Source organism: Strongylocentrotus purpuratus, unplaced genomic scaffold (genome assembly GCF_000002235.5).
Source record: "Strongylocentrotus purpuratus isolate Spur 01 unplaced genomic scaffold, Spur_5.0 spur5_scaffold_15, whole genome shotgun sequence".
Classification (NCBI taxonomy): domain Eukaryota; kingdom Metazoa; phylum Echinodermata; class Echinoidea; order Camarodonta; family Strongylocentrotidae; genus Strongylocentrotus; species Strongylocentrotus purpuratus.
This window is the reverse complement of record NW_022145600.1, coordinates 34,070,392-34,127,241: the sequence shown is the minus strand read 5'-3', so window position 1 is coordinate 34,127,241 and position 56,850 is coordinate 34,070,392. Positions and strand designations below refer to the sequence as shown.

The 56,850-nt window shown below is 37.3% G+C and overlaps 1 protein-coding gene and 1 long non-coding RNA gene across 3 annotated transcripts; one reads left to right on the top strand and one right to left on the bottom strand.

Annotated features, from left to right (window-relative positions):
* The first annotated feature begins 5,488 nt into the window (after positions 1 to 5,488).
* On the top strand, positions 5,489 to 7,760 carry LOC115924248. Its single transcript, XR_004064232.1, has 2 exons — positions 5,489 to 5,604; positions 6,031 to 7,760. It is a non-coding gene; the product is annotated as an uncharacterized LOC115924248 (long non-coding RNA).
* Positions 7,761 to 11,654: 3,894 nt separating this feature from the next.
* LOC100887998 (serine/arginine repetitive matrix protein 2) lies at positions 11,655 to 49,815 on the bottom strand. 2 transcript variants are annotated; one of them, XM_003725137.3, is made up of 12 exons: positions 49,725 to 49,815; positions 27,295 to 27,476; positions 22,629 to 26,370; positions 20,593 to 21,446; positions 19,784 to 19,994; positions 19,001 to 19,139; positions 17,598 to 18,815; positions 16,989 to 17,151; positions 16,545 to 16,719; positions 15,943 to 16,006; positions 15,099 to 15,198; positions 11,655 to 14,796 (listed from the first exon to the last, which is right to left on the bottom strand). In XM_003725137.3, the coding sequence occupies exons 2-12, from the start codon at positions 27,346 to 27,348 to the stop codon at positions 14,752 to 14,754; spliced, it is 6,765 nt and encodes a 2,254-aa protein (XP_003725185.2). In that variant the 5' UTR covers positions 27,349 to 27,476; positions 49,725 to 49,815; the 3' UTR covers positions 11,655 to 14,751. The 2 variants fall into 2 exon arrangements, with proteins under 2 accessions (XP_003725185.2, XP_030842148.1); XM_030986288.1 differs by lacking the exon at positions 49,725 to 49,815 and adding an exon at positions 38,441 to 38,604.
* Positions 49,816 to 56,850: the final 7,035 nt, after the last annotated feature.

Here is a 56,850-nt window from a genome sequence, read left to right as displayed (position 1 = left end):
AAGTTGAGTAACTGTAAGACGAGGCCCAATTTTTATGCCACATGTTTGTGTAGTCCCATATACATCTTTCTGTGTATAGTGCTTGTTATGTTTCCAAGACTGGGCCAAATTTCTAATCATTTTGATGACTCCAGAGCCTAGCAGTACACACCAATCTTATATGCTACATGATCAACTTTTAATGATAGATTCAACACTGTTTCTTTCAATGCAATCGCATGACCAGAACTCAACTTTATCTTTAATAAGAGCAGTTAATTAGTTTTTCCATGCAGCTTTACAGTCCATTGCTCTCTGATTTATAGAATGTTTTTTTGACTCAAGGCTTCCAGAAGGAATATTTACTACTTCTAACTATTTGGGGGGACTTGCCCCCTAGACAGTTTATATTACTTTTCAAACAATTTAACAAGCTTAGAATAGCCCTAGTTCGTGGGATTCATTTGTTTCAGATTATTTGTATGATTAAGTTTATTTGTACAAATGTTTTATTAGACTTATGTGTGTTGCACAAGCTCATTGCATCTGGCATGGGTTCTCTGGGCACGGGTGACTCACCAGTCAATAGAAATCTTTTCACTTTTCATTTTCAACGGCTAAAAAAGTTTTTCATCGATTCCATTCACATTGAAACAAAAACTATATATGCTTGTTGTTGTTTTTCTTCACAATTCACACTAAATTTGAATACTAGTTTAGGGGAAAGTTATAGTAAAAAAAAAAGTAAAATAAATGTGTACACCTTATAGAAGTCTTCAACCAGTCAGAATAGATACAACTGTATGACACCATGTACCTATAAGAGGCAAGTGCATGTATAGTAGCCGTTTATATCTAGTGTTGGCCAACTGTAGATCACTATAGATAATTCAGATTTCCATGGTATTTGGCAATAATAACAGTTGATCAGATTCAAAGTCAGTTTTCGATTTATAAGCACACTAGTTCTCTAATTTGTTTAGAGATTGATAAACTTGATATATCATTTAGTGTGAGTAAATATAAATAAATCAAACCATACCAACCAATGACTTTAGTAGTTTATGCTTGTTGGCTATCAATTTCAATGTGAATAGGATCCATGAAATGCTTCTTGAGATATTCAAATGAAAAAAATGCAAAGAGATCTATTTAACTCCTGGTACATGCTGTATACAATGAACTTAGATGCTTTCCCTATGTTAACCCTATGTTAACCCTAGTCCCTACCATATTGTTAGGTCCTGTCCTAGTGCCGTTCTGTAGGGAGCATTGGCGACTTACTTGTGTTGAGCCTATGCTCGGTCGCACCACCATACTCCTATACTAGGCACCGTGTCTTTTATTTCAATTGTGTATGACCGGAATTCTGTATTCGTACGCCCTATTAGGACTGTTGGACTTCAGCCACTTGCTTCGGCACGTACTAGCCCAGAATTCTTCGTACAGGTCATATTCACAGGACTATACTAACCAAGTGTGTTGGCTTCTCAGATGCTCAGATGCTAGGATGTTCTGTTGGCTTCTCAGATGCTCGGATGTTAGAATGTTTTGTTGGATTCTCAGATGCTTGGCTGCTAGGATGTTCTGTTAGATTCTCTGATGCTAGGATGTTCTGATGTTGATCTCTCAAAAATTGATAACTGACTGTAAAATTAGCCTCTATATATACTAATTGGAAGGATCCTGGGCACTAAATATACTAATTAGAAGTTCGTCCATAACCAATCAAATTTCCAAGTGCCATAACGGACCAATAAACTTACACATGCAAATAAGGAACTTATCAGACATTTTATGTTTAACTTTGTTTGTGGATCCTAAGACAATAATGTATGGCCAATAAAATCTTAGATGCAAATGGGTGGCTCCAAAAGCAAAAACTCTTAGCCAGTTAAATCATTTGTTTTTCCCTCCTCATATGCAAAGCATATGCAAAACATAAACTTATCAAAGAAGCTGAGGCTATTGGTTCTTTGTGGATCTTAAATAGCAAATCAGATCTATCATGCAAATAAAAGATCCCTCATATTTCCCTCCTAATATGCAAATCACCCTCCTAATATGCAAATCACAAGCCTATCAGACATGCGCAGATTTGGTTAACTTCTTCCTTGTCTGTGGATCCTGCAGCAAATCTGAAAGCCAATCAAACATCATATTCAAATAGATAGATCCTGGGACAAAACTCTTAGCCAATGAAATTTCTTTATTTTTCCCTCCTATATGCAAAGTATATGTATATTAGACAGGCACAGGTGCTTCTTTGTCTGCACAAGATTCTGGTGCAAAGCTTTAGCCAATCAAAACTACAGCTCATACATCCCCTAGACATGTGCCCTGGGCATGTACTATGTGTTAAAGGGATAGTTGGGTTTGGTATAGAGAGTACAGTTTTGGTCAAACTGAATTTTAGTAACCAAAACCTGCACCATTAAAAACTAATAGTTAATAACTGCACCATGCTCGACAGGTATACAAAAAATTACAAAGGACTTAGTAATAAGCCTGTTAACAATTAAAAAGAGCAGTTAAACCACATGGGAGAGTTCTCTAAAAAGTCATCGGTTTCATCCAATTTTGATAATACAATTGAGCATGTTATGTTTTGTTAAAATAATGATTAAATAGAGAGATCATCAGCAACTGCTTAAAAGCATCGGCTAGTTAAGAATTATTTAATATTTTCGAGGCCCCACAAATATAAAAAATGGTTATATTTATGGATATTTCAGCCGTCTCTGAACTGATTTTGACCAAACAAAAATGATTTTGTCATTTAAATTGTATGCTCTTTCAAATTTGACACTCAGTTTTTCATTTTCTCCACAAAAAAACAATTGTGTAGCGCCCTCTATACCAAAACTCAACTATCCCTTTAACATGTATGTTAAGACTGCATGCTTTTCTGTTTCTCACCTGTGCCCTTTTTTCTTTCATCTTTCTATTTAGTTATCTATATTAGGATTGCAATAAAAAGTATTATTTCAGTTTTAAAATCATTTTGATTCACATATAATTCTAAACCTTTTATTAAACAATGTGAGTGTATTAGCAAAATTCACAATGTGGACGTGGCAACATGATGTTAACCTTCAATATACAGGATGGCCCAGAAAAATACATCAGAGCTACCAGGTGTCATGCATTAGGCGTGACATCACGCATTTGGAGGGTCTGGAAATGCTCTCACGCACGGCGCGCGCGCTAGATTTAGAAAAAAGGCTATACCTTATACGTGTGTTATACCCTCACACGCGCGCTCGTGCGCCAAAAAATTAAAATGTCACGCATTGCCGATCTTTGAACTTGGCGTCTCTGAATACAATGGTAAACTCCCATAACATAGTGACAAAACAACTAGTTTTAATGGGTGGGAAATCTTTTACTGAGAAAAATGCTACAAGGATCAGCCATTTGGGTTTCTTCCATGATTAAATTTATGTTACTTAAATGCACCACTTTGTATGATCCCTCAAAATTGAGTTGATTTGTTAATCTTCATAGCCTTCAGGGGTGACATTCTGTAAGGAAAAATTTCAATTAAAGAGCAAGTCTTAAACTTGATCTTAATATCTACAACTTTTCAAGATAAGATCAACTCCAAAAAGTTGATCTTTAGTGTATGCACATTTATGTAAATTACCTGTCCTAAGATAAGTCGTATTCTGTAACCACATTTAGGATCAACATCCTCCTAAACTTAAAGCCACACTGTACTACTTGTAGCTACTTGCTCCCTCTATATAAAAAAACTGCCCCAATCGGTGCTTGTTGGTCCCCCATGATAAGATAACGCACACTTTAATAGTAAACAATCTAACTCGAGTAGCCAAAGCCATGCCCCAAGTTGGTTAGATTACATCTTCATGGCACAGATTAATTACCGATATTTATTATTCATGCTAAGATCATCCTAAGGCCATTTAAAAAAAAAATGTTTAGCGTCCTGCCTTTTTCAAAAATAGGAAGGAGGTGCAAATATTGCGAATATACTACCTGACATTCGGGCTATTTTCCAAGATGGCTGCCAGAATTTTTGTTTTCTTTATTTCTAATCAAAAAGTTGATCATTTTAACAGTATGATTTTCATGTTTTTATTCATTGAAGAAGAAAAAAATTATTTAAACAAAATATTCAAAATAAGATGCGGCCCTAAAAAAAGAATTCAATGGCCTAAGATCAACATAGAGAATACCAATTTTGCCAATCTTACTTCTTAGAGAGGTCTATAAAGTTGGTCTTGAGATCAACTCCTAAGATCAACTTTAGGATACCACCCCAGGACTTTGTCAGGTTTATTTACAATATGAACACAGGTTTGACAAATCTCAACAGATAAATGACTTTTTTTCATAGTACTTCAGACTGTACATTAAAACTCTCTATTTAAATACAGAATGTAAAGATTTTTAAATTACTATTCTTAGTATAGTATTTAACGTATGTATTTATAAGTCATATCTCATGTAATAATGTGTTGGTATCTGCAACCAGTGTCATTGATCCAGTGAGTCAGAATATGATATGGGAGGTGAGAAGGGAAGGGTTAGGCACTTACCCTCTGAAATGTAAAATAAATGGGGAATACAATTACTTCACTTGATCTTTCCATGCAGTCTTTTTTTAACACCACCAATATTATTTGAAAATGTATCAATTTATTAGCCTACCCAACTTCCAAATGCCTTTCTTTCATAAGAGCTATTTTTAATTGAGAGAACAAATGTCCACAGGGGCTATTTTAGGGCTGACAGGCTTTTTTGTCTTGTATTTATTTGTTCTCATTTTAGTTTTATATTTATATTTCTCAAACATATTGTAAGACATGATTAAAAACATCCTGTCCTATACTGAAGACAAACATTATCCGTCAAATTAAAAGAGCATTTTGTATGCATTGGTCTAACTAATAAATGTGATAAACACAGCAAAGGCAATTTTATAACAATTTTATTTTTTGTTCGCCCCTGTGTATTTTTTTCCTTAAGCCTTACACATCTCAAAAACCCATTGACAGATTGCCATCAAACGTTGTACACATACATGTATGTATCTTGATGAGCCAATGAACTGGTTGGATTTTTGGGCCATGAGGTCAAAGATCAAAGGGTCATACATGTATATGAAAAATAGCTTGTAATCACGATATTCTGAGAACCTGTTAATGGATTACAATCAAACTTAAATTTTAAAAATTGTATCTGTTTTGGTTTGTAAAATCACCCTATGGCGGAGGCATCATTTCCGACTGCGCGCAGTTGAAGTTCCATCTAGTTTTTTAATTTGCTCTTTTTTATGGTCATAACAGGCTTACCTGCTTCTTTTTTCACTCCTTTATGGATTGATTCATCAATTTGCTACTCTGTGTTGATTAGTAACATGTTCTATGTGTTTGGTTTGAAGATCATGTACAGATTGTTGAGCAGTGATAGTTTCTGAATTTAATTTGTTTTCCATTCTTTGGATTTGCAATGAGATGTAAGGATACTCTCAATAAACCTGTTTCTATATTTTGTTTTAATCTTTATAGGAGCGTGAGAGAGATTTCCTAGGCCAGCTTGCAGCTCTCAGTCAACTTGGTAAAGATGAGCTTAACAACATGGTTCATACAGCTATAGCAGGTATGTTTGTGACAACTGGTCTCTCTCGCCTTCTATCTCGCTCAATTGTTCAGGTTGAAAATATTTGTTATGCCTTTTCTTCTCATTTTGAATTTGTAGTTTACAATATAAATTATTTTTTGTTTACAGACTAGAGTAATCTCCTATGCCATAAAAGCCTGTGCATTTCCTATACACAGGCATTTATAGGATGCCCATATGTGTGAATATGTTGTACTACCGGTAGACAACAAGCAAGACTAGCAGAATATGTTTTGCAAATGCTGTGTAAATAGACAAAAGTGTTTGATTCAAAGCAAGGTTATTTTTGTCTCACTGAATATCCTTTTCTAATTCAAGCATTGCTTTATATGCAATGAAGGAATCAATTTTAATACCTTACTTATCCTTCACAACATGCACATCTCTTGCTTCTTATTGTTACAGAGGATGGTGGCGATGAGAATGATGCCAAGAAGCTGAGCAAGGATCTCAACAAACGAATCAAGACGGCCAAGACGAGACCAGACATGGAGCCTGGAGAGATGGAGGATGAACCGATGGAAGAGAAACCCAAGAAGAGAAAGAAGAAGAAAGGAAAAAAAACATCTCCATCAGAAGATTCATATTGAGAATATTGATAAACAATGATGGAAACATGGAGGAAGACTTGGTGAAGGAGAGAATCTAAAGAAGAACTTAGAAGTCAAAGAAAAGAAAGGAATATATGAATTTAAAAAAAAACTGTTGAGACAGAAATTTTGAAAATTGTGAAAGTCTGGGGAAAGGGTAATGAGTCCTATAAAACATCGCATTTGAACCTCAAAAAGAGAAGAAGAAAAAAATTTATGTGTTTCTTATCATCTTGGGATATATATCATGAATTTGTAATTAGGTGTTCAAATTAAATCATGATTGACAATGTATTTGCTTCTGGGGAAAACAAACAAACAAACAAACAAAATAAAACAACAGCAAAAAGTCTTGCCCTGTCTTGCTAGTGTAAGCAGTCTTGGATGTGTTTGAGAAGTGATCCCTATGAGTGTATTTCATTAACTTATTAAATTATTGCAGACTCCACTATATTTGTACATGTATGAAATGATGACATTTCTAAAGTAACCTGTCCCCAAGAAGTGGGTTCCATCAACCAAACCAAAGCTTGAAAATTCACCTTGAGAAATATTTATGTAAATAATTATGCACCTTGATCTTTGTAAATAATGTAATTAGTGAACAAATTTTATGTATGTAATGTAAAGCTCTTTGAGTGGATCTGAAATATAGGTATTTTATGTAAAGAAACTTTGAACAACTATTTGTTGTGTGTGCCATGTTGTCTTTCAGATGAAAATTAATGAAGCTTTTTGCATTTCATTGTTCTTAAGTTTCTCAGTAGACATCGACTCTTATGGTTTTATGTATATGTTTTATATAAAATGTCCATATAATTGAACTGGCATTACAAGGTAAGTGATGAAGAAATAGTTTGATGCAAGAATCATGACTGTTCTTTACAATTCTCAGGATCAATGTCTTGTTTGTGTGATATAGAATATATTTTAAGTAAATGATAATTTAATGTATGTGTACACAACATGTACAAAGAATAAAATTTACCATAGAGGCTTCATAATGTCTAATTTTTGCTTCAATTTGCAAACGATGTTCACTTCTGTGTTGAGAGAATGTATATTTTTCTTAATATAAAATAATTTTATGGTGAAGTTTCCCCAACTCTCTTGTAAAATTGGTAAATCTCAAGAAATATACATTTGAAAAAAAAATGTAACCTGACCTTGTGAAACTATATTTTTTGTAAAATGCATATTTCCTTATTTTATGGCTTAACAATGCAAATATGGTGTAAATGTTCTATTGACAGTTTTTTTAAATCTTAAATAAACAAAAATGATAAGGAATTATTTAAAGACATCTCTTTTGTGTATCTGGTAATTGTGAAATTATATACAAATAAACAGAAAATACAAATTTTTATTTTTAATTTTAAACCGATACATAACACATGTGTATATAGTGTTGATGTAGCAGTGTGTGTCATCAGGGATTTATCTTCCCATTTTATATTGTATAAACTTTTAGCGTAATATGTATATTTATTTTGTAATGTAAAATATGTGTTGTAGCATTGGAAATAAATTATGTGCTGAAGTATATTCAGAATCTTTATTACTTCTTATTATAATACACTGGACAGAAAAGAGAGACTGGATAACAACTATGAAATATTTTGGAGCATTGGAGGGAGAGAGAGGGTGGAGATAAGGAGAGTAAGAGAGAGAGAGAGAGAGAGAGAGAGAGAGGGGGGGGGGGGAGGGGAGGAGATATCAAAGGAGGAGAGAGAGAGAGAGAGGGGGGGGGATTGGAGGAGATATCAAAGGAGGAGAGAGAGAGAGAGAGAGAGAGGGGGGGGGGGATTGGAGGAGATATCAAAGGAGGAGAGAGAGAGGGGGGGGGGGGATTGGAGGAGATATCAAAGGAGGAGAGAGAGAGAGAGAGAGGGGGGGATTGGAGGAGATATCAAAGGAGGAGAGAGAGAGAGAGAGAGAGGGGGGGGATTGGAGGAGATATCAAAGGAGGAGAGAGAGAGAGAGAGAGAGAGAGAGGGGGGGGGGTTGGAGGAGATATCAAAGGAGGAGAGAGAGAGGGGGGGGGGGATTGGAGGAGATATCAAAGGAGGAGAGAGAGAGAGAGAGAGAGGGGGGGATTGGAGGAGATATCAAAGGAGGAGAGAGAGAGAGAGAGAGAGAGGGGGGGGGATTGGAGGAGATATCAAAGGAGGAGAGAGAGAGAGAGAGAGAGAGAGGGGGGGGGGGATTGGAGGAGATATCAAAGGAGGAGAGAGAGAGGGGGGGGGGGATTGGAGGAGATATCAAAGGAGGAGAGAGAGAGAGAGAGAGAGAGAGAGAGAGAGGGGGGGGGGGATTGGAGGAGATATCAAAGGAGGAGAGAGAGAGAGAGAGAGAGAGGGGGGGGGATTGGAGGAGATATCAAAGGAGGAGAGAGAGAGAGGGGGGGGGATTGGAGGAGATATCAAAGGAGGAGAGAGAGAGAGAGAGGAGGAGAGAGAGGATTGGAGGAGATATCAAAGGAGGAGAGAGAGAGAGAGAGAGAGGGGGGGATTGGAGGAGATATCAAAGGAGGAGAGAGAGAGGGGGGGGTTGGAGGAGATATCAAAGGAGGAGAGAGAGAGAGAGAGGGGGGGGGGGGGATATGGATATCAAAGGAGGAGAGAGAGAGAGAGATTGGAGGAGATATCAAAGGAGGAGAGAGAGAGAGAGAGAGAGGGGGGATTGGAGGAGATATCAAAGGAGGAGAGAGAGAGAGAGAGAGAGAGAGGGGGGGGGGATTGGAGGAGATATCAAAGGAGGAGAGAGAGAGGGGGGGGGGGATTGGATGAGATATCAAAGGAGGAGAGAGAGAGAGAGAGAGAGAGGGGGGGGGGGATTGGAGGAGATATCAAAGGAGGAGAGAGAGAGAGAGAGAGGGGGGGGATTGGAGGAGATATCAAAGGAGGAGAGAGAGAGGGGGGGGGGATTGGAGGAGATATCAAAGGAGGAGAGAGAGAGAGAGAGAGAGAGAGGGGGGGGGGGATTGGAGGAGATATCAAAGGAGGAGAGAGAGAGAGAGAGAGAGGGGGGGGGGGATTGGAGGAGATATCAAAGGAGGAGAGAGAGAGAGAGAGAGAGAGGGGGGGGGATTGGAGGAGATATCAAAGGAGGAGAGAGAGAGAGAGAGAGAGAGAGGGGGGGGGGGATTGGAGGAGATATCAAAGGAGGAGAGAGAGAGAGAGAGAGAGAGAGAGGGGGGGATTGGAGGAGATATCAAAGGAGGAGAGAGAGAGGGGGGGATTGGAGGAGATATCAAAGGAGGAGAGAGAGAGGGGGGGATTGGAGGAGATATCAAAGGAGGAGAGAGAGAGAGAGGGGGGATTGGAGGAAATATCAAAGGAGGAGAGAGAGAGAGAGAGAGAGAGAGGAGGGGGGGGGGATTGGAGGAGATATCAAAGGAGGAGAGAGAGAGAGAGAGAGGGGGGGGGGGGGATTGGAGGAGATATCAAAGGAGGAGAGAGAGGGGGGGGGGATTGGAGGAAATATCAAAGGAGGAGAGAGAGAGAGAGAGAGAGAGAGGGGGGGGGGATTGGAGGAGATATCAAAGGAGGAGAGAGAGAGAGAGAGGGGGGGGGGTTGGAGGAGATATCAAAGGAGGAGAGAGAGAGGGGGGGGGATTGGAGGAGATATCAAAGGAGGAGAGAGAGAGAGAGAGAGAGAGAGGGGGGGGGATTGGAGGAAATATCAAAGGAGGAGAGAGAGAGAGAGAGAGAGAGGGGGGGATTGGAGGAGATATCAAAGGAGGAGAGAGAGAGAGAGAGAGGGGGGGGGGGGATTGGAGGAGATATCAAAGGAGGAGAGAGAGAGGGGGGGGATTGGAGGAGATATCAAAGGAGGAGAGAGAGAGAGAGAGAGAGAGAGGGTGTGAGGATAGATGGGAAATCAGAAATGCATGAATAGGTGTGTGATAAAGGGACATACAGTTTTAATAGAAGATATGAATTTGAGAGAGAGAGAGAGAGAAGGGGGAGGGGGGGGGGGGCAAGGGAAAAGGGTGAACATAAAGGAAACATCCTACATGTAAGTACCATTTATTTGATGAAGGCATATAGAAACTAAAAGGAGATATGCAACAGATGTTTTTTATTATTATTTTTTTTTATTCTTAAGATTTAGTTTGTACGGTGTTTCTTTCTATTTTCCTCACTATTTCTTTCTTGTATATCATTCATTTCCTCTATATATTGTATTTCTTGGTACCACCAACCCACTTCTACTCACCCCACACATAGATTTGCATGTAATATCTATATATGTTTTTGTATGTGTTATTGTTTAATTTAAAAAAAAAAAATATTGTATTTTGATATTGTAATTTTAAGCAGGGGATGATCCCCGATAAACCTCTGTGGTTTTTGATCACCCCCTCTGCAGGTTCATCTTTTGTTGTAATGCCCTTATATTTGATTGTAATTTATACTGTCTTTTATGAATCTGTGGAAATAATTAAATTGAAATTGAAATTTTTTAGTAATTAGGAAATATGACTCTAATAATTAGTGATGCACATAAAACAAACTAATTATGATGTGGTTGGTGATGATGATTATGATTTATACTAGTTCAGATACAATTTGAAACCATACTCTATAAGAAATCAACAAGCAAAATGAAGTTTCCTCTCTTCACATGCATTTATGCACTTGATATTTTATTTATAATACAGCACATCAAAATGTATTTTTTTTCTAGACATTTAAATTTCATTGACATATCCTTTTATACATCTATATGTACACATAGTACACTTCTCAATATTTCAAGACATTTACAAGGTAAAACAACAAACACATTGCTGTATTACATACATAAAATTCACTACCGTAATATAATACAATTATTTCATCATTTTAAAATAAGGCAACACACTTGTAAAGAATATCGACAATTTACATGTTTCTCTGTCATGTAAATATTTGCGTAATCTATGATAATTCAAAAGAAAATTGAAATTCATCTCCTTTTAATTTTCATAAAAATCTACAAAGATAAAAACTGCAATGTAATACAGTGTTGGATCAATCAAATACAGAATTACAAACAATCAAATCATGAATGGAAGAATAAAAAAGAACAAATAATGCATTACATTCAGAGAGAGAGAGAGAGAGAGAGAGAGGGAGAGAGAGAGAGAAAGAGAGAGAGAGATAGGGAGAGAGAGAGAGAGAGAGAGAGAGAGAGAGAGAGAGAGAGGGAGAAGAAGCGAGGGAAGAGACGGATAGAGACAGGCAAACAGGAAGGAGCAAGAACGATATGTGTTGACGATTAAAAACTAAAACATAAATATGGAAAGACATACTATTTAATGACAAATTGTCAATGAGAAAAAAATGAAAGAAGAAATGAGCAGAACAGAGCAGAAGATCAATGAATCCCAGAAACTGTGTCCAGTTGTACCATGAACTAAAATCTCTAAATCAATGCAGAATAATTTAAAAAAAATGAGAGGTACATGTATGGGAAGACTAGACAAATAATAATTACTTTATAGAAAAAACTGAATTAATAATTTCCTCACTAAAAATCACTTGTAGTACAAACTTTTTGCTTTGATTAAGTCACAGATCATTTCTGAATGCTCTTCTCCCCTCAGCACATAATAAATCTTGAAAATAGGTATCTACATCTAAATATATCTGTTATTACGGTCAGCCATTTTGAATCCAAATTTACTATTTGCTTCTTGGTAAAGGTGAAATGTATGTTGGAAATCAAACTCAATAGGGTATTGCCTTCTAAAATCTTCTAATAGCTTATGGATGAGATCTTTAATTCAGACAAAAGTTTCCCAACTTACAATGTACAGAGCCTAAATCTAGAGGAATGGTAATGAGGAATAAGAACTGTCATCATATGATTGGACCATCTTGGGTTTCATACATGCACCTGGAAGCTATCACATGCGCCATTAAACACCATTTATTTCATCCAGCTGATCACTTTGAGATGCACTTCTTATCAAATTTCAACCATTCACAATCCATTGATGTACAAACAATAAACACAACTTTGGTATCAGCTTCTTGTAATGTTTGTACTGCTCTTACATGAATTTCAACACAAAAAACTTTAAATCGAATAAACAGCCATGTGCCCACGACAATCACTGCTACAAGTAAAAAAAATACCTGTAAGATAATTTGGCTGTTTCCCTCCTTAACCTTATACTTGCTTTGATCGACTATTGAAACAAGTGGTGGATCACCACAGACAACGTTTGTCACACATACAATGTACATGTATAATATACTCCACACATTGTAGCAATCTAGAGTTTCAATCTGCAGCATAGAAAGAGTTAACCTATTACAACAGATGCAAGAGTGTGTGCACATGTGTAGGGAGAGAGCAGGGGTGTTTCACAAAACTTGTCATCAGTGAAAAATGACAGTTTTTGTTATAAGCTAGTGAAATCCATGATTCTTATTGGTTATCAGCAGATTTGTCACTGATTTTTGTCATCTGTCATTGAAAAAAGGCTTTGTGAAACACCACCCTAGTGTTTTTTATTTGTTTTTATCTCTTTTCCTACTGCTACAAAAAAGAAGACTAGAAAGAATTTCAGATAGAACAGACACCTGAGATGAAATTAATGAAATTCACGTCAAATTCACACTAAACTTATTACATGTCAATAGATCTGGAAATTGTACAAAGTTGTGTATATACACATATACAATTTGGTTGGCATGTACAATACACTTCCTCTCTTTATATTAATAATTTACACTTTTTACATATCAAAATAAATGCACAAAATAAATTCACTTGAAAGGAAAAATGGAATGGAATTGAGAGGCACACACTAAAGAATCTCCAACGATACAGGCAGATATTATGCAAGAAAAGCAAATAAATACAATGAAATCTCAAAAGTTACTTGTTATAAACATTACATTGCTAAGAGAAATAAAAGCACTTGGGCAAGAAGCTTGGTAGAAACCTTTCAAAAACTTACAAAAAATCTTCTTTTCCCTCTTTTTTTTTTACTGGAGGAATTACAGGGAAAGCAGAGTTATTTAAAATGCAACAATACATTTGAAAGGGAAATTTGTGCATAACAGCTTTAGGACAGATGAATACCATTCAACAATAGGAACACATCACCTACAACTTGTATTACCAGCAAAACTCTCCCTCTATATATACATTTGAAGAATTATGTTTACATTTAAAAAATGCCATCTTTATGTCTTTTAGAGCATTACAGCCAGAAGGACTTTAGTTCCTGAATACATGTAAGGCCTTTCTACCTCTCAACAAACATTAAAAACACAGATAATTTGGCACTTCATTGTTCGGTGAAGTTAATCTCAGTGGGGAATCCAATTTGATCCGAATGTTCTTCTGTATCTTTGGTTTATCTTGGTCCTTTGATTTGTCAGGAATGCTTGAAAACAGTTTGAGTTTAATAACACCCTTCTGGCTCTCAACAGAGGATACTATTGCATACTGGTAGCTACGTCATACTAGTGGTGCAATTAAACTCATCTGGAGAGCGTTTCACAAAGACTAAGATTGACTTAGGTTGGACTTGAACTATGGCAGGCCGTTTATGCCACTGGTTGCTCTCACTATTCCTGGCATTTGTCTCTCTAAGGATGTACAAATTGTGGTCACAAATCTACAGAATTTACATTTTTGATAGTTCATTATTGAAGGAAAAAATCATGTACAGATCATAATTTATAAGGTTTATAAGTCCAAGTATTAAATATTACATAAGTTTACAATGTAAGTAACCTTTTTTCATCAACAATGAACTATCAAAAATGTAAATTCTGTAGATTTGTAGATAACGTCCCTTGAGAGAACAATGGTATGAATGGCCTGCCATAGTTCCAAGTCCAACTTAAGTTAATCTTAGTCTTTGTGAAACACCCCCCTGGAGTTGGTGCCCTATAGGTGGTCCTACATATTACATGTATATGTGATGAGAAACTACTTGTGAGTACAACATATATACCTGAATTGTTTTCTGGCTTATGAAATAAAAATTAGTCAGTAAAATTCTTTGGCATTTTGTATGCAAGGTCTAAAAAATGAGTAACACCAGTTGGCTGTTTGAACTATTACAATGACAGACATCTCTTGTAAAATCCTTGATTGATAGATTTGAAAGAACGAAAATCAAATGTTGAAGAACTGTCTCAGTTTAAACATTTCACCATTTAGGACCTCATCCAAAAGTTGTACAAAAAATATACCATAATTAAATTATTAAAAAAAACAAAAAGAAAAAAAACAAAAATCATTTAGGTGATGATGGATAATCATCAGTGCATTTTGTTCTTGCTAGTCATCTGTATTCATGTGTGATTCTAATAGTACATTTAAAATAATGGATCAATAAAACAACACAGTTTGTATTGTTATCATGTATTTCTCTCTGCCTGTCTGCCTATCTCAAGGTACTAATCTAACAATACTAGTTACATTTCTCTGCTTCTATACAAAGGCAAGCACTGGATATTTTACTCTACTAATGTTACTATGCTGTGTATGCTGTGAGCTACTACTCCTGGCTGTCCTTCAATCAGCTTCCTGGAAAGGGTTTTCCCTTCACCTTATCACTCAGTTTCTGCAAGAAATTGAAAAGAAAAACAGTATGTCAACTACATTGCCCATGAAACAATCTGAATCAAAATCAGTACTCTTTATATGGAATGGAGGTACAGAGAAACAAATAATATAAAGTTGTCCGGAGTCTATTGATCTTGCCACTTTAGGAATTTGTCAATGGAGGAATATTCTCAATACCGGTAGTTATAAGACAGCATCTAATTAAGATACTCTACCAGAACACCTTCCATACGGTATGTATTAAAGAATGCTCTTGCTTTTAAATGGTGTAAAGGTACATTCTCATGCATTGGAACTTACCTTGCGATACATCTGAGCTCTGATCCTATTCAGATTTGAATCTTGAGCTTTCTTCTTCTCCTTCTCTTTCTGTTTCACTTCAGGGAGACGGTTGTATAACCTGAAGGATCAAATAGAAGAAAAAAAATGTTTAGAATGGATACTTCTAGCTCTTTACACTACAAAATGAAAACTCAGTACAAAAGGTAACTGAAAAGCAATATTATGGATGGTGACAGTGGTATGAATTACCTTTGAAATTCCTCCTCATGTTGTAATGATTTTTATTAATTTAGGGTAATTTATATGGAATTATATACTAAGATAATGTCGAACCATGTTAGAACATTGATCTTTTCCCCTTATTTACTGTTCAATATTTTCATACCATTCATATTTTCTAAAAACGTTAACTTTCTCTGTGTTTGGGATTGTTTTTAACACTGTTCAATATTCTTACGCATCATACACTTTATAAAATTACAAAATTAAAAATAATTGGCATGATACGAATCACTTCAGGGGGTCTTTCACAAAGATCCTAAGTTGAAGTTATCTCTAAGTTGTACTTAACAATTATGGAAAGCCGTTAGCATCTATGAAAATATTTGTAAAAGTTATTTTAAAAAGAAAATCATAAAATGTTGATTAAAATCATTCATATTTTCTATCATCAAGGAGAGTTCATGTTCTTGATGTGGAATTTATAAAAAAAAAAATTAAATACTCCTATTTTTTGCTTCTGAATATATTTTATTTTAAGGCTACAAATGGCTCTCCATAATGTTCAAGTCCAACTTAGAGCTAAGTTCGACTTAAAATCTTTGTGAAACACCCCCCTGGAATGATTAGATCTAGTACTTACTTCTCTGTATGTTCTTTCATCTGTTTCTTAGACATTGCCCTCTTCTTTGGTTTGTGCAGTTGATCTGTAACATGGAAAAACATAATAGAACCATATTATGCACTGAATATCAAATCTAAAAAGAATATTGTAAATACCATTTGGTGTGTAAGATTTGTTTATAGTAAGCAATGACATGGAAATCTTTCTGAAGCAATATTACAAATGAAATGCAATGAGTAGGTAACATGTTACATCAAGCTGCAGGCTGAGCTTCCATTTACATGTATATGTACTAAAGGATTGTTCCAACTGTGTTTTCCTTAGAAAATTTGATACAAAATACATTGCCATTCGATTAAATAGTTGCCTTGAAGATGAACATTTTATAATATTTCTTTCTCTTTCATTACATGACTTTTAGAGGTAATAGAGAGTGATTTAAAATCCTACCAATGTCGTTCCAGGTTGATAAACTGATGTCTCATATGCAAATACTTGCTTCATTTCATAATTGTGTATAATCTCTTAAGAATGGACAATAATCCAACACATTATCTGTGAAGCACTTAGTTTGAAGAAAAAAAGCGTGAAGTTGTAAAACCTAAAGATTGTTGACTCACCACTGAGGGGATGTGCATTGGGATTCGGTTTCTTGCTTCGCTGATCAGCGAAAATTTGCGCCCTCTCTAGTTCAAACTGTGCCTGTGTGTGACGCTCCTCTGCAGCAAGCCTCATCTTTCGTTGCCTTTCACGAGACTTGGAAATAAAGTCACTGCGATGCTTCTCAAATGCGACCTGTAGGTTGAAAGAGAACATCCAAAGCCATTCTTGTGTAACAATTATTAATTTCTACAAAATTTCCTTGCAAATTGATACAAAATAACATGCAAACTGCATTAAAAAAATAACAGACTGTCTCATCCAAAAATGTATAAAGTCCCAACAAGAGGACTTCCAAAACCATAACTTAAAAAAATATTACTTTGTTTGTTTTGATTTTTTAAAACAGAATTGACTGTTATAACTTATTAATCATGACAGTATCAATAGCGAATATAACGTACCTGCAGAGATGCCTTGTCACCAGGCTTAGGGGCGGTCTCTTCATTGTTAACAGGAAAGCTCATTGGTTGAGGCTTGGCCTTGGTGGGTGTTTCCTGTTGCCATGGCATCTTCTTAGCTATTGGTTGAAACCATGCAACAGGTTGTACAATCTTCTTAGGGATTCTGCTCAGAGAGTGGATAAAAGAAACAGAGAAAACATTGACCAAAAATTACTCTAGCCTTCAGAATGATTCTTGCATAACAATACAAAAAGGGTTAAAAAAGGCACTATTAAACTTCAATTATATCACTTTCATACACAAGCAAAGTTGCAATTTGTAAATTTGAAGACAGGTAATGTGTAATTTACCTGTATGTACATGTGCAAATGGTTCTCTTTTAAAAAGAGGGTAATTCACCAACTTTTCCCCCCACAATGTTTAATTATTGATATATGCTATTCTCCGACTTATTTCATTTCAAAGTCCATTGCTCATACAAAAGAAGTAAAGATTCAAGTTTTAATGTCCATAAATTGCTATTATATACCTGTCCCCCTCCCATTACGCAACCACTATACCATCATGTTAGAGATAAATACAATTTCATGTCATCAATCAAAATCCTACCTTGAAGGAGCTTCATTCTCCTTTGCTTGTATCTGCTTAGCAGCTATCCTCTCACTCCTTCTCCTCCTCCTCTCTTCATCTTCCTCTTCAACATCTTTGTTACTGTAATTCTGCTTTCCTGTCAACACTGTATCCTTTCCGTTCTCTCTGTCACCTCGCCCAACGTCAATCACGAATGCTGTACCTGGTTTCACCTTCTGAGGCTTATCCTGCGCTGATCCTGCAGCATTGGTTCCATTCCTGGAGGAAGGGTCGGAGTCCCTGACAGGGATCCGTGACGACGAACCTTTGGAAGGTTTCTTGAAGACTTCATCTCTCTCCGTGTCTGGTTTATCTTCTTTGCTCATTTTGTCCGTGGCATGTTCCCTAGCTCTGCTTGTAAAGCCATGTATGGAATGGGAACGCTTTGGCTTACAGGCACACGGGACGCTGGTATCAGATCCAGCATCGCTGAATGAATCTGTGTTGTACGTCACGCCAAAGTCATCATGATGAGCAAAGTCTTTCCTCCTCTTCACTGTTTGTCCATCGTCTACGACCCTTCCTTGCCTGGTGATCTTCCTGTCTGGAACGGAAGCCTCTGTTGAAGTACTCTCTGTAGTGTCGAAGACAGAGTCCTCAGTCGATCGGAAGGATGCTTCCTGGACTGGACTCAAGGAAGGCTCAAGAGACGTCTGCTTCCCAACACGTAGGTTTGCACCAGCAGTATCAGAAACCTCCTCCATGGTCCCAGACGTTGCTGTTGACGATAGATCATCCACTGCTGGTGTACTGGAAACGGGAACATCCTGACGATGTGCTTTCGTCTTTGTGGACTGTTTGTCTCTGCTCTGCTCTTCTGTGCGTTTCCTATGGTGTTCACGTTGCCTATCAATCTTCCGTTGTAGCTTAACCAGCTTAGAGCTCAACTTGCGGATTCCATCTGGTCCAAGGAGCTCTAGCAATCTATCTGACTCAAGACTCATATCCGTCAATAATGTCTCCTCAGTTGCCGTAAGCACACTGGATAATGCTTCCTGGGTGATATTGTCTCCCAGAGGTGATTCTATCGGCTCTTGTTCAGGAGAGCGTTTTGAGGAATGTTTTTCATCTCTTCTCTTTCTCTTGTCCTGCTGATGGCCATTTTGTTGAGTAGTCACCCTTGGTATCCTAGACTCTTTTGTGGGTGATTTTTGGACTATGGCTGCAATTTCTTCTGGTGATACCCTACGCTGGAACCTAGATTATAAAGAGAATGAAACGAAAGACAATCATTTCATCATATTTTTACCGTACTGCACAACATAAGAATTCGAAAAGTTTCAAACGATATTGTTAACCAGTCTCAGGGTATTATGTAATTAATACAGTTCAAACTTTCAGACTTCATCTGTGTAATAGTATGATAAAGAGGAATGACTTACTCTCCATTTCTGGCCATCTTATCAGGAGATTGTTCCCTTGGTGTGAAGCCTTGTTGGTCTCTCACCCACTTTCTTCTCTGTCTAGGTGTAGAAGAATCCGTCAGGGTAGTACTACTGCTGTCACGACTATCCGTCTCATCTAGAACACAAATAATGAAGAAAGTCATGATTAGATTACTTTCTTTTATAGTTTTCAAAAAAGCACACAAACAAAACAAGACAATGAAAATTCATAAATCAGGCATCATCATCATCAACATCATAATAATAATAATAATAATAATAATAATAATAATAATAATAGTGAACATTTATAATGTGCAATGTCTGTCAAAAATGACACTCCTGGCGCAGTTGTGTGGAACTTGTATAATTGTGGGCATACGACCATCAAGTAATTCAAGAAAGAAAGTAAAATACACATAGGTTAAAGTTTAACATACTTCAGGACATAATCAACCATCATCATTTAACTTTTTGTCCATGTTGTGTGGTTGGACAATTCATTCCCTTCTCAAAGCCTTCTGGACTTTAGAACAGTATTTAATATCTTGGCTAAATATGGAATGCACTCTAGTATATTCATCATGATTCGTCATCGAAAACTTCATAATCGGCTAGGCTTCATTATTCAAGGAGATGTCATGATAGAGGTGAAGACAGGTTAATTCATAATGCTGACATGTACAGTTCCCCTCCCCTCCCCCTTTCATACATAAATTATCAACCTTTGTCCACGCCTACATCGAGGTCTCAATTATAATAAACCGATCAATGTTTTACCTCCGACAAAATGTTGCACAGTATGCTGGACTGGGTCTTGGACTAGATGGGCAAGCCTGTTGACTCTCCTAGAATCTAGACTAGAGAGGTCAGACTCATCCTGACCCTTGACCTCTCTCCTAGCCTCTCTCCTGGCCTCCTTCTGCTGCTGTAAGCGTTGGTATTGATCCCACATTATGGATGCTTCACGGTAGAGGGGATCCGATTCATCCTGGAAGACATGAATATAAAGAAGGCAATGGTAATGGTAACAAAATAAGTGATTTTTCTGGGCTTGTGGTTTCCTGGTCAATCATCAAGGCTTGAATTAAATAACCTACATGTACATAAACCTCCTATTCCAATGCATCAAATTCAATTAAATACTTGATGGCTAAATAGATAACCCGTTTTCAATGCTGACGTTCATGGTGGTACTGATGCTAAATCACAGGGTAGGCCTTTTACAAATGCCAATGCAGACAAGTACATGTATCTATTGATATTTCCACGTGTGAAATGCTGATCAAAAGGCAGATGGTTACAATCTCTATCAGGTAGCATTTATCTTTAATAGTCATACAACCAAAATGTGGTCATTCCCTTATTGCTGTAAGCACGTACATGCAAGTACAGTCAAACCTGCTTCAATGACCACCTGTCTACAAAGGCCACATTTCTTGTTTCCCTTGAAAATGGTTTCTCATTGAAACATGTACTTAAGGAACCTGTCTACAAAGAGCACTTTTTGTGTTTCCCTTAGGCGGTCGCTATAGACAGGTTTGACTGTACCAGTTTCTTGAGAAGCTTCAATGAGAATATATGCTTACCTGCAGGATGTCTTCAAGCACTTGTCTGCTGTAGGTTCCTGGTAGCTGAGGAACTTCACGTTGCCCATACTCCTGATACTGTCTATCAGTGTACTCTGGCCTCCGTCTCTCCGCCCTCTCTGCACCTACTGGCATGTATCTCAGTGGTGGCTGCTCTGAACCTGGCCTGAACCTTGGAATCTTTGTTGGTGAGGTCGCGTCGGTAGTTGAAGCAGGAGGGGGGATCGGAGCCATGCCACCGGGGATGCCATACTGTTGTCTGTACTGGGCGTCCTGAGGGTAAGCCCCTCTGTAGTCCATTGGTTGACTCTGTCTTGATGGATCCCAGCTAAGTGGTCTAGGCTGAGATCTGTATCCAAATCTTTCCCTAGGGTCTTGTCCACCGATTCCTCCTTGCTCTAAGGTTGCTCTGTCTCTGACAGGGTGTCCTGTAATTGATCCATCCCTTGCCTGCATCCCTCCTGTCTCCATCTGAAAAGCTTGTCTTTGGTTGTAAGGCATCTGCCCATAGGGTACTGGTTCTGGAGGGGATTTTGAGTGTTCTCGCTTCACCCCTGATGTCCTTGATCTTCCTGGCTTGTGTTGAGGACTTAGTGATATCTGTCGCCCAACTTTCTCCTTCTCCCGCACCTGTTCCTGTCTGCTGCTATCGCTCAACGACCTCCTGTAGCTCCTCCCTCCTTTGTGATCATCCACATACAGGCCCTGTTCGCGGCTTCTCTCATGTGGACTCCTTACAGGTGAAGTCTGTCCTCTGTCGTATCTAGGAATCTTGGAGGTATGTGGCGAATCTTGATTAGGTCTGCTGCCGTATGCATCAACGGGGAAATTAGGTGCGTTTGCGTCATTAGATCCTGTCAAAAAAATAATGCAATGACATAAATTAAATGATCTAGTTACATCATTTGAAGTCTTACTCTCTCTCATAAAGATAAACTTGAGTTCTGGTAAATAAAGAGTATAAATTCTCATAGAATCCAACAAAGCTTTCACTGAACATTCAAGATTAAAAGTAAATGACATGTGCCAATCAATTTTGGTAGAAAATGTATAGTGGCTGAATAATGAGCATAGAAAGATAAGGAAATCTAGGTTAGAATGCCTTACACCATGTGCTTAACACAGGTCACTATGTGCAAGATAAACAATCCAGCATAAATCATAGCAATTTTCTCTCAAAATATGATTCCCATACCAGAGCTCAAGATTAGCTTTAAAGACTCTTATATAATTAGTACATCTTTCGTATTTCGTAATCTTTTTTATCAGATAAGACGTTTAATAGGCGACAATGAATCTAAAGCAATTCACATAAATATACCGTGTAAATATTGTATAAAACAATATCCACTTTATAACATCACATGAGAATTACTGCAAAAATCTTTCTCCCTCTTAACCATCTTTGAAATACTAAAGGCTACCCTAAATCTCATTATAAAAGAAACAAACTAAAAGCTAAAATTTTTGTAAACGTCACCAACACTTTAAAGGTAATACAAAGTTTTGGTATGGGGTCATGAATTTGGTTCAAATGAACATATTGGAAGCATATGCGATCCGTCAATATTCAGTGATCGTTGCCGGGGTTGAAATCGAGTCTAAAGTTATAAAATTGTCAATAAACTCTTTATGTTGTATAGCTCCCTCTCAAGGTCAATATATTAATTAAGCTATTAAAACAATATTTCTTGACTTAAATCGACCGATTAGCTATTCCCGTTTGGAAATTATATATCACAACTACATATTCTGAGATTTGCATGATCGCAGCTACCATTGTACGGCCATAGGCGCTACTTGAAATTTATTAAAATTTACTGGGAGCACCGGTAAATTTTTATATTCCATTTTTCTCGAAAACAGAAGTGTTTTAGGGGCTAAAAATGTGTGTGCTTAAAATACATCCACAGGGGCATCCAAATGTATCAAAATTGTAAAGAATCACTATCCACCAAATTTTCAAAATTTACCAAAACTTTGTATTACCTTTAATCATTTTACAGATAATACAAGTAAAATTGTAGATTACTCACCAGCATGTGAGCTCTCTAGAGTTGATACACTTCTAGATGGAGATCCATCCTGAACAGTCGGTCCATCGATAGGGTAGGTATAGATCACATCTGAACTTCCTGGAGGTCTGTATGGCTTCAGGAAGCCTTCAGTGGCAGAAGAATCTTTGCCAAAACTTTGTCTTTGCTCCGTTCTTGGACTTGTCTCTGGCCTCGTGGTTGGACTTCCACCAGATCTTGATTTGGAGAGTGATCTCGGCCAGCTATTGGTGCTGTAATCTGGATGAACCTGTCGATGCTGCTGCTGCGATGGAAGGTGTTGGGGTGTCTGGGAGGAGGGTGGACTACGGTATTCCTGCTGTCTTTCTTGAGGATACTGTTGTCCTTGCTTTGTATGACCATGTGAAAGAACAGGTAGTTTACTGCCTGGTAATCTAGATGTTTGCTGCTGCTGATGGTCTTGGAACTGGTTTGTTCTTCCCCAAGTTCCTGATCTCTGAGGAGATGATGAAGACGTCGCCTTTGCTCCTGGAAATGACTTCTTTTCCACTTTCATGTCCGGTGAAGAGTTGGACCTCTGCATTGCAAATAAGCTGTCATCCATGACCTGACTGTCTTGACCTGGAGGCATATTGTCATTCTCAGGTTGGTATTTACCACTAGACTGATATCGAGGATACAGCTGCCGAGGATCACCCTGCCAGGACTTTGGCCTTGCTGGTGAATCTACCGACTGAAGAACTTGGAACTCATCTGTACTTTGGTCATGGGGCATTTGTAAGTGTGACGGGATCTGTTCAGGTAAGAGTCCATAGAAGACCTGGTCTGTAGATATTGGCTTGCCGAGGGAACCAGAGGATTGGGTCTGGAAGTCATGTTCAGATAGCTGCTGTGATGGATTCTGAGTTAGGGTATCGTATTCAACCCTGTTCACAATCATGTTGGCATTGTTGTCGTGTCTGAACGGGGTTCTTGTATCAACACTATGGTCAAATGTTTTTTCTTCTAAACGTTGCAAATGAAGAGTCAGCATGTCCCTTGCTCTATCAAACGCACCAAACGGTCTCTGTGTTGCATCTGTAGTTAAAGGATCTTCAAACTCTCTTGATGAAGATATCCTTTGGGGCTTTGCAGATGAATATTTGCTATCAAGAGATGAATTGGATAGATTCCTCTCATAAACCAAAGGATCACCTGTACTAAGAGCTTCTGAAATGATACGGTCTACTCGCTCTCCTGGTGCCTCTCTTCCAAGGATTGCTTGAACCCGTAAAGCTAGAGAATCGGTACTTGCGACAGAGTTGTCTTTAGCAGATGTGGATCTGCCAATAGCAACTCTGGTGGATGACATTCTAGAGTTTGGGGATGACCTAGGTGAACCTTGCAATTGTGAATTTGATCTTGACTCACTGATTTTCTTCTCTAGCTCAGCAATTTGGACCAGAGCTAGTAAATCCTCTCTTGACAACCTCTCACTGGCAACATCAGGTTGGTGGGTAAGAGTATCATCGGCAAGACTGAGAAGCTGCTGTACTCTTTGTGACAGGGAGTCATTAGTAAGTGTACTTGATGAGGACTGGCTTGTGTTGCCTGACCTAGCAGCGTTCTGTGAACGATTAGCCTGGAATGTATCCTGGAATGTAACTTTGGTGCTTTCCTGAAGTCCACCGCTAGACCCTAATGGTACAGTGGTACTACCTGACAGAGAATGAGAGGGAGACATGTAGGCTTCTTGAGGTCTTACAACACTATCATCGCTCTCACTACCTGTTCTAGAGTGCCTGACTACTCTGTTAACAATATCCCTTACAGAACTTGATGTGCTTGCTTCTGATAATGTAGGGGACCTTCTGCCCATCTCTGCCTGAATGCTTAGCAGTTGTTGTGGAGAAATCCCTGCTGTGTGAAGTTTGCGCATACTCTCAGATTCTTGGAGCAGTCTTTTGACATGCTCAGCCAGGGAGTCTGCATTAGAGCTTCCACTGGACTCTGATCTTGATGGAGGAGGTAGGGACTGTCCATCTCCTCTCCTGTAGGAAGAAGGTGAGCCGTGGGAATCCTTAGAAAGAATTCCAAGCGGTAGAGTGGCCTCTTCAATGCTGTCTGGGCTGCCGGTATGCGAGGATGAACCACTCCCTGACAAAGAGCCACCAGGAAAATTTGCTCTTCTGCCACCTACACCAGCATCCATATCACTGTTGACCTGTAGAAGAAGTGCCACTCTTCTGGCTAGAAGATCCCTTTCAGTCCCCTCATCTCTCCTAGGTTGACTCACATTAGCATCCCTTGCATTTCTAGTGCTTCCTTGTGGCATGTCTGCAAAGTTACTATCATTATCACTGGAAAATCCAATATTGCGAGGGGAGCCTTGCAAGTCTCTTGGATACTGAATGTATGATTGAGCATCTCTTGACACATTTCCTTCACTGGGTGAGAGGTACTGCGATGGAAGCGATTCTCTTGAACCAGGTTCAAGGGAAACCCTTTGATTTTGCGCTGAGAAATCAGCATTCCTTTGATTTCTATCCTCTGCCACTGATCTTGGATCTACCAAGTGGTTTCTTGGTGTCATTTCTTGTTGTCTTTGAGTTTCTTGGGCACGCCTTTCATTTCCATGAAGGTATTCTTCCCCTGAACCTCTGAGTATTACAACTTCAGCTCCAGAAGCCATGTGTTCACCAATATCCAATGGCTGTAGACTGTCAAGGTCTAGGGGCAACTTGCTTGGTGATCCCTTAGTCATGTCCTCTGTTGAAAGCTTCAGTTGAATAGTAGATAAAGCAGTCCTTTCACTTATTTCACTCCGAACACTACCATCCATGGATGATTTAGTCCTGCTTGAACCATGGCTGTTAGAACCAGATACATGACTCTGTTGAGACGTTTGTTCTTCTCTTGGAATTTGATCAGAAGCCATTTCATTATTTTCCTGGTTAAAAGGGGATGGTGTTGGTTGTTCCATCCCACCTTCAGACTGCCATGGTGTAGTAGCTGCAGAGCTGTGAACATCCTCCATGACCATTGACTGGATATCAGCAGCACCGACATTATCCTCCACCTTCATTTCATATTTTCTCTTGGTACCCTCCACGCTATGTTGTGAAACCGACATGGACAGTACACCGCTCACAAAGTCTGCAGAAACTTCTGCAATGGCTTCCTGCACAGCATCCTGGGACACACCAAAATCCTCCGCATCCTCCGGAAAGCCACTTTCATTATCTTCATTGTCAGACAGGGGGATGTTAATGTCTGTGTCACTGCTCATCGCTGCACTCTCATCCTCTTCAAGAAAAGGGAAAGTCCCTTTTGCCAACCCCCTGAACTTATCTCCATCCTGTGAGTCAAGGCTGGTATCAAGATTAAGAGGGAGTGGAGCAAACCGCTCTACGGGGGCAGCCTCATCGCTCTCAGGTACTCCACCTAAAGGTGAAATGACATCTATATGGGCATCTCCCTGTTTGCTGTGATGACTGCCTGAAGGACGTTGCTTCTCATCAAGACTTTCCTCTAGAGGATACTGGGTGAGGGCAGCATCTTCTTCTTCCAGGGGATGCTGTGATAGGGTGGTGCTTTGGAGCAGGGATGCTGGACTTTGTGCAGCTGCAGCAGTAGATGAGGTAGTCTGGAGTGGTCTGGGGGTGGAAGACACGCTACTGGCCTTAGATGAGGAACGACTTCCACTGCTGGTGAGAGATCGTCGAGGAGATGGGGTCGGAGATGAGACAAGAACCTCTTCCTGTACCAGCATATACCAAGAGTCCTGGTGAGAAAGAAGAATAAAACAACAACATAGAATTGTTAAAATATGTAACTTATTACTCCATTCTTTTTCACTATGGTTTCCTACAGAGATGTTCTGAATTCTGACATGAAAAGTATTAAAACGAGTGTGTTGATATGTTATTAAGTCTGAAAATATTGCTCCCCTATCCAAATGTACCGGTACATTTACATGTATATATTTATTTTTTAAAAGGGTATATGGAGATCCCCTTTTAGATGCAGCATTAACATCCATCAAGTCAAATCAAATTTCCAGATTGTCATAAATCATTGATTGATAACCGATTCATAGCAGAATACTATTAACTCGGATCTCAGCTATGTACATGTACATGTACTGTATGTAACCCTCTAACTTTATGGCAATTTTGCACAATCACACTGATTATAATATCCTATCAAATAATGATTTAATAAATAAATTAATGTATTTCTGCTCTTACTGGTAAATGAGAATTTCTATTCTACAATTTGACAATGTACAGACTGACATTGGTGTGTGTAGATGTAGTTAAAGAAAGGTAACAAATTAATATTGCATATATATCCAAAGAAATGTACATCTCCTGACCTTGCAACCATACAACTCTTCTGCAGAGCACACAATGATATACATGTACATGTACATGTCATAAGCTCTGTATATATCAAGGGGTCAGTGACACAAAGATATAACTCCATATATTGCCAAAATGAAATGTTCAGAAAAATGTGGGCTTTCCAGGAAACACAAAGACTTAACTCCACCCAACACCCCATTGAAGTCAATGGCTAGTGAAACATAGACTAACTCCTTAAGGGCTAGGTGCTCAGTGACACATAAACCACTTTTTCTCATAATGGCCAACATGGTGTTACATCTTTGTGTCACTGACCCCTGGATATATACATATCAACTGACCTGTCTTGGAGAGCGAGAAGAAGACCTGCTACGAGGCCTCTCCTGATCACTCATGGCTCAGCACAATCCTTGATTAGATTCCTGATTAATTATAAACACTGGTCACTGGTTGTCCTCACTGGTCATCTTGGGTCTTACAGCTAGGGTGACTGCATGGGGCTAGGTAGGTGCTTGGGTAGAAGCTGAAGATAGAAAAGAATAGAGAGAACATTATGATAGTGTAGTGTAGTTGATAATAGATTGAATTAGATTCCTGATAAATTACAAAATGCGTGTTTTTATCAACTCGAGATTGCCAAATAGCCCGCTATTTCTGATTTGGGAAATAATCCCGAAGTTACAAATCGCGTCTTCATCAGCTCGAGATATTTTGCTCAGCGTTCGCGCATAGTGCGAGTCTTCGGGCTGGTGCAGACGCACTGGACAAATAGCGAGATATTTTGCCAAATAGTTGGATGTTTTGTAAACTATGCCAAAATTTCTTGGGATGATTATCCCAACCAAATATCCCGCTAATTGCAACTTCGGGCTGATGAAGACGCAAACTAACTGGATAATTTGCGATCAGGATAGTTGAAATAGCGGGATATTTGGTAATCTCGAGCTGATGAAAACAGGCCTATTCAGAGCTACTGGTTATCCTGGGCCATGGTGACCTAGCTGGTATATGGTTAGAGCTGTGGTTAGAGCTGTGGATAGAGTAATTGAGAGAACATTATAAAAATGAAGGGCTAACTGATAAGATTCCTGATGAATTACAAGCACAGCTAGCTACTCCAGAATCATTCTTGTTTTTCACATTCCTGTGACATCTGTTTGATGTACACATGTGACAAAATTCATTCAGAATCAAGGCAGGAATATTCCTCTTACATCTTGAAATCATCTGACTTGCTTTCAATCAGCAAACAGGAAATAAAGTAAGCAACTAATTCACTAAAACAGCTAGGAAGTCCCACTGAAAGAAAAATTGGCATGGCATTTGACATACGAACATATGCTTGAAGTATTCAAAACAGTATCTGGTCATGAGTCCCAGTCAAAACAGATGTACATGTATGTGAATAACAAAAATAATACAAAGTATTCATTATGCACATCATGACTTTAGATGTGCTGGCAGCACACTTGAGCAGAAGAAAAGTACCATCAAAAGTACCATCAGTATCCCCCCCCCCAAAAAAAAAAAACACTTGAGCAGAAGAAAAGTACCATCAGTATCCCCCCCCCCAAAAAAAAACAACAACAAACAAACAAACAAAAAACAGCAAGATTATTTTTATATTGTAATTGAGTAGCTCTGAAGATTTCTTTTCTCTCCCTCCCGTTAAATTTCTAAAAAATTGCCGCAGTCTACAGCACTATCGCGATAAGTGATTGAATTACTTATTTTGGAAACTGAGCTGAAAAAAGTGAAGATACCTTCCAAGTTTGATATGATCTCTTGCCAACTAGACTAGGAAGCAGATCTAATCAAGTTATGAAGATTTATTACCCAGCTATATCTACTTACATTGAGTTTCTCAACATTGAGGATTCAATTTTTGATTTATTTAACACAGAGGATTTAAAGTTCATGGAAAATGATGCAGTGCCTACAGGTTTTGTAATCATGTTCTGAAAGTAATCTGAAATAATCCACAAAGCAAATGACACTTAATGGCATGATTATGAGAATCCTAATTTGCTTCATTGCTATGGGAATGTGCACATTTATGCCAATGTGATTCAAAAGTACACTTGTGGTGTAATATACAGGCTGTATGATAGGCTTTTATACCAAGAAGGTGTAACAAATAGGCAACATGCAAACATACATGTACATGTCAATCAAGCATTACAAAAATATTCAGATGTTATGTTTGCATTGCATTGCATAGCCACAGAAAGGCGATCAACATCTACGTACCATGATAGTAAAGTAAAAGACTTGAACAGGCAGCACTATAGGCATGTATTCATCAGCTCGAGATTGCCAAATAGCTCGCTATTTCTGATTTGGGAAATAACCCAGAAGTTACAAATAGCTTCTTCATCAGCTCGAGACTTGACCTCTTAACTTGAAACTCGAGCTCGAGAATTAAGCTCAAGATATTTTGCTCAGCATTCGCGCATAGTGCAAATCTTTGGGCTGGTAAAAACACACCAGACAAAATAGGGGGATATTTTGCAAACTAGCCCAAGATATCTTTGGATGGTTATCTCGTCCAAATATCCCGCTAATTGCAACTTCGGGCTGATGAAGACGCGAATTAACTGGATAATTTGCGATAGGGATAGTTTAAATAGCGGGATATTTGGCAATCTCGAGCTGATGAAGACAGGCCTCATGAGACCTTAAATGTATTTGTCCGTGGCAGATCCAGATGGCAATTAACCTTGCTGGATGTGGCCAACATAGCACAAAGATGAGTGAGCAAGTGATTACTATTGTGCAATTAACCATGATGTACATGTCAATCGATGTACAGTCAATTGGTATCATCAGTTGCAAAGCTTTCTGTTTAATACAGGCCTCTGGTAATGTTGAAGTCATCTCATCTATAAAACCTTGCAGTTTCCTTTCATGCAACAGGTATGTTTAGTTCAAGGTAACATACAAAACGCCCTCGAGAATGAGAACCACATGAATATACCATCCTATGACTCAGCTTCATCACAAAATGTTCCAGAACATACATGCTGACGTCATAGACAGGTCACCTCTCAGGGACTACATCCATGTCTAAACAGGAGCATAAAGCTGTGTACCGGTATGAGTACAGTATGTATGTATGATACATGAACACTCCCCACACACCTGTACGTGCTCATCGTTCCTCCTCTCATCTGATAAGTACACAATACTGCATCTCTCAGTATGCTTAACTCATGTTCATGACAAACCTCCTAAGGGAGTTACTATCTTCCTTGGATAAACACATTATAATGTGTCAGAATGTACAACTACCATATACATGTAGGTATGATATGTTGAGAGCGAGAAGGAGGGGGGGGGTAGCTGCATGTGTGGTAGTATATGAGTCAAAACTGAATGTGGAAAATATATTCAGCTACCACATCATGAGTGCAGGTTTGCACATTTCATTTTATATTTAAGGATTTAGAAAATAAATGTATCTAAATAAAGAAATAACACATATATAGTCTATACAATATACATGTAGATCTCATGTATTGAGAGCCAGAAGGGTGTTAACTGTGTGGTAAAGTGTATGAGTTAAAACTGATGAAAAATCAATGTGAAAATTATATTCAGATACTGAATACTGAGTGTAGGTTAAGGTTTGTACAATTCATTTTATAATTAAGGATTTAGAAATAAATGTATATTACTCTAGACATAAAACATCTACATGTAGGTTCTAAACATGAAGAGCTTGTGCATTAATAAATGATGTAAATCACTGCACAAAACGAAAAGACTGTTCGAACCATTAGATTTAAGTAGGCCGTAGATTTTACACTGAATAATTTATCTGCCCAATTTCATGACCTCCTTCGCATGTCCAAAGACTACATTCTATGCAGCGCATTTTTCTAAATGAGGGAGAGGAGGAATCCAAGCCATTCGTCAAATCCCTCAACCCGTCAAATTGTGCAGCTAATTTGGAGCCAGGTCGGCGTGGCTCTTGGGAATGCGATATGCCAGGATTATCATTAGAAGATAGAGGCCTCTATTTAGGGAGACACAAAAAGGGCTTGCAGCTAGTCATTAGCGTACATTCCATGAACATGGATAGCATAGCCATGGTGTCAATAATATTCTGCATGTAAAATAAAGATGACTTGAATGCAAACTATTAACAAAATTCTCTGCATTTTTGGACTGAAAGGGCAGGATCAATATTTTTGGATGCTTGTAGGTAGGTGCTTGCGCTATATAAGCAATCTGTTAATACACTAATATAAGAAAGTAGTTAAAATGGTGCAAAATATAAAAGAACATTCATCAAATATTTAAGAGAGAGAAAGAGAGAGAGAGAGAGAGAGAGAGAGAGAGAGAAAGAGAGATAGATATAGAGAATGCAGTGAGAGAGATGCACAGGTAGACATACCCCTGATTATGCAGCAATAAATAAACAAAAAGATATAGGCTAAATAAAACAGAGATAAACTTAGAAACTGAGAGAAAATCATAGAGAAATAAAGAGGGGGCAAGGACAGGGAGGAGAGAGAGAGAGAATGAGGGGGAGATATAAGAGAGAGAGATACAGTAATAGAGAAAGAGGCTCTGTGTACGATAGAAATGAAAGTCAAAGATACTGCCAGATTGACATTGTTTGTCCCCTTCCCCTGATTTGCCATTGTTGTTATTGCACACACATCCAACATGGATACAATAAGATTCTGATCATAGAGTAGGTATAGTGAAGGTAGTGAGTCACAGGTATCACAGGGTGAGATAACATCTCAATAAGATATGAAGTAGCCTCAAACCAAAACCTCCACAGATCTACTATTTTCATATAGAGAAACAGAGAGGTGGGGGAGGAACGGGGAGAGAGATAGAGAGAAAGAGAGAAAGAAAGAGAGAGAGAGAGAGAGAGAGGTACATTTTATTAAATTTTTATTACAATTCTTCCTTTACAAGGCGTATCAAATATCTGCACACTGATATGGTTGAACTGTTAATGAATCATAATGCAGGGCTTGAGTTCAGTTCATGCACAAGTGTGCTTCCCACTGCTCTAGCCTCTAGGTGAATTACAATTTATTCATAGTGCAATTCTCTTCTGGGAGGGAGCAATGAGCAACTTTTGTATTTTCGATTTGATTTTTTAAATATTTATTTTACTGACCTCTTTCTTATTGTATAAGTCTAGCTACCAAGTACACATGTACCCAAACGAAATATTGAGTTTTCTTATCTCAATTTGTCTTTCTTCCTGCTTTTAGAATAGTTTAAGGACACTACACAGCAAATTGTTTATGACCATTTTACTCTTTATGAATACTTTATTAATAGATTATTAATAGATTAATTTGAGATAACTGGAACATATCAAAATTCACTATTTTTTGTTTCTCTTACCCTTCTTCCCTCCCCCCTCTCTCTCTCCCCCCTCAACACACTAAACTAGACCCTTAATATGAAATAAAGAAAGTGTAAGCCTCTGAATGGAGAGCACAGTTCTTCTTGAAAGCCAAGAACACAGAAATGAAATTGTAAGTAGATCATATAAACCTACTCTCCTCAAATGGCCAAGCATTCCTAGTATTTGTCTTGGGTGAATAACCTGCATGAAGGATGCTGAAAAATGAAATTACCGTAAGCCCTTAAACATGAGCAATAGGCAAGCTCCCTCAATAGATGTCAAAGGGAAGTGATATACATGTACATATATACTGGTATATAAATACAAAATATTGTGCATTTTGTATGCATTAAAGTAACAAGCAAGATTCATGTACATTGTTCCAAACTGTTAAGTACACAAGCCAGATCATTTTGCTATTAACAGTGAACAGGGAAGAGTATAATTTTTCTCATTTGAATGAGAACATTTTCCCTGGTGGTGCCTTATCATAAAAGAAATCTCCACACTGTCTTCTCTGATGACTAATAGAGTCACTTTTCAACTAATTTTAATTTTATCAACGCAACATTCTCTAATGAACAATTGTCAAGCTTAAATCATTGAAAGTGTGTCTCATACAATGTACAAGTATAATGATAATGATTTTGTACTTAGTTGTCAAGATTGTATGCAATTGATATTCTGTGATGATTCAGATTGAATGTACACACTAGGGTCAAATTAATTTCTAAAATAAAAGATACAGACAGAGTCATAAATCACAGGCACAAGGAATGCATGATCCAAACGTGACTCACACGCTATTTCACCCATTTGCAACATCTGACATTTACAGAGTCTCGGTGGAGAACAAAAATTGATTGTGTTTATCTGAAAAGAGCTGCCCACAATCAACATATGTCCCATAAGTCAATTTATGCCCAAAATCAAATTATAATCTGCTAGAGCTGGCCCTGGAAAGCTGCTAGAAAACAATTAAAAACAGTTTAGTTATTTTGTCACTGGACAGGTTAGCACTTCAATTTCTTTTATGCAAGGATTGCAAGCTATATAGTGTAATGAGATATTATTAGGTTCACAAGATATTGGTCATTTTCATTAGATATCATTGGTGCATTACAATTTTAATTCAAGATATTCTTGGTTCTTTCTGACCCCCCCCCCCCCCCCCCCCCACTCAAAAGGATTCTATTTGTGTTAAACTGCATGATACTATAGTATTAATGACTGCTTTGAGAGAAATAGTTGTTTTTATACGCTCAAGGGAAGGTTAGAATTGTGCTATTACCCGAGGCGTGCCGAGGGCAATAGCCCAATTGTAACCTTCCCGAGAGCGTATAAAAACAACTATTTCTTGAATATCAAAGCAGTCATTAATACTTTTATATGCCAAATAAAATAAAAAAATTAAAAAAAATAAAAAATTAAAAAACTTTTGTCGAAGATGGGATTCGATCTCTTGCGTACAAAAGGTGATGTAACTAAAATCACCGCCTTAAACCGCTCGGCTATCGCGCTCTGTTACCATACATAACAGTTTTTTTCTTATATATACATTAAAATGGATTGAAAACGGCTTCGCGTGGTGGATGCTTCGCGGCTGCTCCATTAACCAGGCCCTTCTTTTACTTTTGCAATGCATATTGGCACGAATTTAGATCAAGATCTATCGGCAGATGTTGTTTTTTTGTTTTTGGAAGTTTATTTTCGTCTTCATGTCAACAATGCAAGATAAAATTGTCGGTAAGATCGATCGAGATTCAATTGTATTGAAATTACCGACCAATTCTTCGCACACGTACGGTATCCTCGATCGCTCAGACCATTTTTTAACATGTAAACCTATGGGGTAACCATGGAGACTGAACTATTTTCCCAATAACCATGGTTACTGGGATTATAGAACTGTTTTAACCATGGTTACTGGGAATTTTACAGATATAGTTGAAGTTTATGAATGCAATTTCGACCAATCAGATGGCTGGATTTCTTAAGTGAGGTATATAATAAGAAATATAAAACCTTTTCAAGTATAAAAATCAAGAATTAATATGATCTCCAGACATTTTTCTTAGGTCTTAAAGGTATTACAAAGTTTTGGGAAATTTTGAAAAATGGGTGGATGTGATTCTTTACAATTTTGATATATTTTGATGCCCCTGTGGATGTATTAAAAACACCAGAAATTTTAGCCCCTAAAACACTTTTGCTTTCGAGAAAAATTGAATATAAAGATTTACCAGTGCTCCCGGTAAATTTTGATAAATTTCAAATAGCTCCTACGGCCGTACAATGGTAGCTGCGACCATGAAAATCTCAGAGTATGTAGTTGTGGTATATACTTTCCGAAGGAGAATAGCTAATTGGTCGATTTTAGTCAATAAACATTGTTTTAAAGGTTAATTAATATCTTGACCTTGAGAGGGAGCTATTCAACTTAAAGTGTTTATTATTTACAATTTCATAACTTAAGAGTCAATTTCGACCGCGACAACGATCACTGAATATTGTAGGAACGTATATGCTTCCAATATGTTCATTTGAACCAAATTCATGACCCCATACCAAAACTTTGTATTACCTTTAAAACCATGGACATCATGATCTGCTTCACACACCAAAAAAAATAATAGTAAGAAAGAAAAAAATTGATTTTAAGGTACCAGAAAGTTAAAAGTCAAATATTGTCATACAAGGCACCTTTACAGCACTACATTAACAATGATGCATGAATGGATTTCAAAAGCCATGACTCAGAGTAAATCAATCTAATTTCCTTCGATCATACCTCGTATTTGCACAAGAGATTCACAAGATCATACAAATCTTCCATCTTTTAAAAACTACATGAGAATTTCCTCAGGGATTAACCTGGATTTGTACATTTGTCATTTGGCTCATTATGAAGCATGACATGTTCATGTGACAATGGCTTCCAAGTACAATGCATGCATCCTTGCATGGGTTTAATGGCCAATTTGGCATCTTGGCTATTGATGCCAAACCTCTGCAATTCTGCACGTGAGCACAAACTAAATGGCTGCTCCCAATTATGAAAATGAGCTCCCTCAGGGATAAACCTTTTTACTTGCTGGATTTCTTGATGGAAATATATCATTCCACACAATGCAAAGGGCATTAGAGCTTGAATACATGGTCCTTTTTTACATTAATGTCAAAATTTCCTCCCAGGATGGCCTTGATTTTCTTAAAGATTAAAGAAGATGAAACCATAAGTTTCTTTACACCTTGCAAATAATCACTAACACCAATTTTAGAGGTCCTCTCAGAGCAATCATGAGGGGGGAAAAAGTACAATAAACCTATTTGCCTTGCAGATGATGAAGACAAATTCTCACAAATCAAGCCATTTTACAAAACATTTCAAAGTTTTCACCTTTTATAATCAAACAAACGTGACAGGATACTCAGAGTCGGAGACGTACATGTATGAATATTACACATTAACGAGGCCTACGTGTCATAGAAGCAATGTAGCTGGCTCCAGACAGACAGACCTCTGCACAATACAGAAATATACAAGGGCAAAATGCTTGTTATATTGGGAGGAGCAGAGAGAAAACTGAGAAGTTCCGCCCTCGTATCGAATGTTTTTCTCTCACTTTTGAAGGCTAAACACCTCTTCCTATATACATGTACATGCCCTGTATCCATGCAGACTGCATGTCTTCAGCCATAGTGTATGGGAAACGATAGATATTATTTCTCAGATTTGGAAATGAATGATTTAAGTTGGAAAAGTGAATGTCTCCCATTACGTACTGTATACATGTACACTCATCTGACTTATGTTCATTAACTGCAGCAGGTGGATGTAGAGCTAAATGAACTTTTGTTGATAAAAATATTCAGATATTCCCTGGAAACATTTTCACTTACACTGTAATTATAATCCTTTTCAGCCTCATTTGTCAACAGTACACGTGGAAATATTTATCTGATTTGAATTACTGACTTCTGCCTAATGTAAATCTTATAATCTCAACTAAATTCAATACCGGTACACAAATATTCACATTCAGCAAAATGTCATCAAGATTTACGATTTATGGAAAGTGTGGCATTATGGATTCAGGATAAAAATCATCCTTCATTAAGCTGCATGCTGCCGGTACAATAATTAATTCGCTTCATTCTGTTTTGACATCTACATGTACTAAGACAGAAAATAGAGTGTTTTACATGTATGTACAGTACATCACCCCCCCCCCCCCCTCTAAAATATTGCATAGCAACCATTCTGAAGAGCTCTAAGCCAAGTTGAGCTGAACTGATTAATCAGGCTCAGCAGTGAATTATGAGAATACTGGTATCATCTCGTTGATTATTGATATGCACGTTCAGCATTTATGAAATTACCATGCGCCACTAGCAAACAATTTTCCATCTCTTTTAATTGGGACCATTTTACTGGTTTCATCTTGCCTAAATCTAGATTGTAAATTTGAATAAAGAAAATTGTATTTCTGAGATAAAGTCATTCGGGTCAATTGTCATCTTCATTAACATTGTGATTTTTAAAAAAAGATGAAGATGTGCACTAAGTTCTGTATACCATCATTCATGTAAGTATGTTTTATACTGCATATATGCCTTTTACAGGTTCAGTTCATACCGGTACATGTATGTACATGCAGGTCCAATACTGCAAAATTCACTTTATGACTCATTTTCAGACAATGAGGTTTTAAAGGTACTATGTCCCTTTTGCAGCCAACCTCAAATGCTGTAGAACTTTGCAGGAATTATGAATATGTCATGTATGTCCTATCTGTGAAATTTGAACGTTAGCAGTGTCCTCATATTCAAATTATGCAAGGAAAACCGTTTACTTGCTAGACTTCACTGTCAGACACTATTGAGTGACTGACTGGCTTTTTTTTTTTCTTCTTTGGTAATAACATAATGTACATGAAAAGAGTTGTAAAGGGTACATGAGCATTTGTCTACATCAATAACCCACTTCTTGTGATGGCCAAGATTAAACTGATTGAATCTTTGTGCAGCATAAAACGTATGACCATTCGGTACAATTGTCTGAAAATCAAGACTATTACTTTTGGGCTCTATAGCCCTAAAGTCGATTTGACAATAGTCGTTATTTTCCCACTTGAAGACATTTTCAAGCCCCACCTTTTTTAGGGAAGTTCTAAATTAGTATTATCTTTCAAATGCAGTTGGAATTTAACTTTTTCATTTTTTTTGGCCTGCAAATGGGACATAGTCCCTTTAAGTGTATTCAACATGAACAAGGCACACAATCAATTACTTAAACTACAGTCAGGGGACGCCACTCACAGCAATTAATCACACTGAGTGATTGAATTCATAATTTATGTGTAGAAAGGGAATCATCTAGCTTTTGTTTAATCCTAGCATACTGGTTTTGACAGAATCATACATTTCAATGCAGATCTTATTACAAGATTTGAGATGGAATGCTCATAGCATTGATTTCATTTAAAGCACTATTCCCTATCCTTCATGTATTTTCACATCCCCTCAAAATAGACAGCAGATAAGTGCAAAGAATTCTAAGAAAACTAAAGATATAAGTCTGTAATGCAGATGTACATGTACAATGTATTTTTCCTAATACAAGCTCGATACATATTGATATTGTGATGAAAATACATGTACAACTAGTTTCCATTCACTATATTTACTCTAGACTTTCTTTATATGAATCTTATAAAACAATGAAATCAATCACATTTCAGCATTATGTCTAGTAATTTGACTAACATAATCATATTAATATTTCCTTTCTTTGTCAGAAATTAAAATTGTTATTATTCACATTGTTATGTATGCTTTCAAAGTGAACACTAGAGAAGATACCGAGATATAAAAGGAATCATTTTGACACGAGACAATATCCTGAAGGAGAATACTGTGTACTGGTACAAATGTCAGTGATCGCTACAAGGCCTAGCGGATAAGAGGTGGTGATGTACAATGTAGGTCACTCACTCAAGGCAATAATCATTCGCTATCTTCAGAAGATCCAACATTCACACCTTACACAAATGGGCATCACACATGAAACGGCTTCAATCAGCAAAGCTATCATTCGAACTCACCGTCTTTGTGATTTGTTTGCATCTCAGTCAGAACCAGTTCATGGTGTTCTATTCAGCATGAAAGTGATATTTCCATTTCATAAATCCTATGATGGAGAGATGACGAAAGTGCAACCCAGCAAGCACCACCTGTGCCTGATCGAAACCAGTTCCATTTACTCAATGCTCTCCCGCTACCCTTATGCACACACCCTCCCTCCCTCGCAGTACACAGCACACTTTATGCAACCTCTAACAGGCACACAAACTGTGTATTAACCAATGGGCACACACACAAAGACCCACGTCATTGGAAGACACTAGGAGCCCGAGATACACAGGCATCCATCCCTTTCCCTCCACATAATGAGCTCATGAATATGCATAAGCAGTGCTGCTCCCATTACAATGCGCAGGGGAGTGAGAGAGGGAGGGTTGAAAGGAGGAGGCCGGAGGGGACGGGGCGGATGAGAGAGAAAGAGAGAGATGCTACTGCTAGCTGGGATCACATACGGTGCCCAAAGCTAAAATATCACGGTAATAATAAGGTGCCATTTGAAGCAATCACAAGCCAAGTGATTGGGTAATTTATTACCTCCCTGGGGGACTGGTTGCTCTGTCACTATTTGTAAAGAGATGAGCATGATATCTATTTTAAAGTACTGACACACATCATGTGCAGAATCTAATTTACAAAAACAAACATAACATTACATGATATTAAGGAATTTTTCATACAAATCTAAAGGTTAATGTGTAGACGATATATGTTTGTAAACCAGCAGTATAGTTCATGTACCTGCAGTGGCGGATCCAGGGGGGGGGGGGCCCGGGGGGCCTGGCCCCCCCCCTTGAGAAAAAAAATCATGTAAAATCACGTGATTTTTACCTTTTTTGGGGGGTTGGGCCCCCCCTGGCGCTCAAGGGGGGGTGCAAATAGAAAAAAATTTGACGACCAAAAAAAAAATTGTGCTCTCTACCCCCCCCCCCCCCCCCCCCCACTGAGCGACTTTTCAAATTTTCGGGAGCAAAAAAATAAAAAGTTGGGCCCCCTCCCCTAAGAAATCCTGGATCCGCGCCTGTGTACCTGTACTATTTGTATGCTCAAAGCAATGACATACGAGTCAGTTCTACCAAATCCTGACAGCTTTAAAGCAAATACTAACTGTAACAGTATTCACTGCAAATATGATAACAAAAAACACCAATTTCAAAAAAAAAATTCACAGAGCTTTACTGATTTCAGCTTGCTTCCCCAATGAGACAATTTGGTTGTCTTTTTCACAAAGAAGAGCTGCTAAAATGCATTTCCTTCAGAAAATATGCATTAAACGGCAGTTTTTATATAAGCAAATATATGCAAATTACATGTTATCTGAGCTGCAATTGAAAAGGCAGTTTTTGCATGTTTTGCATAGTAATTAAACTGCAGCATATGGCAAATATTGATCTTTGTTTGTAGGTGTGCTTCGAGCTTTCATAAGCACAAAGCCTTGTACATGTATACTAGCCAGTATTCTTTTTGATTGCGCCAGATGCCTGATTTAAAAATCAATAATCAAATGTACATGTACTATACATGAACAGTGAAGAAATACAAAACAAGTTACCGCAAATGCCAGATATTTGCAAACCATGAATAGCACAAAAGACAGGTCCTAAATGGTATCTAGACACCATGAAAACCACAACATTAAAAAAAAAAAAATTTACACAAAAATGACATTCAGAGACCTCATTTGCCCCCAAACTCCCTCATACCTACATGTATGAGTGTTCTGGTATTTTGGCAGGAGAGCATTTCACTTCAGACAGAAAATGGATGCCTGGCATAATCAGTAAGTGTCCTGTGTGTATGCACAAATACAGAACATAAACTGTAAATTTCAAATGGATGCCAGCATTGCTTTTAGCTTGTAACAATTGATTTGAATTTACAAATAATGAGATACAACAGATGACTAGGTATATATTTATCAAAACTTATAAAATCAAATATTGGAAAAACTGGATAATCATGTCTACACTCATAAGCCTGATAGGACCTGCATCACAATCTCAAGTACAAGTACATGTACCTGTACATACCTTGGCCCTGTCTTATAAAAGAGTTGTGATTGATCCAAATCAATCGTATGTCCTCCAATCAATCTTAAGTTTGCAGTCTCCTACATGTATTTCTTAAGTACAAAAATACATACATGTAGTTGCAATTGATATCAATTGTAAATAAGTTGCAATTAATATAAGCTCTTTATAAGACAGGGCCCAGACATACATTGTATACCAACCAAGCATTTTTGTAATATGATGGACATTAGTACAAGTCTAAATTTTGGTTATAGGTTTACATGTTTTCAAGGGGAACAATCATCAAGTAAAAATTAAATTGTGTACAGAGCTACATGTGGTGTTTATTTTGAAAATGATCTCCGATAGAGCGGAGGAGGAAGGAGAAGAAGAAGAAGAAGAATACAAAAAAAAAGAGAGCACTGTTGACTCATACAGTATGCCAGGTATTTTTTATACCAGTTGTACACAAATTATTTTGATGTGATTAAACATGTACTGGTCAGGCAATCACGATTTATAAAATATATACGTCTCCAATGTGTATAAACAGTTGAGTTGACTGTGGAGTGTGCACTACGAGTCTAAATCGCCAGTGGAGATACTTTCAGACTAATTATACCCATGCTCTCGTTGTTGAGTTAATTCCTTGAGCTAGCTGGGATCTCTCCACTCTAATGGGGGCGGTAAACTTCAATCTTTTTTTTTTCATGAAGCGATGGTGGGTCTAATATAAACTCGAGCTTGACTTGGCTTTAAGGACTGTAGTGAATACCTGGTGAAGGTCATGAACTTTGTGGAAATATGCTTTATATCTATAGTGCATCTTGTTCAGGCCTGATCTAGTTGATCTAATTTCATATTAATATGGGAAATCAATTTCTTCCATTATCTTTGAAAGCTCAATGAAGATGAAGATAAAGATAACATAGGTCAAGGTTTTTTTTGGGGATGGCTATCAAATCTGTTCGGAAGGGGGGGGGCATGTCTCAAAGCTAAGTATAACGACCACACCTCAGATCTTAGCACATCTGATCATCGAATGAAAGGGAACCAAAACCTTCATACCAAGTTGACTTTATTGTAAAGTTTAAAAGATTTGAATAAGATCAGTAAAAATTTGAACCAAATCAGGCAAGGAATAAGACTTTAAGGAAGTTAAAGTGGAAATTCAAAGAAAATCACATTGAAAATTGAAAACCCCCCGGAATGATATTAAGGACGGCATTTGTCCCCTCTTGAAATGCCGAACATACCGCAGTGTGTGCAGCTGAATATACAATGGCGTCTTATTTTGTTTACAAGCGACAGATTCTTTTATTTTTCTATCGCTGCATTTGTCATCAAAATAAAAACATGCGCAGGTTTAGAGTAAGGCAATACAATTAGCCTGACGGTAGTGAAGTAAGAGAAAGAGCTCAAGAGAAGATGAAAAAACAGGCACTGAAAATGTGTGAGATGTCATGGGACATCGTCTCCTTGTGCAAATCATGTCCATACTGTGATCTCACACATCTCGGTAGCGTTCGGAGAGCTCTTCAGGTGCTATGCCGGGGCTGTATTTAGGCGTTTTGTAATTTATAATAATCATTACTTCAAATGTTTCCAAGCATTGAATTTTGATAACCTTTTCGAAACAAAGTTTTAACTTTGCAAGAATGAAAATAAAGTTAGTTTTTAAAATCAATGAATATCTACTTTAAAGCTTTTTGAAATAACTTGTCACCGGAGGGCGATATTTAATTTGATGACAATCATTTGTGGACAACTCTCCATGCCTTTTGTACTTCAAATTTCATGTTTGTCCTTCTTTCTTGTGATTGAGATAATCTACTCCCCTGAAAACAAATGCAGATTGATATTCTACTTCACATTTTAGGAAGTCGGATCATGAACACGAATGAATAAAAAGAAGTGTGAAATTCCATGGTCAGAAAGCATGGAGAGTTGTCCACGAATGATGTCATCAAATTAAATATCGCCCTCCGGTGACAAGTTTTTTTCAAAAAGCTTTAACTTCCTTATTCCTTGCCTGATTTGGTTCAAATTTTTAGTTTTTCACTGATCTTATTTAAATCTTTTAAACTTTACAATAAAGTCAACTTAGTATGAAGGTTTTGGTTCCCTTTAAGTACAGAGACCTATACACTGTAGATAAGACCAAAGATGAAGTGAGATTGTACAATTTGATATCAATTCATGTTCAGAAAGTCCACAATATTCAGTAACACATGAAATACCACACAACCATTTATCTTAGACTACATGTAAGTGGCCATTAATCAACATGAAAAAAACTTATAATATTTTAGGAGCTAACAATTGTTTGACTTTAAGTTTAGAAACAATTTCATCTGAATTTTAAAGATCAATGTCAAATATATTAAAAAAAAGTGCAAAAGGGCAGGTCCAAGCTATTGGGATTGTGACGTACGGGACATTCAGAGACTTTAAACAAGAAATAACAATAGATGAAATCATTTATAGGGCTATCTTTTGGTATGAGTCTGTGGCTATTTTGGGCTAGTTCATTTGTGGAAAGTTTTAGTTCTGACCAATTCATAAATTAATTTTTAATATAATTAATGTCCTGCGTGACGTACGGGACCAGAGAATTTCTGACTTTTTCAAAAATAAGTTTGTCGTAAAAATTCTCTGAATTTAGTAAGTTATGAGATTTATGGTAATGATATCTTAATTCATTATGGAATCAAGCATTAATCACAACTATAACCATATTTTTCTGACCTTCCGTTGTTATGTAATATACCAAAACATAAATGTGTGTATGTGACGTACGGGACACGTGACGTACGGGACAACTTTTCCCTATGGGAAAATGCATTGAAATGAAGAATTTTCGTCAAAATTTGTTAAAAATGAACAATTTTAACTTAAATCAGTGACAATTAGAGTGTTTTAGAACCCAATTAGATCCTCTGGCCATCACTCAATATCCTCTGTGTTAATTTATGAGGTAAATCAATACAAATATTAACTTGAATAAAGAAAACAAATTAAATTACATTCATACACACACACTATATCACCATTTTTATTCCATTTACCCATCTATCATGTGCAGTCATGCTTCTTTTCTCATTTCTTTCATCCATTCCATTCAACAGTGCTACATGTACATGTAAATGTTTTAAAATAATAATTAATGAATAAGATGAACTTGAACTTGAAAACTGTTATTAAAACTTGTTTGAAACACAGGGGCACACTCGGCACATCATATTTTGTGAACAAAGATACAGTACATTACAAATATGAAATCTTTTTTTCATAGCTTTTTTGAATTACTTGATAGTAATATCATAGAATTTTGAAGGAATTCAAAGATAACGCTGAACATATTGTATTATTTTAATCTTTTTATCACAGATTAGAACATGTACATGTATATGTTGCTTTCATATATTCAAGAATTTTAATGTACCGGTACATTAATGTACATGTATGTTTGTGAAAAATGGATACAAAAATATAAATCTTGGAATGTATTTTGTATTGATTAAAGACATCTTATTAACACCACCAGATATAATAAATTTAAACCCTAAAGGTTTGTGTGACCTTTTCCACAATTCAAAAGATTAAAGCGTAATTCAACAAAAATGCATGGGTGTAAAAGTGATGAAAATCCTAAGTGGGTGAGAGTGAGAGAGGCTATTCTTCCTTAAAAGTTATGATTTAGTTTTTAGGAGATCAAAATTCCTGAGCTGGCTCCATAACATGTACATGTACTATTATGAATTACATAGCATCCTGCCAATGTTGGGGACATCAACTGGCAAAATACCAAAGTTGATAATACCAGGGGTCTGGCTTGAAGACTAATTACATCAATAAATATTCATAATTGAATGACACATGCCTTTAAGACTAAAACAATAACAACAACAACAGTATGAGTAAATTCCTAGAAGGGACCCAGTTGGAATGTTCATATATCCCTGTATACAACAAGTTTCCTAACACATATATATTCTCCTTTTGGTCATTTCCTTTTTTCACATCTTGCATTGGTTTTATATGGGGTTGTCCCGTACGTCACACACTTGTCCCGTACGTCACATTTCTTAATTTGATTATGTAATCAACACAGAATTTTCTTAATTTTTGTTAAACCTATTTTTTGTTAGGTATTCATCTAAATTAGAACTTCCTAGAATATCTTTAAAAAAAAAAATTATTGTCATAATTAAAATTAAACAAATTAATGTCAAATTGTGACGTACGGGACATCACACTTTGGAACCTACCTCATTTGCATAATTAATTGATTTTGAAAGTTTTTATATTTTTTTCCTATTTTCTAGTATGATGGTGTACATGTCTTTAAATATTTAATTTTGAAAAAATAATTCAAATGAGATATAAAAATAAAAATGTAATGTCCCGTACGTCACGCTAATTAACACAAATCAAAGTTCGTGACCTTGGCATTCTTCGTATTTTGATAATTTTTTATTTTTTTTATCAGATTCATAAAATTCATAGTTTCAGCTTTAAAATGATGTATAGTTTGTTAAATATATATATAGATGAAATTTGACCTCCAGAGGGGACAATAGCTTGGACCTGCCCAAAATCCAAACAAGGGCGCTGCTGTTTTACAAATCTATCTTTCCACACATTTACTCATTACCAGTCTGTATTTTATAGCCCAAATCAATGCAATGATAAACATGAATCTACAATTTTCACACTTAAATCTTTTGAGATGCACATTTTAAATTTTTTCATATGCATGACTTTAAATGGTTAGAAATATTACTACCGGTAGTTATAAATACAGAAATAATAATATTGGTTATACATGTAGTATGTTGTTAAATCATGCCTTTATTTCATATAAAAGGAATACATACACATTCAAGACCAGGTCCATGTTCCCTTTCGGAAACCATGGCAGGTCGCACTACATACATGTATAAAACATATTAAAAAAACAATAATGTGAATGGCGAAGTAATTCATAAAGTATTGTAGAGTCTACTTGATATACCCGGTAATACTCTAAGGACACTGCAGAGTGTTTTTTTTTATTAAGAAGGAGGAGTTAATTTACTAACTTTGTACCTGTGAAGCTTCAGAAATAAACCCATAAATGATAACTAAACAATAAATATGTAATCATTTCCCCCCCCCCCCCACCCCCACACACAAAAAAAAGAAAGAAAAAAAATGCCTTAATTATACATTTGGAACAGTGCACTTACATGTTAGTGATTTTTTTCAGTCATTCTATGTGTTGGAACTTGGAACAAATGGGAGAGTTGCCTGACACTTCTTCACTGTGACCAATTTGTGAATGTGAAATTCCGTTAAAATCTTCATGTTTTAATAGTGATCAGAGCTTTCAAAATTTGAAACTTTCTCATTACTGGAGTTGTCCAAATTAATTAATTCAATTTCAAAACATTACATACACACAATACATCTTCAACATCAGGTGCTAGAGTCTTGAGTCAATGAAGTGATAGTTAAAGTAATTTTGAAAGCTTCATTGGATCTCTACTACAACAATTCTTGATCTCATCTGACAATGACAATAACAAATTTTGGCTTCAACTTTAGAATACCCCAACCAAAGGCCCTAACTCACAAAGGAGGTTCGTCGACAAACCTAGGGTTACATGTATGTGCGTCATATAAAACATGTTTTTACAAACCAAGGTTAGTCGACAAACCTCTTTTGTGAATTTGGGCCATAGGGTTTAGCGCTTAGAGACTTCGGGGGTAAGCGCTTTATAAGTAACGTTTTTATTATTTATTATTATTTATTATGTGGATGAACAACACATACATGTACACTGTAGGTTAGGTGTAGACTGTACAGTTTGAGTTTGGCCTAAGGTTGGATAAGGGTTAGAATTAGCGAAGAAAGACAAATCTTTGGCATCAGCTTCTTTGGTGAAGCACAGATCAATCAATTGAAATCTGGTCAACTTTAGTGCTGGGGTATTCAAAATTTTCTCCTAATTATACATGTACCGGTATTTGTATCATTTGCGCTACTTCTCTCCTTTATTTGGCATCTTCAAAGAGTTCAAGTGAAACTGGGCCTCACAATATGTACATGTATGGACTATGGGTAATTCAGGATAAATCTGATGGATTAAGGTGAAGACAATAAAAACTGAAGAATCATGAAATAGTTGTTTGTCAGGTCTTTGTGAATTGGTTTGTCAGCTCCATGACATTTGAGTAGATCACAGACAAGAGCTTTGACTGTCATGGAGTTGTCGTCGTGAAACAAATTAACCCCTTGGTCTCTAACTAAACTTTGGAAATAACCCTTTGGGATCTCTTGCAAAGTTGTGTTTCATCTTTCAAAACAATTTTTTCTGCAAAAGAGTCCTGGTTACAAACCTACGAGGGCAATATTCTTTACTCTTTTATCTACAATGGAAAAGATTGTGGACTAGAGGGTACATACATGTATGGACCTCTTGCCCAACTCTTGTACAGTTGTGTATACTAAATCCAGCGAATGCCCGTTTTTGTGTTGCCAACTTGAAGCTTCCTTTACAACAACAGCGATCAGTGTAAAAAGGCACGTGCAGAGACTTTGCTAAATTCAGCTCTCTTGCGTGCACCTTAATACTTAGTAGGACACTAAACTAATCGGCACTTAAGGAAGCCTATCGAAAATTTGACCCATAACTCCGGTGTGGAGATACCCTACAATAAAATGGCTCTAGTATTTTAAGCATCGTGATTGGTCAATACGCGTCACTTGACATGCACAAATTTTTTATGCAAGCACGATTTTGCAGAAAAAAGCGCAAAAAAAGTTATATCCCACGTTATCATGGATATCCAGCGCGCGCGCGTACGTGTAGTACGCTCCCTCGAGTGCATTGTAGGCTACGCGTAGCTAATATTGTACGCTCCACCAAGATCCCCAGCTAACGCAGCACGCGTACGCGTAGCTTAGCTCTAGCTAGCTAGCTTAGCTAGAGCGGGGTATTAATTAGAAAGCAAATTTTTTATTTTACTTTTGCCTTGGATTTAGGCCTGTTTTGACTTTTGAATTTTATGATGAAGCCAGGAATTTCAGCTGTCTTATGTAGACTCGTCTCTAGACCCTCTATGGATTTTATTTTTAATCAAGGCAATGAATCCCGTGGACTTTTTGGTAAGCCTGCAAGGTCCTAGTCTAGAACCAACATAAATCTAGATCTAGATCGAACTCTCGTAGACTCTAACTTGAGATCTAAAATTTTGTTTGTTGCTATTTGTGTTGCTATTTTATAAAACAAATAACGCACTTTACCCTGTTGTGCGAAACGTAAATGCAGTGTACACTCGGTTTCTTCAGATGGTGCGCACTGTGAACTTGCCACAAGCGGCTTGTTCACAGAGCGGCACCACTCTAAAGAAACCTCGTGTGTACTGCATTCACCGCTATTGCACGCTGGGACGTGCGTTATTTGTATACTAAAACATACCCAAAATGAAGTAAATATTCATTAAATGTCCAAATAAAGATCATGAGTTAAAAGTTGTTATGTTTATTAGAGTAAAGGAGAGGTAATGGACCATCTCTAGTTTTCGGTTGATCCGTTGGATGCATGGTGAAATCCCTTTAACCCATAGCCTGCCATGAGGCTGCATGCACGCTACCTATTGAGTGCCATGTGCGTGCAAGGGCGCTTTCGTAGTAGCAGTTATTGTTCATGCTCATTGGGCTGTGCTGTGTGTTTTGCACTCGCCATTCATAGAACCATCGCGTTAATCAGATTATCTCCAAAACAACCTGGCACAGTGGGGATTAGCCCTGTGGCACGATAAGAGTTAAAATACATCGCATAATAGCATATCACATATCCCACACATACCATAACATGCCAGAGTCACTGAAGAACCACATTTGCAATGGAAAATATATCCTAAAATATCACATTTTAGCGATGTAATCGGCGGTCCCGCTACCCGAATCTGAAAAATCGAGTATCTTACGCGTGTCTGTAAGAAATATGGGTACCATAAAATGAGCTTCCTATTGACTTTGTACATGTGGTCGAAAAACTGGCTCACTATGCCGATAAGGCGATAACTGCCTCCGAATCAGTGAAAATTGAAATGAATATTGTCATGGCAATTCGTGATTTTTTTCTGGGATTCTTTTTTTGTTTAAATAATAATAATATTTGCTTCATGATTTAAACAAAAAATGATAATAAATAGTTAGTATAAAGTAAAGAGTCTCAAAAATAGGATTTTGTCTTAAGTGGTCGAAAACCCCCTCCTTTACTCTACCTGTTTCATGTCAATTTTCTTGTTATTTTTGGAGTATTTTTCAGGTAAATGTTGATATTAATATGCACTTTTTCACAGGTTTCACGGCAAACCGCTGCACATATTACAAGTGTATAGCGATGGTGGGTTGCGGGCATGCACGCGCCTGTGTGAAGTTATCTCCCGTAATGTCTCAGATCCTCATTACAGCGCAGTAGATTCTAGATAACTTTTGACGCTTAAGTTAAGTAGGCCATCTCTCACTTAAATTCGAAGGCACTTGAGCACTTACATGTAGATATAGATCTAGGGCCTACAGGTGTATCATAAAGAACCATGCATCAATTTAAAATGCACATTGCACGGAAGCGACACCACCTCTAGAGTCTAGACGTTATTGCTTCTATTCTAAGCGATTCTGAGATCGGCCAATGGGAGCGCATAAACTCGCTGTACAGCGCCCAATGTGCAAAGTTCTTTTGTGGTGAACTGATGTCTGAAGAGTGATATTTCATTAAATCTTTGTTTACATCACTCTTCACTTCAGTCTTCATGCCTCACCCGGACAATTAAGGCTAGGCCTAGGTGATATCAATATCATATTTCATATCACCAAGCCTGGACAATTACAACAACATGCTACTAGATCTACTCTTGAACAACAACAAAGGCAAAGACCGCGCCCGGCCCGCGCCCGCAGCTCAGCCCGGCCAAGCCGACAATCACAGCCATGACAATGCTCAGCCTCAGCGGTAGCTGCCGCCGAAGTGTCGGGCAGTTACCGTCGTGACCGTGTAGGGCTGAGTATTCGTGGTCTTGACAATGACAGGGTTCGCTGCAGTTTAAAATCTACTCCGTTATCTTCATTAAAACATGTCTTAAATCATTATAATATTATATGGTCAAACTACACACTAAAACTGACCATATGGAGACTAAAATAACAAGAAAGGTAGAATTGATGTATGAAAAAAATTACCTTTTCACGGGGCAGTGGGTCCTCGATCGTCATCAACAAAATTTAATTTGAATAATCGCACATATATTTTTTGTGGTGGGCCAATCTAAATCTACCGATTAATAACATGCAAATACGAAGTCGCATAAAGTATGGTATCTTTAAAGAGCATGAATTTATATTTCCTTGTAAAACAGAGAATTTCCCGCATCCCATTTACACGCCCATTTATTGGAAAATCACCAATAAATCTGTCCAAACGAAGATCTAACTCTGAAATGTAATATGTGTGGCGTTAGTAAGACTGCGATTTTGTCTGAATGGTCGAAAGTATTCCAGAATATGAAGTTCCAAAGTACAAAAAGCAAAATGATTCTCGCCTAGGTTATTGTAAGTGACCTAGCAAAATAATGGGGGAAAAATGCATACTTCTAAATTTCGAATTATTCTTCTGTTGATTCTGCCTCCCTCATTCCTGAAGATTGTTGTAAATGAATGGTATGGTATGGTATATTTTATTTATTCACGGTTAAAAACAAAGACATTGCATTCAGCAAAAGCTGTTTTTCAGCGAGGCCGTGGATACAATTCGAATACTAACAATGACAATACAATTTACAAAAAAATATGCAAGTCATACTAAATGAACATAATTATGTACAGAACTTTAGGTAAAAAATCAAATCATAGTGACAAAGGGAGATAACAAAAAAAAGAAATCGAAAAAAAAAATAATTATATTTTAGTACTAGATGAAAGAAGTGAGCAAATGTCATGATTTTTAATAATCTCAATGTTGTATAAGATTTAAAAACATTTATAATTCTGAGATCGTTGAATGATGTGTGTCACACTTTTTTTTATATATAGTTAGGGAAAATACATATATTTTATAGTAACTGCAAAGCTACTGCACTTTTGTAAGGCATTACCAGGTCCCTCGGAGAGGACCTATACGGTCGGCCGTCTGGTTGCTTACTAACAAGCATTGCTTTCTTAACAGTCAGGTAAAATAACCACCACCACTAAATATTCTCTCATGATTTTTTTTGTTTTGTTTAGTGCTCTTAACTCCCCCCCCCCCCCCCCCGCGGCTGATCGGCTAATTCGCTCATGAAAAAAAATCTCAAGAATTGAGCACCCCCCCCCCCCCCCTCGTCGGAGTCGTCGCTGGCTGGATCCGCCACTGGGGGAGGGGGTAACTCCTCACAGGCTCTTCTCAGCTTGATCACTGCAACTCACCTTGAAAGTGTTGCCCTGACACCCCTCTCATGAGACTGATCGCACCCCCATTGTCGATTTCTAAAATCTCTTCAACGGATAATTGATTTGCATGCATTTTGGCATCAAGAAGTGATTAATAGAATTAAACTTATTCAAACTTAAAATAGAAATCAAATCATGGCAACGATTTTCCCTACCAACAAACCCTCGGTGCGTGATTATCTAAACTTAAATTTGTCATTAGAATATACCCCCCCCCCCTCCAAAGAAAAAGGATGAGGGGGGAGTGGATACTTTACACCAGCGTACTGTACAGGGGGGGGGGCATTTTTTTTTTTTTTTTTTTTTTTTTTTTTTTTGTGCTCCCGAAAAATTAGAAAATCACGCCGGCCGAAAATTCGCTCAGGGTTGGGAGGGGGGGGGGGGAGGGGAGTGAGCACAAAGTGAGTGAGCCCTGCTAATGTGACTGTTAAAATTGTATTCACGTACACTCCCGACATACACATCGGCCTAAAAATTGGTAGTAGCCCCTTGATAACGGCCTCTATAGCAATTAGGGGAAAAACAAAAGAGATTTTTTTTAAAAAGAGCAAGGGGAAATTCAAAAGGAATTTGGAAGGAAGAAACTTAAAAATAGAGATAGAATATTTGACGAGAAAGGGAAAAAAATACTTCAATAACGAGAGAAGGGAACTTGAGGTACAGGATACCTTAAAAGAAATACTGGGCGACCTTGCACACTTTTTTCCTTTTCTTTTCTTGTCCCCCCCCCCCCCTCTCCGTTTTCTGGTAGTCCTGACTGCTAAACTTTTAGTGGGCTCTCTGAAATTTAGATTTATTTATTTTAGGACAAGTTAATGGCAGCTAAGTTGGCCTGTCCTCGGACACCTATAACCCCGACAGCCTAATTTGTAAAAGAAAATGCAATACTTGAAAAACCTTATTTTCACACCATGAAAATGGCGGTGCGTTTTATTACCTTTTATTTAAGTTGACCTTGATATATGATTGTGTTGAAGTTGAATAGATAATAATAGACCATTTTGGGTGTGAAATGTTTTATATTATTAATCAAATTTATCTGTCAAAATTATCTTTAAAATTTTTAATCGGGGATCTGATTGGGTTGAGCTGAGAAGAATAGATAGCGTGATACATGTATATACTACTACATTTTCTTCAGAGGGCGATGCAGCCTATCCGACTTCCTGCAGTTACAGTTATGAATTTCCCAATGTCAGTTGCTAGGTTTATGATTTAATCTCATGATTCCCCTTAATGGCCTTATAGGTGTGTACTCAATAGCGAGTCTAACCGAAACGTATTAATCCTGTTTCTTCGTATTTTCAATCTAAAAAAATCAATAAAGTTTAGTAAATACATAAAATAGGAACGATATGAAATGAAAACACAAATGATGCAAATCACATGAAACGTTCTAAAGATACCATACTATCCGCACGTTTGCCACGTGTGACGGACGTGTCTTTGGTTCTCTCTCGGAATATACCGAAATATTTGGAATTATCTTTGAAACGTACTTTGGAATTCAAATGGTAGCATTTGGAAAGATTTATGAATTTGGATTATTTCTGTAGGTAAGCAATTATTTTGTGGGCTTCTAACACAATCCTGCACCTTCTAACAGTATAGCACGTGCGACGGCATTCAAATTTCCCGCCTTTTCTGGGAGGCCAATCATGGCGACGGCTTCGGCTCTCTCTGAGCCGGAACTGTCTGTGAGAAGTGAAAGTGATGACGTGTTCAGAGTTGTTACTCATAATCGACCTAGGAAAGGAGAACCTAATCAAAAAAGAAGACGAGAAGAAAGTGTAGCGGTAGAAAACTTAAACACTAAAACATCAGAATCAGACTCAAACACCACGGTTTATCAAACCCCTTCTCCTGGCAAAGATCCAAAGCAAACAGATTTCAAACTGTTCATTACCCCAATAGACAAACATAAATCTTTAAAAAATATGAGTCCCATAAAAATCGCACGAGCGATTAAAGATGTGTGTGTTAGTCCCGTGGAATTCATAAAACCTGTTAGCTCTGGATTACTAGTTAAGTGTAAGAACATAAAACAAGTTCGAGCAATCCTACAGTTGGATAATATAGGGAATATTCCCGTCAAAGTGACCGAGGGTGCAAGAGGCGCCAAAGGGGTAATTTACGCCATTCCAATAGAAATGACTGAGGAAGAAATTTTGTCTGAATTAAGAACGCAACAGGTAACAGCGGTTAAAAGAATGACAAAAAGGGTGAAGAATGGAGAAGATAAAGATCAAATGGAAACAAACGAATCAAAGCAGATTCCTCTAACAAGCGTCATCCTGACCTTTAGTACATCCACTCTACCAACATCGATAAGGATGTGCTACCAAATAAAGTTGGTAAAATTATACATTCCCAAAGTAGTCAGGTGCTTCAAGTGCCAAAGATTTGGGCATGGGGCAGCAGAGTGCCGGTCTAACATGAGATGCGTTAGATGTGGCGAAAGCCACAAGTTTGAGGAGTGCGCCAAAAAAGACACCCCGAAATGTGTAAACTGCGGAGGCGAGCATTCTGCTGCATATAATGGTTGCACACAAGCAAAAAAAGCTAAACAAGTACAACACATCAAAATCACAGAAAAAATCACATATGCACAAGCATCACAAATATGGACAAATAAACAAAATACCCCTCAAACTAACATTGTCACACAAACCTCCCAAATGAGGAAAGAGGAACAAGAAAACACACAAATTAAAACAAGAGATACGATACCTGGCTCATATGCCATCGCTGCAACCACACAAAACGTACCTCCCGTAACCACCAGCACCCAACAAACTCAAAATGTCTTACCACCTCGAACAACCTCAAAACATCCTTCGAAAATCCCTCGAAAAATCCCACAAAATCCCACAAAATCCTTCAACAACATCAACAAACTCCACAACAATCACTTCAAAAAAAGACAATGAAAAGAAAGAAAATCCTTCTGTAACCACGAACTTTATAGCTACAGCAAATGATGATCAGATAATTGACTTTATATGTCAATTGATCCTCTCACTCACAGAGGGCAAAACTCTTAAAGAAATAAATAATTTAGTTCTGGTCGCAGCGAAAAGATCGCTGCAGCAAATAAGTAGTGCTAACAATGTTGATAACGATACTTAAAACATTGATGATACTGTTTTCCATACTACAATGGAATGCACAGGGATTACTAGGGCATGGAAAAGAACTTATAAAGTATTTGAACACACACAAACATTGCTATGATTTGATATGTATACAAGAAACATGGTTTCAGGAAAATAGAGTTCTTCAAATTCCTGAATACACATGTCTCCCAAGAAATAGGGAAAATCAGGCGAGGGGAGGATGTGCGATATACGTTCATAATAAAATCAAGTATGAAGGTCCAATGAATGATGTAAATTTAGAAATGCAGCAAGTAAACATACACGCAGGAAATGAAAAGTTATCAATTGTGAACTTTTATAATCCTTGTAAGAAATTAAATGAATATATTATGAATGTGCTATTAAAAGACGTTAATAAAAATGATTTATAGTAGTTATAAAAAAGTTATTATAGTAGGCGATTTTAACGCTCATGGTACCATGTGGGGAAGTGACAAAACAGACAAGAATGGACAAGTGATAGAACAATTCGTGAATCATCATAATCTAACTGTTTTGAATGATGGCGAAGGAACCAGACTGGATCCACGAACAGGAAAACTGTCATGCTTAGATTTATGTATAACCACTCCTTCACTGGCATGTAGAAGTACTTGGAGAGTCATGGAAAGCCTTTTTGGAAGTGATCACTTCCCAATAAATATCCAAACAACTTTAGACGGGAAAAGCTCTGAATATAAAGATGCTTCAATAAGAAGTGCAGATGATTTTATCTCCTTTAAACATATAAATTTGAAAAAATTTGCTAAGAAATGTGAAGAGATGATTACAAAATGATCTCATACTTATAAATAATGATATACAGGAAATATATGATAATTTCATGAAATATTTAAAACTGTGTATAAAAGAAACTGTACCGAAAAGGAGAAATGTCTCTAAAAATCCGGTGCCTTGGTGGACCAAAGAATGTACAGAGAAAATCAAAGAGAGAAATAGAATGTGTAATAAGATGTCACGGAAAATAACTTTTGAAAAGGTAGATGAGTACTTAAAAAAGAAAGCAGAAGCACAGCGTGTGCTCCGCCAAGCAGAACGAAATTACTGGCGAGCATTTTGCACAAAGCTTGATCAGTATATGCCAGAATCTAAGATCTGGGCTTGTATAAAACGGCTGAATGGTGTACTAATAAAAAAAACAAAAAATATGTCAACATTGATTGTAAATAGTAAAGATATTGTCTCCGATCAGGAGAAAGCAAATGCCTTTGGAAATTACTTTCAAAAAATAGGAATAAAAGACAGGGATACTAATAAGGAATTACCGAAGGCACCAAATAATGACATTCATATTTTAAATGTAGATCATGTTATAAATGAACCCTTTTTTATAACAGAATTTGAAAAGGCAGTGCAATCGCGAAAAAAGACTGCCCCAGGAAAAGATAATATACCTTACGTTGTTTATGAAAATCTGCCAAAAGCAAACAAGGAAATCATGCTGAACATTATTAACTTAATATGGAAAACCGGGGAAATTCCAATTCAACTAAAGCATTCTATAATAATCCCTATTTTCAAACATGGAAAAGATCCCAGAAATACATCGTCATATAGACCAATCTCTTTAACATCATGTTTTGCCAAAATAATTGAACGAATGATAAAAGAAAGATTACAATGGTATGTTGAAAAGCATGAATTATTACCCAATTTTTTAAGTGGATTTAGGAAAGGTCGTAGTGTGACGGACAATATTGTACAATTAGAAAATGACATCCAAAAGAGTATAAATTGTAATGAACATGTAATAGCGGTTTTCTTGGATGTCGAAAAGGCTTTCGATACAGTTTGGATAAAGGGTCTGGTTTTTAAATTAGCAAAAAATGGAATAGAAGGGAACATGCTGAGATATATAGAAAATTATCTAACAGCACGAACTTTTCAAGTACGAATTGGAAATACAGAATCTAAAACTTATAAAACGCATAACGGGTTACCACAAGGGAGTGTTTTAAGTCCTCTTTTATATAATATAATGATGGGTGATATACCTACAGACCAAGATGTAAGCATATCTATGTATGCAGATGACTGCGCAATATGGATATCAGGCAGGAACATTGTACATATTACTGAAAAAATACAGAAATATTTGAATCTTTTAAATCGTTGGTTTGAAGAGTGGGGGTTTCGACTCTCACCTGTCAAAACAGTGCCCGTACTTTTTACGAAAAGCTGGAATGCCGTTCTACCGCCTGATATAGAACTGAATGGAAATGTGTTAATGTACGAAAAATCTCATCGCTTTTTAGGGGTTATATTTGATAAAAGGTTAACTTGGCAACCACATATCGAAAATGTAATCACGAGAAGTAAAAGAAAATTAAATATCTTAAGATGTCTAACTGGAACAAACTGGGGAAGTTCCTCGAAATCACTTATCATGGTGTACAGAGCAATTATAAGGTCTCTTTTTGATTACGGATGTGAGGCGTATGACAGTGCAGCTGCTACCACCAAAAAAGCCATTGACTCTGTCCAATACCAAGCACTGAGAATATGCGCAGGTGGGCTGCCATTAACCTCCTTAGAATCACTACAGGTGGAAATGGGGGAAATGCCTTTGGATATAAGAAGACAAATGCTTTCAAGTAAATATAGACAAAACATCGAAAGATGGGCGAATCATCCGTTGTTAAAAAACATTGAACCATGTTGGCATTTTGAATACTTGAAGGGGAAAAACGTAAACAAACCTTTTGGATATAGAATACAAAGCA

Coding starts and splice junctions, on each gene's coding strand:
- LOC100887998 (XM_003725137.3), bottom strand. CDS start 27,348: ATGAGTGATCAGGAGAGGCCTCGTAGCAGGTCTTCTTCTCGCTCTCCA. Junction 16,720..16,988: donor GTGACAAGGCATCTCTGCAG/GTACGTTATATT, acceptor TTCAACCTACAG/GTCGCATTTGAGAAGCATCG. Junction 16,007..16,544: donor CAATGCACATCCCCTCAGTG/GTGAGTCAACAA, acceptor TCCATGTTACAG/ATCAACTGCACAAACCAAAG.